Here is a 72,089-nt window from a genome sequence, read left to right on the forward strand (position 1 = left end):
CCCTTGGAACTAATTCACATGGACTTGTTTGGACCCACTAGAACTGCTAGTCTAGGGGGTAAGAAATTTGGTCTTGTAATTATTGATGATTTTTCACGTTTTACATGGGTTTCATTTCTTGCACATAAAGATGAGTCCTTTCCCGCTTTTATCAAGTTTCATAATAGAGTTTCGAATGAACTCAATCTTAAATTAAAAGCAATTAGGAGTGATCATGGTACCGAGTTTGAAAATCAGCACTTTGAAAAGTTTGGTGACGAAAATGGTATCAATCACAATTTCTCGGCACCTAGAACACCCCAACAAAATGGGGTGGTAGAGAGAAAGAATCGCACACTAGCAGATATGGCTCGTACCATGTTGTGCGAATCGGATCTACCAAAATATTTCTGGGCTGAAGCAATAAATACTGCATGTCACATTTTGAACCGTGCATTAGTTAGATCCATCTTGAAGAAAACACCTTATGAGTTAATAAAAGGTAAGAAACCAAATATAAGCTATTTTCTTGTTTTCGGTTGTCGATGCTTTGTTTTAAATAATGGAAAGGATAATCTAAGCAAATTTAGTGCTAAATCAGATGAGGGGATCTTCTTAGGTTATTCCTCATCTAGTAGAGCATACAGGGTCTTCAACAAGAGAACTCTTGTTGTTGAAGAATCCATTCATGTTGTTTTTGATGAAGCTAATGGAGATTCTTCTAGAAAAGAAGAAGATGGTGATGCAGGTATACTTGAAGACCGAATGAAGGAATTCTCCATACAAGACAAACAACATGAGGATGAGATCAAAGAAGATACAAATCAGCAAGGTGAAGAAGATCAACCTCCATCAAGAATTCAAGATCTTCCTAAGGAATGGAGGTATGCACATGGTCATCCAAAGGATCTAATCCTTGGTGATCCTTCACAAGGTATAAGAACTAGATCCTCTCTAAGAAATACTAGTAATTATCTTGCTTTCGTTTCACAAATAGAGCCTAAATCACTAGAAGAAGCTGAAAAAGATGATAATTGGATGAATGCTATGCAAGAGGAATTAAATCAATTTGAAAGAAATAAAGTTTGGACTCTAATGAAAAGACCCCCTAATGTTTCAATTATAGGCACCAAATGGGTATATAGAAATAAACTAGATGAAGATGGGATAGTAATAAGAAACAAAGCCAGGCTAGTGGCCAAAGGATATAATCAGGAGGAAGGAATAGACTTTGATGAAACTTTTGCTCCTGTTGCTAGATTAGAAGCTATTAGATTACTTTTGGCATATGCATGCTTCATGGATTTTAAACTCTATCAAATGGATGTAAAAAGTGCATTTTTAAACGGCTATATAATGGAGGAAGTTTATGTAGGACAACCTCCAGGTTTTGAAAATCACTTACATCCAGATTATGTGTATAAATTGTATAAAGCATTGTATGGCCTTAAGCAAGCCCCTAGGGCATGGTATGAAAGATTAAGTAATTTCCTAATTGAAAACAAATTTAAGAGAGGAAATGTAGACAAAACCCTCTTTATTAAAAGAAAAGGAAATGACTTATTGCTTGTACAAATTTATGTGGATGATATAATTTTTGGTGCTACTAATGATAGTCTTTGTCAAGAGTTTGCCAAGCTTATGCAGGGAGAATTTGAAATGAGCATGATGGGTGAGCTCAACTTCTTCCTTGGGCTACAAATAAAACAATTAGAGGAGGGCATCTTCATCAGTCAGTCCAAATACATCAAGAAAATGTTGGAAAAATTCAAGATGAAGGATGCAAAGGAAATCAGCACACCCATGGGCTCAAGTTGCAAGCTTGACAAAGATGAAAAAGGTAAAAGTATAGACTGCAAATTGTACAGAGGTATGATAGGCTCTCTACTTTACCTTACTGCTAGTAGACCAGATATATTATTCAGTGTTTGTATGTGTGCTAGATACCAAACATGTCCTAAGGAATCACACTTGCAAGCTATTAAGAGAATTTTTAGATATCTAGTAGGGACATCTAATGTAGGCTTATGGTATTCTAAACAATCTGACATAAATTTAATTGCTTATTCCGATGCTGATTTTGCTGGGTGCAAACTCGACAGAAAAAGCACAAGTGGCACATGTCAATTCTTGGGTGCCAATTTGGTTTCTTAGTTTAGCAAGAAACAAAATTCAGTTGCCTTGTCCACAGCTGAGGCTGAGTACATTGCAGCTGGAAGCTGTTGTGCCCAAGTTCTTTGGATTAAGCAACAACTTGAAGATTTCGGTATCAAAATGGATAATATACCAATTAAATGTGATAATACAAGTGCAATTAATTTAACAAAAAATCCTGTCCAACACTCTAAGTCAAAGCATATAGAGATTAGGCATCACTTTATTAGGGATCATGTGCTGAAAAATGATGTGATGATTGAATATGTATGTACTGAAAATCAATTGGCTGATATCTTTACAAAGCCCCTTTGTAAAGATAGATTCAATTTCTTGAGGAATGCTTTAAGCTTGTATGATCCTAGCAAATGAATTGAATTTGTATTGCATTGCTTTGCTACTCAAACTAGTAATCCATCTCAAGGTCAATATAAGTGAAAGCATGAATCCATCTAATCTAAATGACGAACGGTTTGACTTTCCGGAGGATGGTTACCCTCCCTTGGACTCTTCATAAAGATATTTTCAGAGCCTATATCATAGGTATTCGAAATTTGGTCAAACATTCCTCATTTCAATATTAATAATTCAAAAATCATAACCAAATTATTATAGGGTGTATTATTAATGGGGAGGATCACAAACAAATTCACTCTGTTTTTATCAAAAGAAATCATGTTGTTTAGGGCGATTAAATAAAAATTTGGGAAAAGATAAAATTCAGTCTGAAATTTTTCAGTGCCGGAGACGTCTCTGGCAAGTCGCAGAGACGTCCCCCCAGGCGAGACGTCTCGCCTTAGTCGCGGAGACGTCTCGGGGACCGAACTAGGGTTTTTAAAATAAGTGAAACAGCTCGAGCCGACCCGAGCTATCTTCTCTCATCCCCGACCAAAAACGAAAACCCTAGCCTCCATTTGTTCTCCATCACAAACCCTAGCCTCCTTCTCCACTTTTTCTTAGGATTTCCAATCATGGCACCCAAAAGAGCTAGGACAACCCGTGGAAGGCGACCTAGGGCAGCGGCCGACGATGAGGAACGGAGGGAAGAACATTCCCCGCCGTCTCCTCCGGTTGCTCCGCCAACCACGACTATTTCCTGTGCAAATCGCACAGTCACGACCGGAAGGTACATAGATTTCTCATTTTTAGATCATGAGGGGTTCTCTATTGGAGAGAGACTCCGAGCCCAAGGGTGGGAGCACCTTTGTACCCTAAATACCTCGACCTACCCCGGCCTAGTTAGAGAACTTTTTAGCAATATGGCCTTAGGGGACCAAGGGTACACTGCATATGTCCGGGGGACATTAGTAGAAGTCAATGAAGATGTCCTATCCACTGTCTTACAAATCTCTAAGGACGGTGAGGCTCCAACCTCACATTCCCAAAGGGAATCAGCCCTAAATCTACTTTTAGGAAGAGAGGACTGCGGCCCTCTTGATGTTGTCAATTCCCAGGACCTAAATGCAGAGATGAGACTTCTTTTAAGTATTGTCAACCGGGTCCTATTTCCCAAAACCGGTCGCTTCGATTTTGTTTCGGAGCGAGATTTAGTTATAATGCACCATATCCTACTAGGGATACCCCTAAACCTCCCTAGACTTATGCTAAACTACATTGCCCTATGTCATAGGTACTCTAGGTTTAGTTTACCCTACGGCATGATCTTTACCTTAGTTTTCAAACACTTCAAAGTTCCCATTCCAACAAATGAACCTGCAAAGCCCTTGAGAAACACCGACTATTATAATGAGGGCACAATGAGAAGAATGGAATTTCATAAGATAGATGGGTCGTGGGTGAAGGTACCAAAGAGAAAAGCCCAAATCCTAGAGCCCGAGAACCCACATCATGAGTCTGACCATCACTCTCCTCCACCTAGCCACTTGGATATCCCTGATATACCCTCCAGCTCAGCTGGACCTTCCACATCCATGCCACCACCTCCTCCAGTTAGCGGGCCCTCCTTTCTTTCAGATGATCAGATGCGCACCCTAGCATCTGCCATTTGCCAATAAATGAGGGAGGAGATGAGATCCATGATCTCTACAGAGTTGGCCCCCTTCAGAGCTTCACATGAAGTGCTTTTACAAGAGCTGAAGGACATTAGAAGTCAAATTGAAGCCACAACACATGAAATAATTGGTGTGGATGCCTCCCAAAAATTCAGATCAATAGAGCTCAAGGACAACTTGAAGACCATTTCCAAGAGCCTCAAAGAGTTGACAAGCCCAGGAGGCAATGTGGGCACTTTAGTTGCCCAACTTAGAGGGAGGATTGAAATGGCAACTGAAGAATTTGAAGCACTTGTGGCAGCCTTCCACAAGTCACAGGGAGATCAATTTAAGACCCTAATGGATTCAATCAATGCTTTTATAGATGCAGCTTGTAGGATTTATGAGCAACGTCGCCGATAAGGGACGCTTTGTAAACATCTAGGAATCTTCTTTTTGGAAACCCTAGGCTATTTTGAAACACTTTTTGTATTAGAAATCAATACTTGTAATGATTTCTTCTTTTGACTATGTACTGACTTCAAAGGTTTACAATGACATATGAATGACATACAATCTCTTTTGAAACCCTGTGTACATTTCTAACTCTGTGTATGTGATTGTGTATGTGAGTTTGTGATGTGCCATAAAAATCTTATCACATACCTTGAGTGTTCAAATTTGATACAAAGAAACAATGCATATAAAACAGAGGGGGCACATCTTGTGATAACTATACTAAACAAAAAGATGAGTCTGAAATGAATTCCAAAACAAAGGGGGAGTGATATGAATGACTGAATTCATTAATAGAAATGACTTGGATAGGGGGAGCACAACTTGAATATTCTTGAGTCGTTCATGGAAATATGCTGAATCTTACTAGGAAGTATGCTTTAAGCACCTACAGATAATTTGTCCCCTTCATTGTTGATGACAAAAAGGGGGAGTAGAACCATAGAACCAATATGGATAAGGGGAGTAGAACCAATATGGATACATTGGAATGCAAAATACAAAATTCATGCTTAAAAGTTGAATTGGAAGAGATAAAATTGAAGAATATTGGCTTTAAGATAATTGCCCTTCTGGAAAAGAAAGGGGGAGTCAAAAAGAACTTAGCTTTCAAATTATCTTTATACCTGTACATCTGAGCAAATACTGTGTATATGTTTAAATTTCGAATTTTGCATATACTCAGTGTTTTGTCATCATCAAAAAGGGGGAGATTGTTGACCCCCTAATGGATTTTGATGAATACAAAACACTAGAGTATAATTCCATTTATCTTAACAATTTAATTGAGAAATTCATGTGTTTTATTAAGAATATTGTTAAGAAATGTCTAGGCAAGTTTCCATAATTTTTATGAATTTATTGAAGAATTTTTTGAGATGAAAGAAAAAGTTCAGGGACAGCCGAGACGTCTCCTGATAGTCTCAGAGACGTCTCTGGCACAAACAGGAAGAACTGGCACACTTGGAGACGTCCCCGGCACCTGCCGAGTCGTCCCCACGATAGCAGAGTCGACTCTCTCAGTGGCGGCAGAAAGGCAGTTTTCAAGAGATATGCGCGAGACGTCCCCACCGCAAGCAGAGTCGTCCCCACAAGTAAAAAGGAGACTTCCCGAGTCGTCCCCAAGATAGCGGAGACGGCTCTCTCAGGATTTTCCAGAGAATGATTTTTTTTTCGGTGATAAGGCAGCGGAGACGTCCCCTGAAAGAGCGGAGTCGGCTCTCTCAGGGAATTCCAGAGGACATGTTTTTCGGAGATAAAGAAGCGGAGTCGACCCTGAGACAGCGGAGTCGTCCCCATTCAAAAAGTGCAAACAAGCAGAGTCGTCCCCGTAAAGTGCCGAGTCGACCCCAGACAACGTAAAAAGTAAAATCTTGTAGCCGAGACGTCTCTCGTTGAAGCGGAGACGTCCCCGGAACGCCTGGGATGCGACTGACAACTTTTACAGGTTTGGTTTGAATTTCAAATCTCTTTTACTTTATCTCTAACGGCTATATTTGCTGTTTGGGCTATAAAAGGGAGCTCTTAAGTGCTTCAAAACAACTTTTCACCAACCCAAAAGCTAGATCATTTAAGAGAGAAGCAAGAGAGAAAAGTTCAAGGGAGTGAGTGCATTCAAGTGAAGAAATCAAGTGCTTTCAAGCTTCCTAAGTGATTTCAAGCTCAACCACTCTCTTCCGCTCGTGCATTCAAAGCTCACACTCAAATCTACGCGATCCACATCGGAAGAATCACCATTTCCCACGCTTCCAACGGCAAAAGGATTCTTCCGGGTTCTATTGTTCATCATTGCCATATTTGCTTTTCTAGAGCTTTTCTTTTCTGTGTAAACTCTTTCATTGTGGTGCTTGTTCCAGTCAAGGGACTTGGAACAAGGGAAAGACGTCCCAAGCCTAAGTGAAATTGGGGGTGTTAGGGTTTGTTGTGAGCCCGGTGTAAAACAACGAGTTAGGTAGTGAACTCGCAAAACTACCGTACTGTAATCTTGGATTATAGTGGAAATTCCCAAAGGTGATTTGGGGAGTGGATGTAGGAGCAGTGGAAGCTCCGAACCACTATAAAACCTTGTGTTTGCGATTGACCTTTCTCATTCCTCCTTCTTTACTTTAGTGCATATATTTGTGTGTTTTATTTTTAATTAGGCGAAAAGTTTTAAAACACCCAATTCACCCTCCTCTTGGGTGACCATCTCTGGGCAACAAAAATACTGCACCACGGATTCATGGAAGCTGACCACGGGCCAATTATATTGCTTGTGATTAGATTTGAATGAATTTGAATTCTTAGCTTGACGAGAATGTCAGAGCTCGAACAAAGAGAGTATGCAAGGATCCGTGCGAGTATGTGTTTAGCCTCACATTGATTATTTGTCGAGAAAATTTTAAGTACTTATATAGAACTAAGAATATAAGAAAATATCTTCCGATTAGTTTTTTTAGGTGTGCTACCTATACCTTTCTGCATAGATATATAAATCTAGCTATTTGTTTAAAGACTTATTCTTTTAAAACTAAATATTGAATCATGCCCTTTCGGTTTCATCTCTCTACCAAACTTTCTACCTTAATGCACAGCAGAAAAAACAATTAAAAATATGCTACCCATTATATCCTCCACATTCTCTAAAATACCGAACAAGTGTCAGCTAATACAATATATCCCTGCATTTCCCTGGATTCATGAAATGCAACGATTTAGTGATTTCCCTACCTTTATGAAATAAGAGGATTTGGTACCAGCCGAATAATTTTAAAAAATAAAACTATTTTATATACCTTCTATAGAAGGAATCAAGCTCATAAACCCTCAACTTGCTAAGAACCATGCATCCACTATGATAAGAATTTATTTTGTTAAAATTAATATTTGTTAAAAAATTTATTGAAAGCTTATTCACATTATAAAAATCACTCATTCGAAATATGTTGTGATATTTCAAATTTAATAATTATTTTCTTTTCATAAAAAAATTCAGTCCTTTCCCATTGATAAAAATTGAAAAATGAATAACTACATTTTATTTTTCATGATATTTTCAAAACTATTTTGTTTAAAGTGTATAAAAATACCGATAACTCAACATATTCCTAAATTCATACATAATTCCTCCTTACAAGTTCTCTAAAATATAGATAATTTACTTATGTTGCAATTAAAGAGTAATGGCATGCTTTATATTATATATTTTATTTAAATAATTTATAATTTTAACATACTTCTAATATAAATCCTGCTCGGATCGGTGATCAAAATTCTTAGCCAAATCAATTTTGTGCATCCTTGTTTAGCATCGAAATTGAACATGGCATTAGTATATGCTCTTAGCTTGCATTTTTATTTTGTGTTAACTAATCATGCCTTCAAAAAGTGCATTTGACCTATCAACAGAAAAAATAAAAATGAGTTGAAAACTACTACTAGGACTGTGGACGAATCAGGTTGGATGGGGGCATGCTTGACGCTGCCTCAACTTGATTTTATATTTGGATCATGATTTTGGGTTGAAGCAAACTTGTTAGCTAATCAAGTTGGTTCAAGTCAGGTCCATGCAAAAAAAATTAGATCTAGTAGGTTAGGGTCAATTAGTCAAGTATGACTTGAACCCCAACGAAAATGTTCGGGTTTGGGACAGGTCAGGTCAGGTTTGTAGTTTGAGTCAAACTTCCAATTATTATTCTATAACGAAAATATAGTAATTGTTAATTATAGATAAAATTATTAAAAATAAATAAATTAAAAAAGTGCCAACTTCTACTTGAATTTTTATTCAAAAAATTTTAATTTCATCAAAGTAATTGATCATTCTTAAGTTTAAAAACTATAATTTTTTAAATATATATTAATATACTTGTGGGCATAATTAAGAATCTATAAAAAGAAACTATTAAATATGAATGTTTAAATATAATTAAGTAAAAATATATGAGAGGAGTTGTAGTTGTTGAGATAAAAAAATGGAAATAGTTTAAAAGAGAGTTAATGATTGAGAACGATATTTAGAATGAATGAGAAGAAAATTTATATGATTCCGGTTCTTGTGTTAGGTCAGATCGGGTTCAGATTAGATCGTGTCCTTTTTTTATCCAAATTAGTCTCGGATGATATACAAACCTGGCTGGGTCGAGTTGGATTGAAAAATAAAAGTTCCAAATATTGACCTGAAATTTAGATTGAGTCTAATTTTGAGCTCGATTCAACCCGCTAATCTTTAAATATGAATTGGGTCGAGTCTAATCAAGTTGTGTCAAGTCGGATCATTAGTCAACTCAACCCATTGCAACTCTAACAATACCATCAAAATTTTATTTCCAAATATTTTTAAAATATTATTAAAATAATATTGTAGATTCTATGATAAAAACAATCTACAATTTAATACTTAGATATTTATCATAAATATGGGATGAAGTATTATTTCACAGTATTTTTGTGAAAAAATACTATTAAAAATAATATTGTGGATTCTATGATAAAGACGAGTTACAAACTAATACCCGGCAATTTACAATAAATGAAGGACAAAGTGTTGTTTCAATATTTTTTTAGAAATGCTACTAAAATAAAGGTATGGATTCTATTTTTTTTCTTGCAATGGCAGCCTTTCTGCCTCCATGCACCTATATGCTCTTTTGCCTCCGCCGTGCTGGCCTCCACACTCTCACTTATAATTATACCTTCTTCTGCCCCCCACTGCGCTACTGTCCTCTCCCTCTGCTGCCCTAATGGTATCCTTCTCGCCCTAATGGTACCCTTCCCATGCCTTTCTCCCTCACCAAGCCTACTAATATGGGGGTTTGTCTATTTCATCATGTTATTTTCAGTCTACTTCATTCTCTTCTTAGGATTTTGAAAACATAGACAGAAATGAATGCAATAGCAAATGGTCCCTAGATTTTCTATCGTGACAACTAATAATGAAGTTTGTGAAGAAGAATTTTTAAAAGATCTCGTAAAGTTAGTAAAATTTTTTAATGATTTTACTTAGAAATCTAGATTCAAATCTCATCTTCATCATCAGTTGGGAGATTATAGGTGTTTGGGGTGGGCTGCACCATGTCCTATGAGCCTCTTATACAAAATTGAAATAAACATGCACCATCTAAATCTGAAGCATGCGGAGAAGAACTTTCAAAGATGTATAACTCCAGTAAAATTTCTGACCCAAAATTTAAGCTCAAATTCTACCTTCACCACAATTTGGAAATTTAGGGTTAAGTGGAGTGGGCAACCCTATTGCCTATGGCCCCTCTTATTAAAAAAAAATAAAAATATGCATAAAAGAGAGAGAAGAAGAACTCCTTTCAAGGCAATTTTTTTGCTTCTATAACCAAAATTACCCGACCTTTTGAAATCTATCAGCATTACTGCTGGGGCAAATATCCCTGGGATTATGAAGTTGGGCATATTGCTGGCCCAACTATTTTGTATAATTTTGGAGCTTTTAACGTGTGGAGTCAAATGATTTCACTCTATAATTCCAATCAGGGTGAATTTTTTTGTATTGCTTTGAGAGGCAAGGACAATGGGTGCTAGTTCTCTACAAACCCAATTTTTGAAAAAAAAATATATATATACTGCAAATTTTTGTTCTCTGGTCAGCTACAAGTCCCATCGATTTCACTAGAAATGGCTGCAGATAGATTTTTTTTTTTTTTTCTCTTGTGATTACAGACTACAGATAGACTTCCACTAGATTCTTTCATCCATCCAAAGGTCGCCCGTACCCAGGTTAAGGAAATTATTACCACTGCCAATCAAAATGAGAGCAAATACTAAGGGTTCCATGTTCGGTTCAATTGGTCTGAAACTGTATGCAAGCAGTGTAATATATGTTACATTTTAATGTTCAAAGTTCAAACATAAGAAATTATTTTTATCTATAAAATTCAGCGACGTTTTGCAAAGAAAGGACATATCTCAACTATCAAATTCGGATCCAATAATGTAGAGTGGTGCCCAAGCTCTTTGAATAACTGACTTTGGCTCAAAATATTTTGAGCTAAGCTTAGATTGGCCGCCAAGTTAATTCAGGTTCACCGAGCTCAGCTCCGACGGCCGAGCATCAGTCTCGAAATAGGATCAGACTCCAATCAGAACCGGTGCTCGTCTCATAGAGTTAAGCTTGATGAAGCAAACTATACAAGCAGAATTTAACCCATAAAAGTAGTTCAAAAATCTGGATCCAACATTAAAAAAATAAGATCTGATTCGAAAAGAGACTTAAGCCAACTGAGACAACCAAGTGATTTGCTGATTTTGGGTCTAAATCATCGAATCAAAGCCTATATACATCAATTCTATGTCAAGTTGGACCAAGACCTCAGCTTCTCAAAGAAGTTTCTGTTGATCTAGCAAGATGCTTTGTAAAATATTTAAATCACATAAATAGAAAATTTAACAATTATAATAAAATATTGATCTAGCAAGATGCTTCATAAAATATTTAAATCACATAAAAGGAAATCTAACAATTATAATTAATAGTGGTAAGAAAATATCTGACCTGTGACGTGTGAGAGGCACGTCAAGAGACGCACTGTCCTAAAGCCGTTGTTGCCTCCCCACGTGCAGGTATTGGCGGTCAGCGACGACTCCAAGATACAACCCAAACGACTCACAGTAGGCCTAATCTACAGTGCACGTCTGTAGTAGGCAGATTACCTAGTCTATATCGATTGCCCAAAATATAAAATAAAATAGGTAATTATAAAAGAGAAAATGGTGGTAGGAAGAGACTATGGGAGCAAGAAGAAGACTTTTAGTTTTTATCTTTCCACTCTTTTTTTGGTGTAAGAAATGACTCTCATGTATAAAGGCCTTTTGTAATCCAACCATAACGGTTGAATACTTATGGCCTCATTAAGGCCATAATGAGAGATAATGGGAAGTTTTGAAACTTCCAAATTGAATTTAAAATAATTCTTTTAATACTTTGGGGGTTACAAATCTTTTTTTTATTAACACCTCTTTAAAATTTTTAAAAATCCATTCAAATTCCAACAGTTTCAGCCCTTTAGTGTGCTGATAAATTGAGATGGACAAAAGCAATACACACACACATATTTACACACACACACACACACATATATATATAGACACATGTATATTTATATGTATTGGAATAAAACAGTAAAACATGCAGTATATTGATTTTTGGGGCTTCACAAATTAAACATCATTCATACGCTTAAAAGAAAAGGTGGATTAAGATGCTATGTGTTGGGTTATCCCTCCTATGTTGGAGGAGACTTAGCCCAACAAATGTGGGCTAAATTAATTAGTTTTAGCCTATTTGGTTAGACTATTTTTTGGCCCAAAACGTAAAGCCCATTAGGGCAACCTTTTATGTTGAGAATGCAGGGTATGTGAGCCGTCTTCCACGAGTTAAAAATAGAGAGAGGTAGGGGAGAAGATGCAGAATTGATATTCAGCGTGCAGTCTTGATCAAACGACGATTGAGAGGCGATCCGTGGTCCGATCGAGCTGAAATTTGGATAGCATGCTCGCAACACGTGGTTCTTCAATCTGTACGGTGTGATCGCCATTTGCAGTCTTCTATCATAGTCAGATTTTTCAGAAACGTGGCTGCTGTTTATGTGAGATATTCTCAATCTTTCTCTCTTATTATTGATATTTGCCAAGAATATTATTCTTGAGATTATGTGGTGATATATACCTCTAGTTTTAGCTAGAGAGAATAGATTGTATACCCATTATTTGTTGATAGTGGAAGATTTTGGGTGGACTACAGTCCCGTAGTTTTTACTCTCCACATTGGGAAGGTTTTTCACGTAAAATTTGGTGTTCCTTTTGTATTTTCTGTTTTTTTGATCAGCTAAGTATTTGTGAATGCCTTGATATATATATATTAGGTGGATTGGCTCTAGTTGTTTGTTTTCTAACAGGTTTACACAAGGTGGAAGAGTTGTTGATTCCGTAGTGCTTTAATTATCTTGTTTGTTGTTACCTCCCAATCCCAACACTATGGTCTAGCTAAGATAGTATGGAAAGTGGAAAATAATAAATGACCAAGGTTTAACCCGAGTAGTTGCATCATCATCCTTTCTCTAGAGGATGCATAGGTTCAAATCCATTTAGGTGTTTTAGGATTTTCAGTTCATTAGTGATACTCTAGAATATTGCACATGATCTAAATCTAATTTGTGTCAACCTTTATGCCTAAGATAGAGCATATTTTTTTCCCCTCTATGGATTGTCATCTTTCACAATTGAAACAAGACCCTTCGGATCTGTAGATTACAGTGACGTGCAGACTAGTGGATTCCAATTTTCATTGGTTCTAAGTTGGCATCGATCGCCATCCAACTTTGAAAGCTGAATTACCATAAAAAAAATTGTCTTCCAGAAATTACCTGCAATCAATCTTAGCTAAACTAGTTAGCTTGCCCCTCCACTTGGAAGATGCCCTAGATTTGAATCCTGATGTTGGGGTCCCTATGTCACGCCCCGAACCCAGCACCCGGGTCCGGTACGCGACCGGCCGCATGAGCTCTAGAGCAGTGCCCTAAAGATCATGCAAGGCCTATGACTAACAAAAATTCCAATAAATCTATAATTAATCTAGTAATTCAAATAGAGCAGTCCGACATGTCCAAATAAACAAATTAGTTCAACTACAAGATCTTCAAATGTTCATCGACATCAAAGAAGGATAAATAAACTAACTAGCTAATGACTCTGATACTTGCACTCTGCGCCCATCCCATCCAAATCTAAGCATCCTGCAACTCTGATAAAAAAAAGAAGAAAAGGGGATGAGCTTTATAGCCCAGTAACAATCCCTACACATCCATACCAACATAATAATAATATAAATATAAAAACCACTGCAAGTCGAATCACATACCATGAAGTCATAAACCAACTATCAAAGCTCAACAATTGATATAAATATGTACACCCAACATCAATAAAAGTCCAGCCATACAAGAATGATATAGCATATAATAGCTCATAAATCCATATTATAGTTTTAATGCATTTTCTTCAATTTGATCCAGATTAATTTATCTTTCCGACTTTGGGTCAAATCTCGGTCACATTTCTCAGCCTGTGGTGGGGCAACCAAATTATCACATTTTCAGCCTGTGGCAGGGCCTGCACAATATAGTTCCACATTTCTAGCCTGTGATGGGGCCTACCAAAGTATCATATTTTGAGCCTGTGGCAGGGCCTGCACATTATAGTTCCACATTTCTAGCCTGTGAGGGGGCCTGCCAAAGTATCACATTTTCAGCCTGTGGCGGGGCCTGCACATTATAGTTCCACATTTCTAGCCTGTGAGGGGGCCTACCAAAGTACCACTTTTTTCAGCCTGTGACGGGGCCTGCCATAATAACAAGATAAACCTAAAGTCCCTTTTCATACAATCCAGTTTACATCCACACATCAATTCCTTTATATTTATTTCCGGCTTTAAACTAACCACGGTCACGTTTCCAGCCCGTGATGGGGCAACCAATATCACATAGTTAGTTTAGAGCACCACATCCATCAGTCGAATTTTTGCAGGTGTAGGTTATGCGCATGCATGCATCCATCATTATACCAATCACAAGCAAAGACGATCAAAATACAATTTAAATATAAAAACCATTTTGCTTTGTCTGGGTCATAGCATATCAAACATATATATAGTGCAAAATATTTATATCATGTAGGATTAGCGTACAAGGATTCTTACCGAAATTGTAGACAGACTCAAATACAGATCTGGATCACAACCTACGAGTTGGGGTGCTGAGTCCCCTGATCAAAACCTCCTGGCATCGCTGACTCTTCCCCTACAACATCAATTATAAATCACAAACTAAATTATTTAATATTTAAATATTCTAAACCATAATTCACATCTACTATGGGGTCCATCACCAGGTCCCCAAACATCTCAATCCCTCCAGATCTAGGGCAGTCGGGGTGGCCCGACTCCCACCTTGCACCATCGGCCTATGTCGTCGCCAGCCGTGGCCGCAGCCATGCCGGCGACGATGGCCGGTCCCGATGAAGAGACCAACATAAAGGGATGATTCCTCTCTCTTCATGGTTGGGAATACATCTCCCTCCCTCAAATCCTTTTTGATCCAAGGGAAACAACCATGGTGGCTGTGCCCTCTCCTTCCCCAACCCGACAACACCACAGGCCGAACCATCGTTGGCCGTCTGCAGTCGCCGGCGATGGTGGCTGGCCAAAGAAAGAGAGGAGAGAAGATCCCTCTTCTTCTCCTTCCCTTAGAACCGAAAGGGTCCTCCCCCTTTTCCTGCATTATTGATAGAAGGCAAGCATTCTCACAGCCACCGTGATGGTGGCTCGGCTCCCCCCCCCCACCCGACAGCAGTCACGGTGGCCCACGACCGCCGTCGTCGTCGCCGCCGGTGGCAATCCGACGAGGGGAAGAGGAGGAGAGGATGGGATCCCGAGGAAGAGGACCTCGGATCCACCCTCCCTCATCACATACCCATCCTAGAAAACCCTCTCCGACCTTCATACGAACCCGACCAGCCCCACCGCCATGCATCTCGGCCATCCCGGCGGCCGGCGGCGGCCAAAAACTTGAAAGAAGAGGCCGAAACAGGGGTACCCTGTTTCGGGCTCTTCTCCGACGATTCACCGGCCAAAAACCCCTCCCACACGACCCAAAAACCAAGCAATGAAACGCAAGGAAGAAGCCACGCTTACCTCGGTCCGATGGGGGTGCTCCGGCGGCCTTTCCGGCGACAAAATCGGAGAGGAAGACCTTCGGATCCCTAAGCTTCTTCGCCCGATTTGTGAGGAGTCTTCACGAAGGGAAGAGGTCGCTTTGCGGCCGGCCGGATCTCCTCTCCGGTGCTCGTCTCCTCCGGCGATCGACCTCACGCCGGACGCCGCCGCCTCCCTTTTTTTTTTTTGTTTCTTCTCCCACGATCGTGCCCTAGGCACGATCGTATATGGTGGATGGGCCCGGTCTTTTCGGGCCGGCCCGTCCACCCTTCTCTCTCTTTTTTTTTTTTTTTAGGGGTATTACATACTCTCCCCCTTAAAAAAAATTTCGTCCTCGAAATTAACTTACTTGAAGCCTCAAATTTTTTTTTAAAAAATTGCATCCATTATATCATCCCTGAGATTTCAAATAGTCTCCCTCTCGGAGTACCTACCCACAAGATTTTGACATACAAAAATTACATCATCTCAAAACTTGATCCTTTCTATTTACCACACATAGTAAGTTCTTTTGATCTCCTTCAAAAGAATTCCAAACTCCCAACCTTGGATTAAAATGCCATAATTATATCCCAAAGAAATTAATTTCTCTTAATTCTACCCAGAGATCATAATTGGCTTGACAGAAATAGGAGAAATCTTTAGTATCAAATGCTCCTAATATTCTATAATCATTTTTCTTTTCTTTCTCCCATATCATTCCAACAAATAAGAGATCCATGTTAAAACATTCCAAGTCTAAGACCAACCAAGGAATCATCAACCATAAATGCTAAATTTAACATGCCCAAGATTCTTCCAAAAGTTGTCAACAATAGAAGAATCCACTGGTGAAAATTATATAGCTACCTTTAGATCATCCATAGAATCAACAACATTCTCCTGAAGCGAACTCAAGTATTCCATCGTAATGCCTTTTAGATCAAATATTAATGATCTTAACCAGTTTCAAAATAAGTCAAACCACCACACTTCCGTTGCACACTCTGATTTAATTCATTTAATTCTCTAAAGTCATAAAATAATTTTTGACTAGAGTATCACTTTGCATTGAGACTAAGAAACTCCAAATTTCAAATTTCCAAGTAGAACTAGAGCAAAACCTCTAGATCTTTTTGTTCTCGATTTATATAGAGTGTACTTACCATAACCCCGATCCTTTAGTCAAGTTTAAGGTCACTATGTGATCTCCACAACCTTTTTAGAATCCAAAATATCTAGGTTTAATTTAAAGGGGGTAATTCTTGTATTCTCTTTGCAATTTAATTAGAAAATCTACATTGATTTTCCTTCCAACAGAATTTACCTCAAACTCAATGGGTTAGAACTGTTGAGCCAATATCACTATGAGTAGGAATTAACTCTATCAACCACCAAATCCTTCTTTACCAAAATCCTTAATGTCTATGATCAATGCTACCCATGATAACTCACATAAGCATCTCAAAATCGAAATTTCTACTCAATTTTGTATTTTACAATGACAAAGATTTCTAGTTAGGTCATAAACCTTGACTTGAGTTCAAGTTAATACATCCAATAGTTTCCAATAATTAAAAAAAAAATTCAGGAGCCCAATCCAGATATACAAATTCAAATAATTAGAATACTCCACCAATTTGCATACTCTATAGCCTCAAAATAATCAAATACATCAATAGGAAATAGGTCTATTTACAATATTCAACATGCCAATACCAGATATAATCCACATACATATTCAACTTCGAAGAACATTCCTTTCAATATTATGAAATCTTTTTAGCTCACTCCAATACTACGGAAGATCTACGTACAAATCCCGCTCTAACAATTAGCAGCAAAACCAAAAGTACAATCACATCAAAATCCATATCAAGTTTAAACTTTCAAGTCATTTAAATAATATCTGAACATCGTATAACCGATATGCCATTGTTGACCTTCCTACACTTATCTTAGGTCAAACCTCTCTTATCATGATCAAAGACAATTTATACTTTCCTTCCACACTCATCGAAAACCAAACCTGATGCATACATTTTATCACAATGCCCAGTGATCTTACACCTTAAGCACTGAATCTAATTGTCATGTTCCTAGTGATCATAACCTTAAGCTATGATATATTTCCGTCGCAAACCTAAGTGATCTTAATCATATGCTCAGATTCCAACTGGTCACATTTTTCAGTAATCTTAAACCTCAAACTTTAATGCCACTAAGGCCACAGTCCCTAGTGGTCTTAAACCTTAGATTATAATATCATTCTTGTTACAATCTCAAGTAATTATAAACCAAATCTCTGATAGTTTTGCTATCATAATTCTCCACTGATACTCACCTGAACATAAACCCTAGGATACCTTAACCTTAAGCTCTGATACCACTCTGTCACGCCCCGAACCCAGCACCCGGGTCCGGTACGCGACCGGCCGCATGAGCTCTAGAGCAGTGCCCTAAAGATCATGCAAGGCCTATGACTAACAAAAATTCCAATAAATCTATAATTAATCTAGTAATTCAAATAGAGCAGTCCGACATGTCCAAATAAACAAATTAGTTCAACTACAAGATCTTCAAATGTTCATCGACATCAAAGAAGGATAAATAAACTAACTAGCTAATGACTCTGATACTTGCACTCTGCGCCCATCCCATCCAAATCTAAGCATCCTGCAACTCTGATAAAAAAAAAGAAGAAAAGGGGATGAGCTTTACAGCCCAGTAAGAATCCCTACACATCCACACCAACATAATAATAATATAAATATGAAAACCACTGCAAGTCGAATCACATACCATGAAGTCATAAACCAACTATCAAAGCTCAACAATTGATATAAATATGTACACCCAACATCAATAAAAGTCCAGCCATACAAGAATGATATAGCATATAATAGCTCATAAATCCATATTATAGTTTTAATGCATTTTCTTCAATTTGATCCAGATTAATTTATCTTTCCGACTTTGGGTCAAATCTCGGTCACATTTCTCAGCCTGTGGTGGGGCAACCAAATTATCACATTTTCAGCCTGTGGCAGGGCCTGCACAATATAGTTCCACATTTCTAGCCTGTGATGGGGCCTACCAAAGTATCACATTTTGAGCCTGTGGCAGGGCCTGCACATTATAGTTCCACATTTCTAGCCTGTGAGGGGGCCTGCCAAAGTATCACATTTTCAGCCTGTGGCGGGGCCTGCACATTATAGTTCCACATTTCTAGCCTGTGAGGGGGCCTACCAAAGTACCACATTTTTCAGCCTGTGACGGGGCCTGCCATAATAACAAGATAAATCCAAAGTCCCTTTTCATACAATCCAGTTTACATCCACACATCAATTCCTTTATATTTATTTCCGGCTTTAAACTAACCACGGTCACGTTTCCAGCCCGTGACGGGGCAACCAATATCACATAGTTAGTTTAGAGCACCACATCCATCAGTCGAATTTTTGCAGGTGTAGGTTATGCGCATGCATGCATCCATCATTATACCAATCACAAGCAAAGACGATCAAAATACAATTTAAATATAAAAACCATTTTGCTTTGTCTGGGTCATAGCATATCAAACATATATATAGTGCAAAATATTTATATCATGTAGGATTGGCGTACAAGGATTCTTACCGAAATTGTAGACAGACTCAAATACAGATCTGGATCACAACCTACGAGCTGGGGTGCTGAGTCCCCTGATCAAAACCTCCTGGCACCGCTGACTCTTCCCCTACAACATCAATTATAAATCACAAACTAAATTATTTAATATTTAAATATTCTAAACCATAATTCACATCTACTATGGGGTCCATCACCAGGTCCCCAAACATCTCAATCCCTCCAGATCTAGGGCAGTCGGGGTGGCCCGACTCCCACCTTGCACCATCGGCCTATGTCGTCGCCAGCCGTGGCCGCAGCCATGTCGGCGACGATGGCCGGTCCCGATGAAGAGACCAACATAAAGGGATGATTCCTCTCTCTTCATGGTTGGGAATACATCTCTCTCCCTCAAATCCTTTTTGATCCAAGGGCAACATCCATGGTGGCTGTGCCCTCTCCTTCCCCAACCCGACAACACCACAGGCCGAACCATCGTCGGCCGTCTGCAGTCGCCGGCGATGGTGGCTGGCCAAAGAAAGAGAGGAGAGAAGATCCCTCTTCTTCTCCTTCCCTTAGAACCGAAAGGGTCCTCCCCCTTTTCCTGCATTATTGATAGAAGGCAAGCATTCTCACAGCCACCGTGATGGTGGCTCGGCTCCCCCCCCACCCGACAGCAGTCACGGTGGCTCACGACCGCCGTCGTCGTCGCCGCCGGTGGCCATCCGACGAGGGGAAGAGGAGGAGAGGATGGGATCCCGAGGAAGAGGACCTCGGATCCACCCTCCCTCATCATATACCCATCCTAGAAAACTCTCTCCGACCTTCATACGAACCCGACCAGCCCCACCGCCATGCATCTCGGCCATCCCGGCGGCCGGCGGCGGCCAAAAACTTGAAAGAAGAGGCCGAAACAGGGGTACCCTGTTTCGGGCTCTTCTCCGACGATTCACCGGCCAAAAACCCCTCCCACACGACCCAAAAACTAAGCAATGAAACGCAAGGAAGAAGCCACGCTTACCTCGGTCCGATGGGGGTGCTCCGGCGGCCTTTCCGGCGACAAAATCGGAGAGGAAGACCTTCGGATCCCTAAGCTTCTTCGCCCGATTTGTGAGGAGTCTTCACGAAGGGAAGAGGTCGCTTTGCGGCCGGCCGGATCTCCTCTCCGGTGCTCGTCTCCTCCGGCGATCGACCTCACGCCGGACGCCGCCGTCTCCCTTTTTTTTTTTTTGTTTCTTCTCCCACGATCGTGCCCTAGGCACGATCGTATATGGTGGATGGGCCCGGTCTTTTCGGGCCGGCCCGTCCACCCCTCTCTCTCTCTCTTTTTTTTTTTTTTTTTTTTTAGGGGTATTACATATCTTATTTCATAAAATGACAATGATAACTTAGATAATCCAATGCACGGAGCTTCTACCACAATAAGGTCTAGGGAGGGCCAGATGTACATCTATTTATATTTCTAGAAAGATTCACCCCTCAAGATTCACATTTGCCGACAAATCCAGCATGTCATAGTGCAAGACTATTCCATATGTGTGAACAGATCTAAATGAGCGGAAATTTAAACATTTCTTGGTGTAAGGATTCTAACCGCCTAAAGGTTTTCATAGATTCTTTGACAGTTAAAAAGGCACTCTAGCTCAGCAGAAGGAGCCTGTAGGCTGTAGGGTCGCTATGAGTCGGTGTCTTGGTCAAATGTCCCAATCATTGAGATTTCTAAGGGCATGGGTCAACTTTACGCGGGAAAAACGGCTACCAGTCACTTTGATGGCCACAGAAGGGTTCTCACCGGGCATGCGACGTCTAATTACGTCTCCCTAAGAATTCATTAAGTTTCCATCGATTCATGCAATGCTTGGAATTTTTTTTTTTTTTTTTTTTTTTTTGGGGGGGGGGGGGATAAAATGGTCCATGGCAATTCTTTTTTCTCATGGCAATTCTTTTTTCTCATGAAAGGAAAAAAAAAAAAGTTCCATGGACTGGCCACATGCAAACTTGGGATTTATTGGAAAAATACAAGAATTTTGAAAGATAAATATTTGTTGGATTTTTTTTCATGAGTGCTTGATATGGAATGCTTGCCAAGTGCGGCCTCCGTAGAAATAGAGTGACACTTTCAAGTTTAAAAAAATATGTAATATTGTTAATATTATCAACCGGCCATGCTTCATCAAATCCACGATTATTTGTTTTGGCACATCCCCATCTCTCCTTCTAAGTGTATGTATGTGCAATAACACTAGTAAAATGAGCATTGGAGATCCAAGGGCAAAATTAAAAAAAGGAGGAAGAGATTGGCGGGTCTCTTTTTTTTTCACATGCCAATTATTACTCTAATTCTATGAATTCTATAAAATAATCTGTACTTCTATTATTTTTCTATATAAAAAAAATTTAAACAAGCTTTTTTTTGCCAAAAGAGTACATCTTTCTAAAACTTTTTTGGGTAGAACTTTAAACATGATTTTATTAAAAGAAAGCAGACTTATGCAAGGGCATGCAAGACAGGGTTCAGATTATGGTAGAGACATATTTCCACCGCATATATATTAAATAAATTTAATCTGATATATTAAATAAATTTAATCTGATATAGCTATGAAAGTGTCCTTATCAATTAAAGAGTAATTGACTCTTGTGAGCCTTTCAAAGATTCCATGAAAAATGGACCCCGTATATCCAAGATAACTAGCGCTGAGGTGGCTAGATGGCAGCAATCATAAAATTTGTCCTATTAGCACCTTGTTAAGCCTCAAATAGGCTGTCAATTTTATCTGAATGTGACACAAAGTCAATACTTGTGTTTTTCTTGTCAAATCTCATCTACCTTGTCATGATGGGCCCAAAACCTTCACACAATTTGATGGAACCAAATTTGGACGTTCACCCTTTCTGAAAACCAGGACCTTCTTCCAAATAAAAGAAAACACACATGTTCTAAATAATAGCCTTAACTCTTAGCCGCACAATGCTCCATTATCCCTCTTAACAGAAGTGGTGACCTCACCTCTCACTTCAATCTATTGGACTTTTACTGAAATGATTGAGTTATGTTGATGATTTATAATGTCAAACAATGATAGCTTCTGTATGAAATCAACATCATACAATTGGTGGTTCTATCTATGACTATCCACATCTCTTTATAAATACTCAGTTAAAAGACTAAAAGACTAATTTTGATGGTCGGCATCTCTCCCTTTTTAGAAAATATCAGTAGTTTGAATCTTAGTGCTGCAACCTCGTCGTGCTTCTCAAAATGATAATAGTTGCAATATATTTTACAAAATGATAACAACTATAATAATAATAGTTAATTGTAACGATAAGATCCATGCTTGTCTTTCTTTTTGACTATGCAAAAGATTTGATTGAATTCGGTTGTTTTTGTTGAAAAACAACACACACATTTTGCATATGGTCTATGAAACTGAAATCGGATGCAGTGAAAGCGATCTTCTATACGAAGTGCTTTATTTCGTCTATGTGGATCGATCCATTTTTATTATTTCTAAAATTGAAATATAATTAAAAATAGGCTAATTAAGCTTTATTTGTATTATCCTTTTTATGTGCATGTCTTTATTTATTGTTGTTGTCAATTGTAATTCTAATAAGTATTCAAATAATTAAAAAAATTTCACAAGTGCAGCTCAAGGCTTGAAATGTAGTAGAAACTAGGACTCCATTACACAGTGGGGCAGTGTGGTGTCCTAAGACAATGGATCCTTTTCAAACTTAGGCATGTTTGGTAAATTCCCATTAGGGGGAATAGGAATACTACAACAAAAAGGGGTTTCGCCGACTCTTACCCACCGACGCAAGAAAAAAGCGTCAGAAAATTGGGCACCCTGTGCAAGGTTGCCGACACGTTACAGCAGGGGCGGAAAAAATTAGGTTAGACGACGCTTTTAAGCGTCATCAGAATGCTACGACGCTCAAAAGCGTCGTCGGAAGCCTTACAACCCAATCACCTAATTTTTTTCCCACGGCGCTTTACAAAGCGTCGTCGTAAAACAGGCGCCCTTCTATTTTTTTCTTCCTCCCCGATCCCAAGTCCCAACTCTCTCTCTCTCTCTCGCGGAGAACAACAATCCCGTAGAACCCTTTCTCCCCAATCTGTGGCTTACTTGGAAGAGACGGGGTGAAGGGTACGGGCGATGCCGTTAATGGCGCCATAGCTACGGGAAGTGAAGCCCAGGCAGCCGAGCAGGCCCTAGCGGTAAGGCAAGAACGTCTTCCGCCACATCTCCTCCGCCTACGCCCGGTTCGCCGTGTAGTGCCGCTCGTGCGGAGACGGCGCCGGCGCCCTCCGCCACCCCACCCAGTTCACCGGCTTCGCCGCCGTTCTCTTTGAAGACCAGCCGACCGGTGGCGATGGATCCTTCGATTTCGCCTTCTCCGCCCCCGAGATCGCGGCGGCAGGCGGAGGATTGGCGGAAGAAGAGGAGTCGGCAGCAACGGCGGCCGAGGCGGAGGGAGGAGGAATCGGCGGCGGAGGTTTGGACTTGGATTTGGATTGGGAGAAAGAGATCGAGTGCCAGAACTTCTCTTTGGTGTTTCCTCTCTCTCTTCCCTCGCTCTTGCTTCTATAGAGGAGATCTTTGAGGAAGATCCACTTCTTGGAGGTTCTTCCAGAGGAGGAGGAGGAGGAGGAGGAGGAGGACGTGGAGGAGGACCGGGAGGACGAAGCTGAGACGGATAGAGTGGCCGCCTCCGCCTCGATCTGCTTCGGATCTGGAACCGGCTCTACATCTTTCGCTCTATCCTCTCGTTCTTCGACCTCCATTTGCCAATGGAGTGGCGCGTTCCGAAGCGGGGAATGAGATCTGGCCCTCCGGCGAATCGATCGGCTCCGGAGCTTCAGATCCCGCCCCCTCGCGGCCATTTCCGCCGGGTGACGCTCGGATTCGTCGTCGTCGTCTTCTTCTTCGTTGAGATCGAGGAGGGGGGCGAGGACCTGGGGCCGCTGGAGGTGGGAGCAGAGCTTCATGGGGCGGATCTGGCCGTTAAGGAAGAGCTCGTCGGCGGAGGTCATGGATCCGGTGGCAAAGGCGGCGGCGGAGGGGAATCGGGCGGAGAATTCAAACTCGAAGGAGCTGGCGACGGAGGCGTCGGGGGAGTCGGAAGGGAAGCCGCCTCCGCCGGCGCCGGCGAAGGAGAGGAATTATGCCGCAGATAATAATTCAATTGTTTTTTATTTTTTAAATTTTTTTTTCTAACGACGCTTTAAAGCGTCGTTAGAACAAGTTTTGCCGACGCTAAAAAGCGTCGGTAAGGCGTCGCTAATTTTTGACGCTTTTGGAAGTGTCGGAAAATATTTTCTTCACTGTAGCATAGGCGACGCTTTGCCGACGCTTAGGAAAGCGTCGGGATAGTTTTTAGCGACGCTTAAAAGCGTCGCTAAAGACCAAAAACAACGTCGCTAATGCCCAATATTCTTGTAGTGGAAGTGAGTAGAGCATGCGGGGTGAGAAGGATGGAGGTAGGAAAGAGAGAAGGGAGAGAAAGAGTCAAAGGGTTGCAGGGCCCGAACATCATGGGATTGAAAGACCTTGAAAGGGGATACGTGGTAAGCAAAGCAATACATGTGCATTTTGGTGTATATTGATTCGTAGTTTGATAGGTCCACCAGCTCGGCAGAGGATCTAATCCAATTGGAAATCTCTACCATGATCAAGCTTTTGCGGTCCTCCTGCAATCTCCCTCTTCCTTTCTAGCTTCGCTCATCCTGCCGTATCTGACAAGATATTTTCAAAACGATCTGTAGTCGTAGAAAATTCTCATAACCTAGATATATGATTTTTAAAAAACTACATGATCAATTTTAATTAATGACAATAATTTTAATTTAGAATTAGTCTTTCTCATAAAATAAATGTGAGACAAAGCTGCACAGTTAATAAGTTTGCGCCCTAGCTTATATTCATTACAAATCCCCACATTAATTTAATTATGTCCTAAATAAAGGATGTACATGTTCCACGAGGCTTATGTCAAGTCGGCAGCAAGTGCAAGTCTACTGACTGTGGCAGACTTCCATCCCTTTAGCCGTCCATTGTCACAATCTATCCCCACTGCCAAGATGAAAGGATGCAATCTATGTTTCTTTCCATGCTGTTCACGCTTCGCTATGCTTATAAGAAAAAAATCTTTGCCTAAATGGTCTGACATCAACTAGTCTCAAATGAACCAAGGTGAACATAAACAGCATACCTTATTTTGATAATAAGCTTAATAAGCTCATCTAAAGCTTGACTCATAAATGAGCAAGTTTTTTCATCTCGATCTCAAGTTATTTGCTACGATCCCGCTTTATGTCAATAGAGCTAACTCTCTAATATTATATATACAAACATCTTGGCTCCAGATAATGGTCAAATATAAATTGAGAAAATCTAAGATATCAGATATAATGTTCATATCAACCGATATTTTTCAATCATTTTTCACTTAAATCGATTTTTTAATTAATAAATCTCAATGACAATGCTTAAATATAGTTCTTAATCTGAAATTTATCATCTCAGTTGAGATCCCATTACCTTAAAAAGCTTACTTCTTTCCAAATTTTTTCACTTACCATATCAACCAAGATAAATCAAGATCTCCATTTATGTCGCTCTTAGCCACTACTCATGTATATCAGGATTTATGGACACTTTTGACTACCAAAATTAATAGAAATTTGGGATCGCCTCAACAACAAGCCTGAATTCCCTTTTGATATAGTGAGCAGGGCATTAATATTTTAGCAGTCTACTCCAACATATTTGAAAACCCTAACTGGTAGTCTGTTTACAGGTACTAAGCCTTTGTAACTAAAGAGATTCATAGATTAGAAATTATAAGCTAATATATATATATATATATATATATATATATATATATATATATATATATATATATATATATATATATATATATATATATATATATATATATATATATATATATATATATATATATATATATATATATATATATATATATATATATATATATATATATATATATAAAGTTCTTATCCTTCTACGTGCATAGCCTATGCAGAACTCTAATATAGATACTTGGGGGAAGGAGACTACACTTTTCTTCAGTTTTTTTTTTTTTTCAAAAGTAAGCCACCTCTTTTTAACTTTTTTCTAGATGCAGCGATTGATCCCTTTGTAGTCGCTGGACGGATTCCACCCAACACATTTGGCGCAGCAGTCAATCAATTTAGTCTTCAGCTCTGTATGACTCCCCAATCTGATCTCAAGTTGGAGACTAAGTCAAGCTCACTACCGAACATTTGGTTGATTAATTTATATCTTGGATTGGATCAGCCATGAAACGATTTTATGCATTCAGAAGTAATCATACCCAAAGTGAAGCAAAAGTCTAGGTAAAATTGATCCAAAAAGTGAAATATTAATTGTTATGTTTAGTACTAATAATTTGTAAATTCATTCTGCAAAATGGTTATATTAATTTGTTACCTAGCACAAACAACTTGCTAGGTTCCCCTAGATCAACAAGCACAAATATTTTTAATTCAAAGATCAACAATATTCTCTGGACAATTTCGTGATCTTGTAGATTCTTCTTATATTTGAAGAAGCTAAAGTCACATACTTGTCGACCTATTTAATAAAAAGATTCTGGTAGCGCTCTCAAGAGTTTCATCTAAAAGTTATTATATTTGAACATCTAAGCACTTGTTTGGGTATTTCTACATAATTAAACTAAAAATTCTGTAAAAATCGAGCTTATTGACCTATCCATTTTGCATTTTCTAAGAACTTATCTAAACCCAACCCAGATCCTAACCTTTGGGTTGTAGAAAGAAAAATTAGATCTATGGAAATCTTTTTTCCTTCCTACAAGATTTGGATTGGGTGATATTTAGTTGTTACGAAGCCATTCTTAAATGGAATATCCAAGCATGCCCTAAGAAGGAGAAAGATTCTATCGACCATTCATATATGTTGTAACATTACCTAATTAGTAGACCTGAACAACCTAACCTAAACAATAGATCAAAGTTGACTTGAACCAAGCTAGTCTAAACCGACCTAGTTGAACCCATCGACTTTCAAACAAATATATATTCAAAATCATTGTAATTGAACTTGATTTAAATGATGAATTTCACTCTTCTCCTCTCAGAAAGAGGCTCTAGGTTCCATCCTGAAGGTGACATTTGCAATCACATATTAGAGAAGGAAAAAATCACCAGAAGAATTGCTATTTCGCAAGCCATAACTCATCGAACCATGGTGCAGTGTAGTTCTGCCACTTCCTGTACTCACCCAACAAACCAATGGATCCTAAATGCATGTTCTAGCAATCCTTGATTGTTAAAACTTCCCTCTTTCTAACATAATAATTTATCATCTTCAAAAAGAGGGTCAAGTGGGTGGTAGTCATTGAGCAACATGCCTACGTGATGAGGACCCAAGCACTCCCTATAATTGTACTATAAAGGGGAACTACCCCTATGGCTCTTTGTTCCAAACAGAAGGGAACATGGATCCTTACATCTCTAACCTTACATCACAAGCTTAAGAGGTCCACTCTCAAAGAATTGGGAAAATGGAAGCTAGAAGAAAGATATTTTGATGGAAAGATGCAAAGAGGTTTCCAACTTAAGAAAAAGCATACTTGCGAACGCAGCCGATGGACCCAGCTCTCTTACAAGCCACAAGATGTATTGATATCAAAATTGCCATGGCCAGCGGATACACAAAAGAGCAATAGAGAAGGTTGTGCTAATAGTTCTAAGGACACGCGATCGATGATGACCTCGGCTGCTGGAATGCTTCTTTTACCATGCATGCATGCATGCCCTTCATGTGCTTCCACATCATCAGCGTCGCCCATGGGCATCCATGCATCCACTTGGCGACAACTCATTGGACGAGTGCGGCGAGAGCTTTCGAGAGGCCAGACACACACTGGTGACCAAAGCCAGAAACTAGGCCACATCACAATTTCCACATAGAGATGTCTTGCCTTTTTTTTTTTCCCCTTCCTAAAGTAGTGGAGATCGAAAGAGATCACCACTTTGGGAGCTGGTGGGCCTCTAGTTATCGCTTCATTCTCACCCTTTTTCCAGGGAGATTAGGACCAAGTGACTTGTTGTAATATTTTGGCTTGGCTAGCTGCATCTATCCTCTTTCAATTTTGGGATCATAAGTAGAAAGATTATACTGTATTTACTTCTAATAAGATTAAGTTTTGGCCAGCATTTAAAAGATATTTCAAGCGAGGCATATTTATAGAGAAGTGAACGGTGCGGTAGATTGGATTGCTTCTTTCATGACTGATCATTTTGGCGGGGTTCTCTAGACCAGTGAGACGCAGTTGGTAAGTGCCTTTTGGAGTTTGTTGTTTTCTGAATTTCTTGAATGTGTTTATGCTAGAGTAGTGTGAATTACCTGTTGCAGCAAAAAAAGAAAAAAAAAACATTTGATGTGTTAAATATGAACAAATATCGCGGCCCAAGGCGGCATATATATCCTTGGAAGGAAATGCCCCATGGTGGTGAAATTGGGAAGAGGAGACCTCTCTAATTAAGAGTTCCCTCATGGCCTGCATGCCCGCTGTATCCTACATTCATGGTTAGGACATGTGCATCATGTGAAAAAAAGTGTCCTCTTTCAAGTGGAGCAACATTTGGCTTCAATTGTAGGAACTGCATGTGAAGTGTAGATGTTAGGAATCTTTAAATGGATAAATCATATGACTGGATTGAGTGGCCAATTCTTGTGCCCGAACCTTTTTTTTTTAAAGGAAACTAATTAGAGGCCTATCGAAAAGATGCAGCCCTTGCAATCAGACAATGTAATAAAGTTCGAGAGAGCTTTGTGACAACATAACAGACAAATGATTTCTTGATGATGCACTGCAAGTTAGTAGGTAAACTTGTTTGCCTCGCAACGAATATGCCAGACATTAAAAAGAAAACGGAGCTTCTCAGACCACCTTATATTGTGCCAAAGTTTAAGAATGTCCAATTTATTGTGCAGGTGAAGATCTAAGGCAATATTTCATGTCTCCGATCAATCACCCATAGTGTGAAGCTTCTTTAAATTAGTTTTCTTCTCCCAAGTAGTTCATTGGTGGGAAATTCACTTGGAGAAGAAAAAACTATAACAGCATATAAATAAGAAGTTTTTTAGATATACACCCTTTTAAATATACAAAATTATATGAATACTTTCGTAAAATTACTATTTGCATGTATATCCTTCTTTTCTTTCTTTTTTTATATATATACTTGTACTATTTAGCGTCGTTTAAAACTAAACAGCTTAAAATTAAAATGACTAAAATACTCTTATAGATAGATATGTAAAAAAAAGGTTATAAAGGTATACACATAAAAGAAACTTTATAAGAATATTCATATAATTTCTCGGTATATTTATTAAAAAAATAATTTTATGGGACCGAAGAAGCAAGAAGCACAAATGGAAAGAAAGATACCTAGTTGTTAAGGTTAAACTCGTTATTTGTGAGGTCCATCCTTTTAGAATTTTATTAAGTAGGGAACTTTGAATGGATTAATGTTTAAATAAAGAACTATGAAACCCAGTTGGGAAAACTGTAGCAGTGACCGAGCTAAAGACAGTGAGGATAAGCATGAAGCCAGCAAACTTGGCACCAGATGCAGGGATGTGGATTGATGGGGACTCCTCGCGGCTCTCAGTACCTCATTCTTACACTGTTGAGATAATATATATAACCCCTTGAGAATTTTCCCTGATGACGCAAGTTTTTCGTAGTTTTCCTTGAAGGAAATGCGATCTAGCGTGAAATCATGAAATCATTTCATCTTGTATGAAACTAGACCCACAGTGGATCTGGTTTGACTAATAATTTTTTTTTTTTTTTGTATGGATATACACAGAGCCGGCCCGAATCTTAGGCGATCGAGGCGGTCGCCTAAGGCCCTCCCAGAAGGTGAAGCTAGCAAAGAGATTGTGAGAGAGAGAGAGAGGGAAGTTTCTTGCGTTGTGACCAAAAGGAAGCAAAGGCCCCATATAAAACGGGATCTGGAGCTGGCTACGAGTCTTCCCCCTTGATGGAAGGGAGGTTGAGAGTTTTCTGGCCTGCAGAGGGGCAATTTGGGAAGTTGGGGACAATAGTTTTGTTTTGGGTGGGGAGAGGGAGAGAGAGAGAAGGGATTTGGTTGGCTTGATAGACGCCTGAAGCCACTCTTATCTTTCATCCCTTCTCTTTTTTGGTTTTGGTCTTGGTTTTCCTTCCCTCACATTACTCCTGATCCAGCTGGGCCATCGGGAAGAAAGATAGGGGGATTGGAGATGGACTTCTTGGAGGGTAAAGAGAGAAAAGGAGGGGGGGGGGGGGGGGGGGGGGGGGGGGTGGGGTGTTGAATGGCTGCTGTGCTGTGATGCTGCAGTTGCTGCTTCGGTACTCACTTGAAAGGGAGATGGTGGGATGGGATTTTTATTAATTAGATCGAGTGAATCTCCCATAATGCCCCTACTTTCTTTTATAGAGAGGTTCTTTTTTGGACAAATTCTTTCCTTTACCTTGACCATGAAGTGCCATGGGGATGACCTTTTCCTATTCTGCTCTTGCTTGACAGGGTAAAAGTATTATCAAGCATTATCTCAATTATTTAATCAGTTTCATAGCTCTTTTCTTAGGGTAATTACTTTTCTGTGCTCCCATTCAAAAATTATATTAAATTAAAAAGGCTTCTTATCTATCTTTGTTAGATTCATGTATCTTTGTTGAAATAGTGTACTTGATAGCTATCTATTTTCATATCATTTTTTTTAAATATTTTATACTTATTCAAAATTTTATTATTAAAAAAAAGGCCTCATTTATTGGATTCGCCTTAGGCCCCTAAATGTATTGGGCCACCCCTGGATATACATATGTAGGCAATGGTGGACAAGTGTCTTCCACGAAATTTGATGCATTTTTGTCCGAACGGATGCTAGCAGCATTTCATTTCTGAGGTGGTAGTTTTTTTTTTAATTATTTTCTTGAGGGTTATCCTATGTACTCACCAATAAATATTTTAGAGTTTATCTATCAACTAAAAAATATTGTAAGCCCCTAAAATTACAATTCATATATTGGTTGAATGACCACTTTGCCTTCGGTTACATTAATTACTTAGTAAAATATTTTTTTAGAAAAAAAGGGTGGAATAATCACCTCTTTCTTCTTTTTTTTTTTGACGAGTACGGATACAACCAATAAAATCAAAAAACAAAATACTTTTGGGTGCTAGGGTTAACTCCCTATCTTCAACCTACAGAGTACTACCGGAGTGACTGGCTACATAAGCCGCCACCTAGTCTGCAGCCCAGTTAGCCTCACGAAAAATGCTTGGCTTGAAAGGCCCTTCCATCCCTCACCATTGCCCAAATATCTCAGAGCAAGGGGTGGACGCAACCATTACCCCTAGGGCTCCTCCAAATCTAACTGATGACCGTGGCCTACATTTCATTAAGAGCCTGAAACGGGATAGAACAAGAAACAAACCATGTTTACATAATGTTAAAAGTAATAACAATCGAACATTGGTGATCATAAATTATAGACCTTTATATAACCAATAATGTTATATAAGTTGATGGTTGAGATTTGTTTTAAATAACATAAATGGAAAATTTGAATGTGGGTTATTTACAAATGAACAAATTAAAACAAATAGTGGGTGGGAATATATTATATTTTTATCTAAATTCATCAAAATTATATTACCCAAGGATATTAATCCATAGGCCCTCCTAAGAATATTCTTCAATTGATAAGAATGGGGTTCCTTTTTAGGGAATATGAAACTTTTAAAACAAAATATTCTGCATAAAGAAAACAATAAACTTCAAAATTCTTGTGAAACACGGCCATAATCGAGACAACTCCAAAGAACCAAAAATAGGGGCAAAAAAAAAGGAAGCATCAAATGTATGTACAAGATATGAAATATATAAGGCCCTAGCTGGATGACCAAATTGTTAAACTCTTTTGTATTGTTACAAGAATTGTGAGTTTAATCCCACCTTCATTTCAATATTTTGTGCATTCACTCATCCTGGCTCTCAAAGAAGTTAAAAAACAAAAACATCTTGCTTAATAAATTAATTGTTTTGTCACAGTAATTGATTTCTTTGCTGGCAACCTTAGACTAAGGCTTAATAATGGAGTAAGGTCAATGCCTCAATCATACTTTCCATATCGAGGAAGGGCCAGTTATTTGGGTAACAATATGTACATCCCCATCAAAGATAGATATAGATTTGGATAAGTTCAGAAAGTTTTTGTGGGATTTGATAGTGGATACCGACATCCATATATATATATATATATATATATATATATATATATATATATATATATATATATATATATATATATATATATATCCATGTGGGTTCAAATATTAATTTTGGACAAATGTCATATAATTAAGATAATTCTTCTTTCAATCTTAATGCTGCATATGTTGTATTGTTATTATATCAAACTATATTATCACTACAGGATAATATAGTATTCTCGACGCTTTTTGGAGCCTATCCCGACGCTAAAAAGCGTTGCTAAAATATCTTCTGACGTTTCTAAAAGCATCGTAAAAGCGTCATCTATTCAAGAGTGGAAAAAACTTTTGCCGACGCTTTTCTAAAGCGTCGATGGAAGAGAGGATCTACTGACGCTTTAAAGCGCGTCGCTACTACTTTTTAGCCAAAAAAATACTATTTGCAGTCTGCATATTCTCTTCCATCACTAATGTTGATGGAGTACAAACAACCGGAACCATAGTATTGATGGAGCACAAAGAGAAATACAAACAACCTCCCCGATCGGTACCTTTATTCCATCCGTGCGGAGTGGTTGGGTTTGGCTATATAAACAGTTCTTTCTTTTTCAGATCTGCCGATGTGGGACTAAAATGAGGTGGTTTTTTGGTTTCCGACGACGCTTAAAAGCATCGTTATTTAACAACGCTAAAAAGCGTCGTTAATTATGGAATTAACGACGCTAAAATGTGTCGTTAAAAACGACGCTTTTAAGCGTCGTCGTTAGTCGACGCTTTTAAAAAACGTCCGCAAATGTTGGTGGGGAAATTTTTTTGCCGATGCTTGGAATAAGCATCGGCAAATAAGAGTCAGAAATTTTCTTTTTTTATGTAGTGTATATTGTTATTGTATTACGCTCTCAAAATTTATTACTATAAAGTACAATTAGCTTATAAATAAATTTTAAATTTAAAAAATCAGTTGTTGATATTGGAACCCGGGTCTCTTGGATGAGCTTTTGCCATTTTGTTAAAACAACAAAAAAAAATGCTCTTGATATATTTCAAGAGTAGATCTTACTTCAACTTTTGAAGGAGTCAAAAAATTGTTTCAAAATTTTTACCAAGTATCATAGGATCATCTTAAAAAAAAACTTCTGCCTTTCAAGAAGTACTTTTTAGCTATCTAAAAATAATACCAAATAGTATCTAAGGGAGTTTTCTAAAAACAAAAATTTAAAACAAAGTAAATTGCAATGTGGACAAATTAATGAACGATCTAATAGAAGAAAAAAAAAGTTGCAATGCGATGCTCGCGCTGCTTTGGCCAGTCAAATGCTCAAAGAAACACTTCACGTCATTGGAATAATCAACTAGTTGCCTATCCATATTGGCCAGTATAACATTATTAGAAAAGAGAAAAAGTGAAAACGAAAAGGAAAAAAGTGCGGTATTATACTATCTTGGAGTCTAAATTGCATGCCATAAGTATTGGGTAAACATTGGTATCAAGGTATTATTACACATGGTGAGACTCGAATCGAAGCCAAATGAGTTCCATGCCAGAGTCGTGACCTTGGAGTATGACAGTGAGCCTGAAAGCCAAGGTGTTTGGCCGGTGAGATTCGCGGCTTGCGCGATAACATTCTCTGACCACCTACCGCTATCGTACCGTCGCTTGCATAAAAAGTCACGACCATAGATCACTTTCGGCTACAAATATAACGCACGCCACTTCCGTTCTCAACTGCAATAAGAAAAAGAAAGCTCGAACCAGCTCTTTTGAAATCAAATTTGCTGAGTGACGTTTTAGAACTCTTTTTTTTTTTAATCTAAGCCACCAGTCGCGAGCCCCCACCTCCGAATTCTTTTAAGGTCAACTTCGATAGATCGATCTTGGACAGAGGTACGAAAAGCGGCGCAGATTTTGTTACTCGAGACCTGTCTGCAAGAGTCGTGGCTGCAAAAGGCAGTCAACTCTTCGACATATCCGTTACAGGCGCAGAGCTGAGAGCCGTTTGGGCGGGTCTTCGTCATGCCCGGTGTGCTTTACGGGCCAGTTCCATCGTCCTGGAGGAGAACTCGATCACGGTCATTAATTAGATCCGGAGAGGCCCAATGGGTAATGGTTACGTCCACTCTTTGCTCCGAGATATCTGGGCAATGATGAAGGATGGAGGGGACTTTTAGGCCAAGTATGTTTTTCGTGAAGCTAATGGGGCTATGGATTGGATAGTTGCTTCTGTAGCCAGTCACTCCATTAGTACCTTGTGGGCTGAAGATAGAAAATTGTCTCTGACACTCTGAGGTATTTGTTTTTTAATTTTATTAGATGCATCCGTACTCGTCGGATATAACTTACTAGCCTTATAGCGGAAAAAAAAAAAAACCCCACCAGTCTATTACCTCATATACTGTTTTGTACTTCAAACTTTAGGCATGTTCCAAACCGCACCCATAACAAAACAAGCAAGACCTTTTCCATTTTATGTGCTCCTTTTCCTTGCTTTCTGCTTCTTTTATTTCCCTTCTAATTCTTTCTACGTACAAAAAAGATTAAAGCATTTCACTTCAAAAAAATGTGAGACTGCAAAAAAAAGAAAAAATCATGAAGTGGATCATCTAATGAGCTAATGACCGGAAAGGACACTTGGTACTGAGCTGGTTCACTAGGTTGAGGTAGACGCTGAGGTCGTGGCAGGCCACCACATTGGCCGTCCGACGACCGGTGAGACGGAGCTCGCGGCCGATGTCGGCGTAGACCCACCCAGTCTTCGACAGCAGCCAGCTCAGTGTCATGCCTTCTTTGGCGTCCTGATTCTTCCCATTGCCGTCGTCGATGACGAAACCGGGAACCTTGGTTATGATGTCCTGCGCGTTCACTATCCTTAGAACCTTGCTCCCTTGCTCTTCCAGCCGGCGGCGGAAGCTTGCGTTACCGACACGTGGCCCGCCGAACGAGACCACGGTGACCATCGGCGCGTGTCGGAATGTCGCCGTGATGTCGTAAGCGGTGAGCACTGCAAGCGCTGCGCCGAGGCTGTGACCGGTGACTGTGAGACTGAGGGGGTGACCTTTGCCTCCGTAGGCATCGAGGAGCCGGGCGATCTCGTCGCGGACCTCGTCGCGGAGACTCTGGCGGACTGAGCCGGGGGAGGTGAAGAGGCTCCAGAATCCACGCTCCACCATCGGCTCCGGCTGGGAGGCTGACGGTGGGAAGGGGCAAGGGAGGTGGGTGAGACTGGCACGGAGGTTCTCGAGCCACTCGAGGCAGGTGGCGGTGCCGCGGAAGGCGATGACGACGTCGCGCCGGCCGAGGCGGGGCAATCTCGTCCTTGTCCTGGCAGACGGCGACGTAGCCGATCCAGCCGGAGCGGCGGGAGAGCCACGCGGGGGCGGAGCTGGCCCAGAGGGGGAGCCGGGTCGTGGAAGAGGCGTGGAGATTGCGGGTGACGCGGTAGCCGGTGCTGGGGAGGCCGGAGCGGCGGAAGAAGGAGTCCTTGGGGAAGCGGCAGGCAGCGTAGGAGGGGGAGGTAGGATCGAAGTCGAAGGAAGTATAGGCAGCCTGGACGAACTCGCCGTAGCGGACGATCTCGGAGCGGAGCGCGTCGTCGAGTGGGTCGAGAAGGCCATGCCAGTTGTTGGCACCCTGGTACTCCATCCACCGGCTCCCAATTCTTACGGTGGACGGCCCGCGCGTTGAAGATCCAGAAGAGATAGAACAAGTGATCAGGGAACGTCGCCGGGGAGTCGGGAGAGAGCGATAGCGAGTGGCACCAGTAGCAACTCTCATGTTGTTTAGTTTCTTATTATAAACTATTGTATGTATTCTTAGCAAAACAAAAAGTTATTTTATATATAGATATATATATAGAGAGAGAGAGAGAGTAGCAACGGAATCTCCTGCGTTATAGTATTCAGCTGCTACTGCTACTGTTGTTATTGTTGTTGGTGGTGCTGAAGGGCATTGTCCTTGCATGGGATTTATAGGCGGAGAGAGATTAGATATGGGAATGCTGGGGGATGGGTAGTGGGCCAGGGAGAGAAAAGGTCGTGGAGGTATTGAAGAGAGAGAGGGAGCGAGAGATGGATTTGATGTTGGAGGAATATGATCCAGAAATTATTATTTTATTATTTTATAATTTTAGAATAGTATTATAAAAGAGACAATCTACTAAAAAAGTGAAAAGATTGAAAAAAAAAAAAAAAGCTACGACCGAGGCAGGTGATTAACACTGCTTCTTTAAGAACGTGATTCATCTCTTATATACAGGCCTGCAGTGATTAACATTTGAACCAACTAAAATTTAGGGAATAAAGTTGGTTTATATCTTTTTTAAAAAAAAAAAACTCTTTTTCAAATTAAAACTCTAACAATTCTCCACAAAAGATCAAATTTTTTTAACAAAATATAAAGAATAATGTTTAAGCAATTTATACTGTGCAATGGGCTAGTGAGATATCCTGTGGACTTGAACCTCATTTAGTATTAATTGTATCCATCTGAAAAAACCATGGTAGATTAGACCTTTAACTAGAATCTGACTTCTACTTATCACATATGGTACGGATCAATTGGATATTTATACGGTTAGCGTTATTTGAAAGATCTTACACTTAGTATAATGATTTTTTATGAGAATTTTTTTAGGATAAGCCCTTGTGGCTTATATGGCAATCCTCACGTAGGTAGGTCCGCCAAAAGTATTTGTGATCCAATATCCTATAGATTTTCTATCTTAAACTTAGTAAAAGTATAACACAACCTTTTGAATTTACTTTGCCACTAATAAGAACACTCATCATAGGAATAGGAGGAGATATACTCTAAGTCAACTTTGTTTTTATTACATTGAACCTCTTTTATGGGATCCCCAATCATAGAGGTTGGATCTCTAGTATTCATAACCAAGTAGTGAGTTTAAGATGATCCTCCTCGATGATTTTAGGACTCTACTCCTAGACAAACTCTTGGTTAATTGAACTTCCATATTTTTCTCAGACTTGACAAATTTCAAAAAAATAACATTACTCCTTTCAAGTTATATCGGTTCATCTTTTTATTAGTACTCATTTGATTAGTCAACTCTATCATGGCCTTATTATCACAATAGATAGATATGGCTAGTATCTGCTTAGATATTAAGTAACTCTAAGATAAATTTTTAATCCATTCTCCTCAGTGAAAGTGATTCCTAGGTTCTTCGGTGTTAAGCATGCTGATTTTTTTTTTTTTTTGAAAACCATGGCTGAACCTGATCGGGTTGCCTACGCACCCCTTCACAAGGAGGATCAAGCCACACGTAGTTCTTTTTAAGTTTCAAAAATGCAGCGAAAAAATGAATCAAACAATTTAATTCATGCATGCTTACAAGATCAAATCTAGAAATCAGCACATTAAGAACACATAGGATTATGCCGTAATCGTTTAAATAATTATGCTAAAACTTTTATGCATGATTAACTATCAGATCTGAAACTTAAGAACTCTATTCAAATTAATCTCCGAATATCCATCGAATGGATTCTGGAGATATCTCCGTGAGGAGCCCCAAAAGAGGGTAAAACCTCGGAAAATCGGACCTAAACCTTGATACTATAATAAATGATCAATGCTAGATTAATACTTTTTATGATGAATGAAAGTTGTAGATCTGATTTTTGACTTCGCAGCTACGCACACGAATGGCCTCTACAAAAAGTACATGCGAAGCCCTGAAGGATCTTCTTCCACAACAATGCTAGCAGCTGCAGAACACTTGAAAGCTGAAATCTGCTCGCCGGGATTCAATCAACTCTTGATCAATCATCTTGAAGCAGATGGAGATGAGGTTTGTAAGAAAAGTAGAGGACTCAGATCTGATCTTGAATCTTCTAGATAATCACCCTGAAAACCCTCTAAAATGGAGAAGAAGAGGAGGAGGAGGCGTTTGAGAAAGAAGGCTGCAATGGATGTATTGCCGGTGCCCATGTTTGACCTCTTTTAATGGCCTCCGAATTTTCATTCAAAATTCGAAAATTATCTTCAAAAAACCTCCTTGCGCATGCAATGGAATAGGAACAACCCAAATTAGATCTCAACCAAATCTGATTTAAATTCAAATTAAACACATGTGCAAGAGGGGAGGAATTTGAAATCCATACAGCAGAATTTTCCTTCCTCTTGTCGCATATATTTCATTTGAAATTTGAATTTAAATGATTCAGAGGTTCACACGCCAGCTTGGAAAGTTATTTGATGCATGAAATCATTTAATATATTGCTTAATGTTTGAATTCAAATTCAAACAACAAACAATGTCGCCATGTGTCAAGCAATGGGTCCATGCGCCATGCAATAATTTTGGTTTATTTAAAATTCATGAAATCCAATTCCATGTCACCACTAATTGCCACATCATCTAAGCCTAATCCCCTTGGGTTGCACCTAATCAAATTTGGTCAAACCCGGATTAAAACAAAGCAATTTGGTTGAACCCAATCTAATCGGGTCAGACCCTGATTGAGCTCAAATTGAATCCAATTCAAATTTTGGCTCATCCAAACTCAATCAAATTGAGTTAATTACTTTGTGTTGGACCTAATCCAATTAGGTCAATCCCCAATTAAGCACAAATTAATTTAAAATTAATTTGATCAGCTTAAGTCCTTTTGGTTCTAACCTAATCCAATCAGGTCAAAATCCTGATTGAGCCCAAAGTTGAATCCAATTCAATTTGGCTCATCCTTAACTCAATTACTCAATCAAAATGAGTTTATTAGTAATTTAATTACTAATTAATCCTTCAATAATTACTTTAATTATTTTATAAGATAATTTGCCAATTAAATTGATCAAATTATTTCTGAATGATTCTTAATCATTCATCAGTCTTCTTGATCAATCAGAAATCTTCTATGCGTGTGACCTCATAAGTTCGAACCTAGGCCGGTAGTATAGGAACAACTTCCTACACTAATCGATGTAACCATCTAGCAAAGGTACCCGACGTCCGGATAGGCCGAATATATGCGAAGCAAATATTCTGAAATTCTGACTATGGTTACTGTATAATTCAATCCCTTTGACTCCTAATGCCAGGATGACTTTAAGCTCACTGTCAACCCTATAATTAGTACATTCATTATGTGCTTAACTTTAGATATCCCGTGACTCCTCACTGGGATTATCCTGGCCAAGATTTTGCTAAATTAATCACAAGATATTATCTTCTGTTTCCAGGAGGGGTCAATTCCATCTTGACTCACAACTGACTACGCAAGTGCTTGACTGCACCCAGTGACCTTCCGTCACTGAATTAGAAATTCAGGTAGTCTGGTATCAAAGTATAGTGAGTTGCTTGCTAGTCACAAGTTGCGGTCTTAGGTTAGAGGGCCAAACTTATACCCATATCTACTTGGAACATCTCTCGACAGTAGAGCGTTCCGGAATTGGTCACGTTCAGTGAAATGTACTCCTACACTTCACCTGTGTGACATACCAGTGTCTCCACACTCCTTGATTAAGAGGACAACCAACGTATATGTCACACAACGACCTAATCTCGATAATGCTGTCGTCCTAGTAACAACATATCATTTGGTCGCGAACAAGTTTAAGGACTCAAACATAAATCCTCCTTTATCATAACATAAGTCCCAAGGACTTCATCATATAAGAGTTCATTTGAAAATGAAATGATGAATAATGCCAAATAACACTTTATTAATTTATCAATTCATTTACAAAATTCAATCATCAATATACTTACGATTGACATTTAGGATACAAATCCCAACACTCAGTGCAGGTGGTCTCCAGAGCAATTAACTTGGCCTATATGGTGCTCCAAGATATAATAGTGTGCCTTTGAAGATCCCCAAGCTATGGTAGCATACAATGAAGACAAAGATATCTAATGGTTGATTTTAGATTAAGAGAAATAGTAATCTAATTTGTATCATTGTAACCCTAAACCACCTCGAGATACCCAATTTATAAGAGAGATAGATCAAGAGTTTTCTTAAGATATCAAAATATCCTTTCGACATTTGACTATTGAGATTGATTAGGGTTTTGAGTATATCTACTCAGTCTTCCTACTAAAAGTTGGTCTAGGATCAAGGGAGTCAAGGAAAGAGATCAAACCTAAGGTGGTAAGCTAATATTTTGCTTGGCTTTGGCACCTTCTAAAGAAGGAACCACTATATTTCTCGAGTTTAATTCTACTATGATCATCAAAAGAAGTCATTTATGAAGTTTTGGTTGTTTAATTGGTTCTACAAACATAAGTTGTAAGGGGTGTAGCCTTCTATATTTAGATAGTTAATTAATACCTTTCAATAATACCATACTAGTTTTTAACATAAATGCAATAAAAAGCAATTATAATAATAAAATTAAACAACTCCACTAAGAAATATACCAAGTAAACTTACATTGTGATTTATGCATGTTTTTCAAAGAAGCAGCCATAGGTATTTTGAAAACAACTAATAATATGCACAGTTTTAAGGTAGCAATAACTTTTACACAGATTTTGAAGGTGCAGAAAATTTTTGCACAGATTTTGAAGATGTAGAAAATTTCTATAAAGATTTTAAAAATACAGAAATTTCTACACCAAATGTCAAGCTTGCAGAAAATCAGTTTGTACAGAATTTAAAGCTGTAGAAAACTTCTACATGGATCTTGAAGTTCCAGAAACATTTTGCAGAGACTTTTAAATCTGTAAAAAATTTCTGCATAAATTTTAAAGTTGCAAAAAAATTATGTAAAAATTTTAAATCTGTAAAAAAATCCTGTATAGTTTTTAAAGTTGCAGAAAATTCGGTTTGTACTATTTTTAAGACAATACGAATTTCTTAAAAGACTGATTTTTGTAAAGAAAACAATCTTCAAATAATAAAGATAAGAACTTTCAAATTTTATGCAATCAAAACAAATTTGATTCTAAGCAACCAATAGCAACTTCTAGTTTTATCAAGATCATGTTTTTAGATTGTTGGAGAAATATGGCCTAAAAATTGCTATATTGCTACTTTTATAATTCTAGAATAGTATTATAAAAGAAACAATCTATTAAAGAAATTCAAAAGATCTTTCTTGTATTAACATTGCCCTAAGAATGTAATTCGTCCCTTATATGTAGGTCTGCGGTGATCTCATCCCTAACATATAACAACCCAACTCATTCTGATCCTCCTCTAACGAGCATGATCGTGGGGAAGCTGGATCTAAAAAACTCCTTCAGTTGTTCAAAAAAAAGAAAAAGAAAAAAGATAGAGGAAAAATAGAAAAGCAGAAAGTATGGCAACAGAGTCTGTTGGACTGCAACAGAATTCACTAGAGAAAGTTGATGTGTTAGTGTGTTTCGGATATGCCAGGGAGAGTGATGATCTAGAGTCTATATAGACTATCTAGATGATAGAGAAGATGCGATGGTACCTAAGATTCACGATGTTTCGGAATATAGTGTAAAAAAATATTTGGGTTTTTTGTATGAATACCCTCCTAAATATCGAATTTTGCATGAATACCTTTCAAAATTGATATTTACACGTATATTCTCTTAAAATACTTGTTTTACTATTCTACCCTTTTTTTATTCTTATTTTTGCATATGTACCCATGCCATCTAATGTCATTAAAAAATTAACGGTTTCAAATTAAAATAACTAAAATACTTTTAATGGGTAAAGGTGCAAACAGAAACATTTATAAGGGATCGCGATCGCGATCCCGATGGCAGGAAAAAAAGACACAGACAATAGCATAATTTTTAAATTTTATTTTATTTTTAATTAATATAAATATAATTTTTCTTAATACTATTAGAACAACCGTTATATTAGGGGCATTTGTACAATAACAGAGTTTTACGAGGGTATACATGTAAATATCAATTTTGAAAGGATATTCATGTAAAATCCGATATTTAGAGGGGTATCCATACAAAAAGCCCAATAAAATTTAAAAATATTTAAACCAACTAGCATTTAGAGGATAATGTTAAAATATTTGTGGAAGAAGAGAAAAACAAAAAAAAGGAGAGAGAAAAATAATTTTATTTCTTTGTTCCATCATATTCGGTATATCTCAAGAATTATATATACTCGTATATAGACTTCATATAAGAAAATAATATAGACTGATATAGGATCACACTAACAATAAAAAATATTACTAAGTGATACAAATTGTTATGTGATCCCTAAAATCACTCTAACATGATCATGCTAATTAAAAAAATAATATAGGTTGATACAGACTTACGCTAATAAATAAAAATATTATAGGCAATTTAGGTTGTTACGTGATTTCTAAAATTATACTAACATCCCTTTCAAACTTAAGATGGTACTATAGGTGCCAACTTGAGTTTGGAAAGTGAATCACGAATATACTAAAAAGCTGACGTACTAGATGAAGAGCTAGAGTAGTAGCTTAGAAGCTGACGTGATAGACTAAAAGCTGACATAGCAGCTTAGAGACTGACATGGTAGTATGTCAAAAGCTGATATGGCAACATTGAGCCTGATGTGGCAGAACATTAAATATTATAGTAGCTCAGAAGCTAATGTAGCAAATTAGGAGTTAACAAAACAACTCAAAAGTCGATATAACAAATTGATGTGTCTGACTGACGTAATAAACTGATATCTTTGTCGATATGGCTGATTGATTTGTCTGATGATGTGATAGCGAGAAGACATGTAGAAAATAACACTTGTAGCAAGAACAAAGCTTGAAGAGAAGGCAACCGAAAGGTCGATGATCCTCGTAGACGGAGACGCCATTGAAGAAGAGCAATTGGCTTTGAACTGGGGGGTAAAGGAGCATAAAGCAGCTAATAAAATCGAAGATGGAGAGAATGGGACAGAGCGACGGTGAGGAGAGACGACTGAAGATCTAAAGCTGAGAAGAAAAGTAGTGGAGAGGAGCCGCGGATTCATTGAAAATAAAAGATCTTCGGATAGTAATCTACCAGAAATAGAGAATATGCAGATTTACTAATGAGATCAATCTTGATTTATTAGAAAATAGAGGTCTGCAGAGAAACAAATTAAGGATATGTGGATCCACCAGAAAATAGAAAATTTTTGGATGTTGATTCACCTGGGAACAGAGATCGATAGATCGACAATAGAGGTCTTCAAAGCTTCTTAATATAGCGACGATGACCACAACAAAGACGAAAGAGATGATAGCAGGTTATGTGATCGGTAGCTCTGATACCATGCTAAAATATTTGTAGAAAAAAAGAAAAACAAAAGAAAGAGAGAGAAAAATAATTTTATTTTTTTATTTCATCATATTTGGTACATCTCAAGAGTATATATACTCGTATATGCACTCCATACAATAAAAATAATATAGCCTGATATAAAATTACACTAATAATAAAAAATATGACTGATCGATACAAATTGTTATAAAATTTTTAAAATCATTCTAATAAAATTATACTAATAACAAAAAATAATATAAGTTGATGTAGATTCATGCTAATAAAAAATATTGTGGGCGATGCAGGTTGAAAATTATGCTAACAAATAAAATTAGTTTATTTGAAAAAAAATAAAATTTTTTACAAATTAAAACGTCAATCTTTGACGCGCCGAAAAGATGAGGAGGGGGAGGTGCGGAGGTAAAGACGCCCGAGAGAGTACGATTGGACTTTTGGGGGAGGAATCGTGGGGCCCACGCACGAGGCCATCTTGCCCTCAGCGGGCGCCGGAAGAGAGTGAAAGAGAGATAAGGACCGTGGGACGCGGAATTCGTGCATTATGCTCCAATGATTAGCTCTGCGTCAATCTTTGTGAATGGAAAGTAAGGGAGTGAGACTTTTACGCTTGCTTGGGGCCACAGTGAGATGAGGCCACAAGCATACCATCATGCTCCATGGCAACCAATCCCTTGGGCACCAGACCGTTGTGGCATTAATGCTTCCATTAGCTAGTTGGGGTGGGAAGTGAGGAATAGTCCAATTGAATGCACAAGGGGACGTGGTTTAGCATGTAGGTTCTTGGCTATGGACTAGTGACCACAATATGCATGCCATTAATGCTTAAGGTAGACTCATGTTGTTAGGGTTTAATTATTGGATTCTAATATGACCTTGTCGCGCAGGTGTGACATAATTACTGATTTGCAAGAAGTATGAACTAAATCATACTTTAGTACGAGGAGTGGTTGCTGGAAAACCAGCTAATGTCGCATAAGCTTTTTAAACCATCTAAAATTTGCTCGAACAGTACGGTGATGATATCTCTTCTCTTATCGCTAAATACTCCTATAGATCGCATAGAGTCCAAATTTGCAGATGTGTCAGTTGGTAAGGGCTAAATCATGCTATGCAACTTACAGTTGCCTACAAGACTAAGCTAGAGGAGGAGAAGAAAAAAAAACCTGCACAACACTATGATATATAAGTATCATTTTGCATTTGGGATGTAAAGTTAATATTTTTTATGAAACTAGAAGAATTTGGTGGCCACCACTATAACATATTAATCAAAATGCCCTCTTCTTAATTCTTAAAGTCAGTGAACATGAAATTTAAGCACTTTCGAAGAATGTGCTATAAATATGATGGTGAAATATGACTTATATAAAGTTAAGGCAGTTTATATGTTAAGGCAGTTTATATTTGCATCTTGGACATCAAGTTGAAATTATTTATGAAATTAACTAGAAATAAGAGGGAGACCGACACTAGAGCTATGTGGCATATTGATCAAAGTGCCTTTTCTTAACATTAGTTGACATGAAATTTAAGCACTTTCTATATGCATGCTTAAAATTTGCTGGTGAAATATCGCTTTTGCAAAGTTAAACAGGTTCTTATGTGAAATTGCTTTAGGATATAGAGGGATCTTTTGCAATTTCTACTGTATAGTAGGTTATTTTGTGATTTTTTTTTTTGAAAACAAATGAAAGCCATTCAATTTAAAAGCAAGATTATGTATCACCGATTTTAACTGCAATAAATATGGAGTTCAATATAGTTTCAAGTTGAGCATGGGTGTTTTCTTAATTAATTAAGTATATTGGCATACATATAAAAATATTTGGAAGTGGTACTTCTTCATGTTATACACACACATATTTTTGCACCTACTTGATGCATAGGTTAATGACCACTAAAATGAATAATACTTACTTTTTAGGTGTTTTTAATGATATAAATCATGATCAATAGTATAGATCTTTGATGTGAGTGCTCCATTATTGAGTTTGGACTTGAAAGCAGTAGACACCTTCTTCCTCAAGAATGGTGTAGTCCACATTTATATAATGTATTTCAAATTAATTCAAACTTTACTCAAAAATTGCTATTAGAAGTTATATGAAAAAAATTGCAAACAATGGCTAGGTCATGAAAGCAAATTGCAAATAAAATTAACATTGCTTTTGACTAAACAAATCTTACAAGTTCAAACCAATCAAACAAACTTTTCATTCCTTTCCTTTTTTCAAGGGATCTATCAATGTCAAGATTGGGGTTTGGCAAAATCCTACTAGTGCATTAATAAAAGTTCACATGTACAACAAATGCATGTCTATATCAAGAAAAAGAATCTTGTAGAAACAACCAACCCAAGACATGCAAAACACCTAGAAAGCCAATTATTTTCGATTTGTCATTCGAAACACAAAATTTCATCCAATAAAAATAGATTATGCTAGTACGAGGTAAATGTTGTTGCTAAAGAATTGAATTAGTAATAAGCTCGTCATGGTTATTGATTATCTGGAGAAGGTGGATCAATTCAAGAAGAAATCATAGAGATTGCAGCCCGATTGAAGAATGTTGTGCAGTCATTACAAATTGCATTGTTAAATTGCATATTTCAAAGGTCAATGGATGCTACAAACTGAAAGCATTTATCATCAGTTTCATGAAACTGATTTTTTTTTTATTGCTTAAATAAGTTTGAATTGCCTCAGAATTTCATGATTGTGTTCTACATGAATTATATAACCTCATTTTAATTATATGCTTGTTCTTGTATAAGATTGTTTAAGGGTAGACTTGAATTTGATATGGACCATATTAGGCCAGTCAAGCTTAAGTTTGGTCTATAGCTGTTTCCCTTTTTTTTCAATGGTAAGTTGGTAACATTATAACCATTCTACAAAAGGAAACAAGGCACTATGACATTGATGAAACTACGTATTAATACTACAATAGTTTTTAAGGTGCCAATTTCTATCATATTATATTTGTAATGTCATACATTATTGTTTATGATGACCTTATGCAAGGATCAATGAAGTTAATATTTTTGCTTATAATAATACATCAAAAATGATTACTCCCTAAACACAAAAGTTTACTGAAAACATCAGAAATACATTTGTATTGCCGTTATGGGTTTATATTTTATATATATATATATATATATATATATAATAGGTGTCAAAGGCTTATAGCCCGAGCAATTGGTCGGCGAACTTCCAGAAGAGGCATTGCCACTAGTGTTGATTCCAATGCAGTCCCATCACAGGTGGTGGTGACGCAGCACATCACTGGTACTTTTTTTTCCAACCATGGCCTCTGATCTCTCTCTCTCCATCTATTTTTTTTCCAACCTTGGCCTCTCTGTCTCTCTCCGACTCAACTTTTTCTCCATTGAAGCTGGACCACCTCCTCGAATCTTCGATTGAGGATTGTATAGAAAAGGTAACACCTGTTTAAAGGACACGTTGCCCAAGTTTAGAGTGGTAAAACTCATGCAGAAACTCAGCGCAGCATTCTAAAGTCAGCAGAACGCGTTCCCGTCATCTTAGTCATCTCATCACCGTCCCTTTTGACTTGCTATTCCACTCGCACCACTTTAAGAGAGAAAAAAGAGGTGGCATCTTTAGCTCCTAGAAACGTGCATGGAAGTGAAAATGAAATGTTTAATCTCATAAGTTTTGCTTTTACGGGAGCACTTAATTACTGTATATATAGAAGCTTCCCATGCAACAATACTTGTGGGGGGGGGGGGCTTGATTCACAAGCCTCTCTTGTCCATGTTTCATGCTCGTTTGATTAGCTGTAGAAGCCAAAAGTTAAAGTAATGCAAACAATATATTAAAGGCCTTAGGTATTAATGCTTGATGATTTTTTATTAAAAGTTTTGGATATATAGCAAGTATTGTAGCATATGTTGTTGACAATCATACCGCATATGTTGTTGACAATCATACCACATATGTCCTTTTTTTTTTGCATGGGACCTTGGCATTCTGCCAACACAATAAAATAAATTGTCAGCTGGTCTTGAGGTGTTAAATTATTCTCACCCACTCATGACATGCATATAAATGTTGTATTCCTCTGGAAGGAAAGATCTATTCAAAATATATTTAGGAAGCAGTAATTAAGATTGCTGTTTGTATTGATCCGTTACTAGCCAGCAGAGCAGACCAAGGAATGGCTAGAGGCTTCACACAAGCTCAGATGAAGAGAATTAAAAAGGTGGGAGCTACCGATACAAAACTGTGTGGTTGAGGAGTTGGCTTCCATTAGATGTCTCATATCTTATCCCATTTATTGCTCTATGTGCTCGTACCCAGCCATCGCTCTATTTTATCCTTTTGAGGACAACAAAACTTAAAAATAGACCACTATGCAACGGTGTCAGAAGAAGTTTGGTATTTTTATGTTATAATTCTGCCATATCTTATAGATCACACCAATCTCTTCCTGCCCTGCGTCTTAGTATAAATGCTGTGCTTAAAAATATACAATAAAAAAAAAGTGTCAAGTCTCTCTTGAGAGTAGATTTGGGCCCATTCTCTTGACAACCAATTGGCATAGCTGCTCTTGTTGTCATTCAGGACTGGTTCAACAGTGTGTGGGGGCAATCATGCAGGGCTACTTAAATATTTTATCTCATACATAAAGAAGAGAAGGGCCTTAAAGACACACTAGTAGCCAACTGGGTATCTAACATCTCTCTAAAGAGAAAGGGTAGAGAGAGAGAGAGAGAGAAAGAGCGGGTGCATCAATATTCGCGTTCTCTGGGGGGTCTTTAGGGTACTCTGCCGAATAGGTGAGGGTGTGTGGGGATGACCGACTCGGGGGGTGGATCGGCGGCGCCGGGAGCTGAGATGCCGAAGGGCTTAGGCCCCGGGGCTGCGGAGAAGGGTCGTTCATGGGCAGATGTGGCGAAGGGAGAGCCGCGGAGGCAATATGGGTCCTCCTATCGTTCCTCCCCACGGGTGTTGGAACTGCTGCAGAGGAAGTTTTCCGAGGTGGTGGACGTCCCGGAGGAGGAGCTGGAGGGAAGTCGTTCGGAGTGGCGGAACTCCACGATCCTTGTGAGAAGTCTTGGGAGGTATGTTCCGGCGGACTGGGTGGCGAGGGAGATCAAAAGGGTGGGGCGCTTGGGATACGATGTGGAGTGCTTCTTGTTGATGGACGGGTTCTTCGCTGTCCGGTTTGAGAACGAGGTCGACCGGGAAGCTGCTATGGCGAGCGGTCCGTGGATGGTGGCCGGTCAGCTTCTTGCAATGGACCGGTGGCGACCTAACTTCATTCCGGGCGATGAGGGACTCAGCCGGGTGGTCGTTTGGCTCCGTATGCCTAGGTTGCCTTTGGATTACTGGAAGAAGGCGACCATCATGCGAATTAATGCCACTGCTGGTACTCCTCTGGCCTTGGATGGGGTCACAGAGCAGGGGAGGCGCTGTGGATTTGCCAGAGTGAAGATTGCCTTGGATTGCTCAGCTCCTCTCAAACCGGGCACTCTAGTGAGGGGCTCATCGAAGGGGGTAGCGGAGGTATTTTGGCAGGATTTCATCTACGAAAACCTGCCGGCTCCCTGCTCCAGGTGCGGGCGTATTGGGCATCCGATGGCGAATTGTGCCTTTTCCATTCCGGAGGCCGAGGTGGCGGAAGAAGGGGAGATTCAGGGGGACGGGATGGAGTCGCCGAGGCCGTCGGCTCAGGAGAATAGGGGTTGTGGTGAACCGGAGGATCCGCCGGTGTTCGGCCCATGGATGGTCACGGGTCATGTGTGGGCGCCGCGGGTGGCTAAGGTGTCGGCTCGGAGGAAGATGACGGCCAAGCCAGGGGCTGGTCCGAGTGCGGCACCTACCTCTCCCCGTTCCGGTCTGAAGCCAGGCGTGAACAGGGATGATGCGGGATCTTCCCCGATCGACCTTGATGGGTGGCAAAAACCCGCCAAGGTTGCTCGCCGAAGGACGCCGGAGAAGGACGTCTCGGAAGCCGGCGGAGGCGTGAACATGGGCGGCCCGAGTTACTCCACCCAGGGCGTAGGCACGGCGGCTGAGTTGGAACCAGGTCCGAGCTCGGGCGGGAGCGACTCAGTGCCGACTCGGGCTGCGGGTGAGGCGGGACCCAAACTTGTTCGGGATGGGGTCGAGTCCGATGGTGCGGGCGAGGTGGGATCCATCCTCGGGGTCAGGGCTGATTCCACTGACCTCGGCTGTATGGGTCGGAGTCCGATGAAACGAAGCAGAAGCCCGGCTAGACCTAAGGGGCTGCTTCGCTCAACCTCCCCCGGGGGAGGGTTTGTTTCTTTGAGGAAGGAGAGGCCGGGGGGAAGCCATCGCTGGAGGAGCAAGAGCTCCCCTCCGCCCCTCTCGGCGGTGTGCAGTCGGCCTCCTAGGGCGGAGCGGGAGTCCAAAGGCGGTGGTCCCTCCCGGCGTGTGATGGTGGGGGCGACTGGGAAGACACTGGCCCGGTCCCTCTCGGTGACGGCGTTGGCCCCGGAGTTGGTCATTGACCAAGCGGCACGGCCGGCTAGGAAGAAGGAAGGGACGTGTCTTTCGGTGGGGATGGGGGGTGCGGCTGGGCCGCTCGACCAGCCTCCGTCTGCGGTGTCCATAGCATTACAGGTGGCTCGGGGTAAGCTCCCTGTGCTGCCGGATACAGGGGATTCCTCTAGACCCTGTGGTGTGGGGGGTGGCCAGAGTGAGGATTCTGGTAGCAGGCTGCATAGGGGTCCGTCGCTTCCTGCAGCAGAGCTAGGGACAGTGTTGGGCCAGGAGGCTCAGCCGGAGGCTGGTGGTGCTCACCTCCGTGTCTTGGACCAATTGAAGAATGCTGTGGAGAGGGTGCATACAGGAGTATTGGCTTGTGATGGACCTGTGAATGAGGTGGTGTTTCGTGAAGGGTACCCCGTGCCGGAGACTAGTGATGTTCACCTCCGTGCCTTGGATCAATTGAAGGGTGCGGTGAGGAAGGTGAACATAGGAGGATTGGTTAGTGATGGATCTGTGAATGAGGTGGAGTTTCATGATTGCAACCCCGGGATGGCGGGTTGTGATACTCCCATGGGTGAACAATGAAGGTTCTCCTATGGAACTGTCGTGGTGCGGGGAAGCCATCTTTTGCCCCGGCGTTCCGAAGGTTTGTGCAACAGAACAGACCGGATATTTGTATTTTGTTTGAGACCCGTTTATCGGGTAGGGGCCTTCAGAAGGCAAGGAGGGTGCTCCCTCGGACATGGGGTTTCTATGCAGTGGAGTCCCGTGGGTTGTCGGGCGGGATAATTGTCACGTGGAGGCTGGAGTCGTGTAGATTGGATACGTTTCATGTTTGTGGCCAAGAGGTGATCCTGGTGATCTCGGAGGGCACAAATGATCCCTGGGTTCTTGCGGCGGTGTATGCGAGTACTGACTTCAGGGAGAGGCGACGGTTGTGGGAGGAGGCATCGCAGTTGGTTGATCAGGGCTTTCCCTTTCTGATGGCGGGTGACTTTAATTGTATTGTCGACCCTCCGGAGAAGATGGGGGGTAAGCCTTTCTCCCACGAGAGGAAGGTTAAGGAATTTCAGAATTTTTTGACTACAAATGGGTTGATTGACTTGGGATTCTCTGGTCCAAGATTCACATGGTGCAATAATCAACAGGGTCCGGCTAGGGTTTGGGAGAGACTTGATAGAGCTTGTGCGACAGCTGGATGGGTCCAGAGATTCCCGGATCATCGTGTGTCTCATTTACCCAGGATTGCATCTGATCATTGTCCCTTGTTGTTGAGCACTGATGCCTTTGTTCCGGTGCACCCCCCATTCAGGTTCGAGAAGATATGGCTTTCTTACCCTCGTTCATGGGAGATGGTAAGGGAGGCATGGAGCACTCCAGTGAGGGGTGATGCCATGTACCGGGTGTCCCGGAGATTGGAGTTGGCGAGGAGGAGGCTGAGGAGATGGAATCGAGAGGAGGTGGGAGACATCTTTAGGAGGATTGAGGAGTCAGAGGTGGCCATTGTTAGGTTACAGGATCAGGAGGCTCGAGGGGGGGGTCTGTCAGATGAGGATGTTGGGGAGCTTAGATCCTTACTTGCTCTGCATGATGGCCTACTTAGACAGCAGGAGATATTTTGGAGACAGAAGGCGAGGGTACAGTGGATCATGGAGGGGGACAGGAACACCAGATATTTTCACCAGGCGACAGTGATTAGGAGGAATCAGAACAGGATCAGAGTTATTAGGGATGAGGAGGGGCAGCAGTCGGAGGAGCCGGAGGTGATACAGAGGATTCTGGTGAGCTTCTTTAGAGGCAGATGGACAGAGCAGACCGGTGGAGCGAGCCTAGCAGAGATTCCACCGCCAGGGGTGGTGGTCACAGAGGAGGAGAATTCTGCTTTGATTAGTCCGGTATCAGAGAGGGAGATTAGGGAGGCGGTGTGGTCCCTCGGAGGGGACAAGGCACCGGGGCCGGATGGGTTCCCACCGGTGTTCTTTCAGCGATATTGGATGATAGTTGGACGGGATGTGACGGCAGCTTGTTGCCCAGATAGACAACCCAAGAGGGGGGGTGAATTGGGTTTTTAAAATAATTTGACTAATTAAAACTTTGTGGATGATTAATTAAAAACTATAGCAAGTTATTTAATTAAGGCCTAGTGCTGAGAGTAATGTGCGGGGAAGAAGATGAGAGACAATGCACTACAAACACAAAGTTTTATAGTGGTTCGGAGCTAACCCTTGCTCCTACGTCCACTCCCCAAGTCTCACTTGGGAATTTCACTATAACCCCCTTGGATTACAGCCGGTTGTTTTGCAAGCTCACAACCAAACTTGTTGTTTTACGAGCTCACAACGAACTCGGTCGGTTTTTCCAGGCTCACCGACTAGAACCAACCCCGATTGTTTTTCCGGGCTCACAATCAAACCCTTACACACGTTGGTTTTACCTTGGCTCACCAACCAACCTTAAACCTCTTGATTCAATCCCCCGATTGAATCAATTAAATACAAGAGATAGAAGAAAACAGAAAATAGCTTCTCAAAAAGCAGATTTAAAACAATATAATCGTAAAGGAGTTAGAAGCCCTCAAACGCTTTTAAGCTGGTGAAGAGGTATGGCTTCTGGAACTCCGGTCTCCTCTTGAAAGAGTGGTCGACTTGAATGCAGGAGGAGGAAGCTTTGATTGTTGGGAAGAAGTTGTTGGAGCAGTAAATGCAGATCTCCCCTTTTTCGTTTAAGAGCACTTGGAGAGCTTGAAAACTTGAATGCTTGGAGTGGAATGTCTGTTCTCTACCTTGCTACAGTCCTCTGTGGCTATTTAAGCCAACCCCTACGGAAACTAGCCGTTACTCTGCTTTTTCTGGCCGCTCTGCACACTCTGCGCAGCCTGACAATATGACCGTTGGTGGGTTGGAGTCGACTCGCGCGATCAGGAGTCGACTCGGCTGTAGCAGGAGTCGACTCACGCTTTTCCGGAGTTGACTCGGCAACTGTTCCAAATTTGAATTAAAGTTGCCGTCTAGACTGGGAGTCGACTCGTCTTGACCTGGAGTCGACTCGCCAACTTCTGGAGCTGACCTGGCAATTTTGGAGTCGGCTCATCCACTGAAGTCCGTGGATCCAATTTTGAATTTTGTCCACTCGAGTCGACTCGACTGTCCTGGGAGTCGACTCGAATCTCAGAGCCCGAACTCCCGATTCTCTGTCTTTTGGCTCATCCAGTCTTGGAGTCGACTCGAACTTCCTTGGAGTCGACTCGGCTCTCAGTTTCCGAAAGTTGGTCTTCTGTCTGTTGATGGTCGCTCAGTCTCGGAGTCGACTCGCGTACTGCGGGAGTCGACTCGAATCTCAGAGTCCGAAAATCGTTCTCTGACTTTTTCCTTGTGTTCCTCTGAGAGTCGACTCTTACCTTCTTTGGAGTCGACCTGCCAACCATTGGAGTCGACTCGCGTTCCACTGGAGTCGACTCGAATCTCAGACCCGAAAACTGCTCTCTGAATTTTCTTTGTGTTTCTCTTGGAGTCGACTCTTACTACCCTGGAGTCGACTCGTTGAACATTGGAGTCGACTCGTGCACTTCGGGAGTCGACTCGTTGACAGTTTCTGAGTTGAAGCTTTCTGTCCTTCTGTCTGTTCTCAGTCGGAGTCGACTCGTACTGATCTGGAGTCGACTCGAGCTCGTGCCAGTGAACTTGATACGCTTGGAGTCGACTCGTGATACTCGGGAGTCGACTCGAGTCGCAGACTTTGGTTCAGCAGACTTCTTACCTTATCCAAAATACTATGAACCAAATCTAGAGACACTTGGACAGGATTTTCACTGAAACACTCAATTGAATTCATTAGTAATCACAAGATATACTCAAATGCTTTGAGCTCATCAAAATCAAAAGGGGTTTTAATCAATCACTCCACAATCTCCCCCTTTTTGATGATGACAAAACTTTGAGTATATGTAAAATGAATTGCTCATAAAACAATGAAGTAAAATCAATAAATAAATTCAAATGTCTGATAATTTAATTTATCCAAGTTTGAAAGGAGTGAAACATTAAATTTCGGAGTTAAAGCTCTCCCTTTCATTTGGAATTATATAAGCCTTCATATTATGCAATCAATTGTTTGGCTTATATGTCATTAATGATTTAGCTTGATTAAAATTCAGATTCTCCCCCTCAACATATGCATTCAACTATGTTTTGATTCTCTGAATTTCCTTTTAATGCTTTGAAGTTTTTGAACTGAATTTTATCTTTTTAGAGGGAAAATCTGTCAATTTGTTCTTGAGTAGGATTCAGCTAATCTCCGAATATCCCTTGAATAGATTCTGGAGATTACTCCATTAGGAGCCCCAAAAGAGAGATAATGAGCCTCGAGGTACCGAATCCACTTAGAACAAATTTGTGTGTGTTATTAAGAGTTTATCTTTTTATTTATTTCTATTGATTTCTTTTACATATTTTTTCATATTTCTCCCCTTTTTACATATTTTATACATATTTCTCCCCCTTTTTGTCATCATACCAAAAAGGAGGTAATCACACACAATCAATGGCACAACCAATCATCGAATGGCACATAATTGAAGATAAGATGTCTACTCATTGTATTGATATGAATTGAAGTGGATTTGAGCATACAATAAGTAAAGTAAAACAATACAAAACAAAACTCAAACACATCTATGTCTTCCTCGAGGATGAAGCTCCCCCTCTCAAGGATGCATCTCCTCCTCTGGAGGATGTGGCACCTCCTCTCGAGGATGGTGCTCCTCCTCTCCATCGGCTCTGCTCCATGAGGAGGGTGACTGCATCTGTCACATGTCCGAGCTGCGTGATAATAGACGTGGTGGCTCTGCTGTGTGTAGTGGAGAGCTCTGTCACCGACGCCTGAAGCCCAGTCACCGATGTCTGAAGTGCGTCCAGCTTGTCGATGAGTACATTCGCCAAGCGCTCGGCCCCCTCGGTGGTGGTGTGCATGTCACGACCTATCTCCTCTCGCATCTGTCGAGTGGAGCTCGTGACCTCACTCATGCTGTGGAACTGGGCCTGGACCAAACTCCGGACATTGTAGATCTCTTCCCGTACATGAGCCGTCATGTCAGTCACGGCTGTCAAGGAAGGGACCAACTGAGAAGATACGGGTGCAGGAGTGGGGGCAGGCACCGCACCTCGGAGCTCCCGAAGCAGCTCATCCCTCAGATCTCGGACGATCTCCTCCGCAGCTCCCGGAGCTGCTCTGTATCAATACGGACCTCCATAGATGGTGGAACTGAGGAGGAAGGTCCGGCAGAGGTGGTAGGAGCAGGAGGAGTGGATGGGAGGTCTGGATGGTCTGGAAGGTCTGGGTAGTCTGAATCTGGCTCAGGACTGGGTGATGGTCTGGTGGTCTGAGCAGTGAGAGTGGACTTCCTAACCCAGATCCCTTCTCTCTTCCGAAACCCCATCCTGTGCATAGTCCCCGTACATAAGCGATCAGTCCATCGCAAGGCACGAGAGGGTTCCCTCTCAGGAATGGGAATCTCGTACTGCCTAAAAAGAAGAGTGAATAACATCCCGTATGGGAGTGAGAGCCTAGGTCTATCTAGGGGCTCACACATATACCTATAAATGAGCTTTGGGAAGTTGATCGGGGTGTCCTGAAGGATATAAGACATAATAGTTAAGTCCCTCTCATTCACAAAATCAAATCTCCCTGTCTTAGGAAAGATGGACCTGGACAGAATGCTCAAAAGGATTCTCACTTCAATAGGAAGTGAGCTAGCAGATACCTCATCTAGGGGGGACTGAGGTGGATGCCCTAAGACGACCGTAAGGGCCGCAACTCTATCCTCAGGGTGTGCGGGAGCCACCCCTACTAATGGAAGGTGAAGGATATGGGCAATGAGGTCCTCTGTGACACGCAACGGGACACCTACTACCGTGCCCTCGATACCTCCATCTCCCCGATGGACGGTACTGTAAAACTCTTGAACTAGGCCAGGATAGGTGGGAAGGTCTAAGGTGAGGAAGTACTCTAGGCCCTGGGCTCTAAGCCTATCGCCTATGGTGAACCCCTCCCGGGAGAGATAGTCGAAATCGACAAACCTCCCGGAGGTGACGGCCTTCCCGGCCAACGGCCTAACGAGAACCACCCTAGGCGGGGAACGATCCGGAGGTGGTTCCCTCGCGGGATCGTGCCGTGCCTTGGAGCGCCGCTCGGGACCGGCCTCGGGACGGGACCTCTTCCTAACGACGGTCTTACGAGGCATCTTGACCTAAACGGGAAGAAAAATACCTAGAGGACGGTGAAGGACCGACAGAGGAAGCTCGGGACGGACCGGAAATGACCTAGGAACGGACGGAAACTCAATGTCCGGCGAAAAATCGACGGAAAAAGGGCTTGGAGACGATCGGGGATGACCTAGGAGTCGGCTTTAGGGCTTTGTGAACAGTGGCGGCTTGAGGAAAAGTGTTTGCGAAACGACAAACCTAGGGTTAAAAAGTCGGATCCCGACTGCGAGTCGACTCCCCTGAGTCGCGAGTCGAGTCGACCTCGAGTCGACTCCAGAATATGCGCGAGTCGACTCCCGACAGTGTGCGAGTCGACTCCCCCTCAGCTGCCAACTTTGCGAGTCGACTCCCGCAAATGCGCGAGTCGACTCCCCCTCAGGAGTCGGCTCTGAAACTTACTCGAGTCGTCTCTAACCTTGGCACGCACCTAAAAACCATGCCATAATCGTGCCAAATGAGGGAAAATCACCTAATTAAGGACTGATTTGATGATCACTGCATAGAAACTCTATTTTAACCTCATTCTAATCATCAAAATCAATTAATCTAGTGAAAAACCCACTAGGATGGATCAATCACTTCTAATCCCCTCCTAAGCACACTAAACCTCTCTTCACTTAGGGGTTTTGTAAAAATATCTGCTAATTGATTATCAGTACAAACAAATTGGAGTGACACATCACCATTCAATACATGATCTCTTATGAAGTGATGTCTTATCTCAATGTGTTTAGTTCTTGAATGTTGAATTGAATTTTTAGTTAGATTTATGGCACTTGTATTATCACAATTAATGGGGATTTTATCTTGTTTAATGCCATAATCTTCTAATTGTTGTTTAATCCATAAAATTTGAGCACAACAACTCCCGGCTGCAACATATTCAGCTTCTGCAGTGGATAATGCAACCAAGTTTTGTTTCTTGCTAAACCATGAGATTAGGTTTTCTCCTAGAAATTGACAGGACCCGCTGGTACTTTTTCTATCAAGCTTACATCCAGCGAAGTCTGAATCTGTGTACCCTATTAAGTTTAGGCTAGATTCTTTAGAGTACCACAGCCCTATGTTCTTAGTTCCAATTAAGTATTTAAAGATTCTCTTAACTGCAGCTAGGTGTGATTCTTTAGGATTAGCATGATATCTAGCACACATGCACACACTAAACATAATATCAGGCCTACTTGCAGTAAGATACAGTAAAGAACCTATCATACCTCTATAAAGTTTTTGATCTACAGATTTACCTGATTCATCTTGGTCTAACTTGCATGATGAGCTCATGGGGGTGCTGATTGACTTGTTTCCCTCCATATCAAACTTCTTGAGCATCTCCTTGATATATTTTGCTTGATTGATGAAGATGCCTCCTTCAGATTGTTTGATTTGAAGCCCGAGGAAGTAGTTCAGCTCTCCCATCATGCTCATCTCAAACTCACTCTGCATCAAATCAGCAAATTCCTCGCAGAGGCGATTGTTAGTAGCACCGAAAATGATATCATCAACATAAATCTGTACTAATAACATATCCTCATTTTTCTTTTTCAGAAATAATGTTGTATCTACATTTCCCCTAGAGAATTCATGTTCTAATAGAAATTTACTAAGTCTCTCATACCATGCTCTAGGTGCTTGTTTTAGTCCATAAAGTGCTTTGTTCAGTTTATACACATGATTAGGGTATTGATGATTTTCAAAACCAGGAGGTTGTTCTACATACACTTCCTCATTTATATACCCATTTAAAAATGCACTTTTTACATCCATTTGAAATAGTTTGAAATCCTTAGAGCATGCATATGCTAATAATAGTCTAATAGCCTCAAGTCTAGCTACGGAAGCAAAGGTTTCATCAAAATCTATGCCTTCTTCTTGATTATAACCCTTTGCCACTAGTCTAGCCTTATTCCTTATAACAATTCCATTTTCATCTAGCTTATTTTTATATATCCATTTTGTACCTATAATTGGATATTCAGAAGGCCTCTCTACTAGATCCCACACTTTGTTTCTAGTAAATTGGTTTAGTTCTTCTTGCATTGCATTTATCCAATTTACATCATTTTCGGCTTCTTCTATATGTTTGGGCTCAAAGTGTGAAACAAAAGCTAGATGGCTATTTAGATTTCTTAGTGAAGCTCTAGTCCTAACCGGTTGAGATGGATCATCTAGAATGAGTTCCTTAGGATGCCCGTGAGCATACCTCCAAGCTTTTGTTAGCCCATGATCCACAATAGCCTCTTGGCTTGATGATTCTCCTTCAATCAACTTTTGATTATCATCTTGTAATCCCATCTCATCTATCTTTTCCTCAGGTATTTCAACATCATCATCAAAATTAACTTTCTTACTAGAGGAGATGTCACTAGAGTCATCAAATACTACATGTATAGATTCTTCTATGACTAAGGTTCTTTTATTAAATACTAAGCAAGTGTAGTTCACCGGTTCCACCGAATGCTCCTACTCTATAGGCTTTACTAGTTGTAGAATAACCTAAGAATATTCCTTCATCAGATTTAGGGTCAAATTTCCCTAGATTGTCTTTCCCATTATTATGCACAAAACACCTACATCCAAAAACATGAAGATAATTAACCTTTGGTTTTCTGTTTTTCCACAGTTCATATGGTGTTTTCTTTATAATGGGTCTTAGTAAAACTCTATTTAATATATGGCAGGAAGTATTAATGGCTTCTCCCCAAAAGTACTTAGGGAGGTTACTTTCACATAACATCGTTCTAGCCATTTCCTCTAGAGTTCTATTTTTCCTTTCCACAACTCCATTTTGTTGTGGTGTCCTAGGTGCAGAAAAATTATGGGTTATCCCCTTTTTACTACAAAATTCGTCAAATAATTGATTTTCGAATTCGGTACCAAGGTCACTTCTAATGGCTATGACTGAAGACTCTCTAGCATTTGTTACTTCCTTATGGAACTTTTTAAACATAGAAAATGCTTGATCCTTATGTGCTAGGAACATGACCCATGTGTACCTGGAGTAATCATCTACTATAACAAGACCATATTTATTTGCACCTAGACTTGTTGTTCTAGTTGGACCAAATAGGTCCATGTGTAATACTTCTAGAGGCCTAGAGGTAGAGACACATTTTATGGATTTAAAAGAGTTCCTAGATTGTTTGCCAAATTGACATGCTTCACATATTTTGTTCTTTTCAAATTTTAATTTTGGCAAACCTATCACGGAGTCTCTTTTAACTAATTTAGTTATTGTGTCCATGCTTGCATGACCTAACTTACGGTGCCATAACCAACTAGCATCATTATCTTTAGTTTCATTTACAACTAGACATTGGTTATGTTTTGCAAGATCTTCTAGGTCTACAACATATACATTTCCACGTCTAATCCCTTTAAAAACTAAGCTATTATCATTAGGATTTGTTATAATACATAGTGATGGTTTAAACATAACATCATATCCTTTATCACATAATTGACTGACGCTTAACAAGTTATGCTTAAGACCATCAACATATCTAACATTATCTATAAAAGTAGAAGGGGTGATTTGAACTTTACCAATACCAATGATGTGACCTTGGTTGTTGTCTCCAAACGTCACAGCTCCTCCCTTCTTAGCTTCAAGGGTGAAAAATTGGTCTTTATCACCCGTCATGTGCCTTGAGCAGCCACTATCCAAATACCAGCAATTTTTGTTGACCTTGGCTGCAAGACACTCCTACACAAGCAAATCATGTCATCTTAGGTACCCAAGTTTTCTTGGGTCCTTCATGGTTAGTCAAGTTGGTTCTTTTTGGAACCCATACCCTTTTAATTTTTCTTTTAGTTTTACTTTTCCTAAAATTACATACATTTGCTTTATGGCCTACTGTACCACAACAAAAGCAGGTTATTTTCTTAGTTTTTGTTTCCCCAGCTTTAACAAAGAAGTTACTAAGAAGTTTTTGCTTATTCCTTGGTTTATATCCTAAACCGGCTTTATTAAACACTGCACGTTGACTATTTAGTATCATGTTTAATTTTTCAGAACTATAGGTAAATCTTTCAACTAAGGGTTTGTATTTGTTAAGTTCTTTAGTTAGTGTTTGATTTTCGGCTTTTAGATCATTAAGTTCTTTAGTAAGATCCTTATCTAAGGTTTGTTTATATTTTTTAAGTTCTGAAAGTTCCTTAGTTAGTTTTTCATTATCTTTCGTTAAGGTGTTAGTCTTCTTAATTAAGAGTTGGTTGCTTGTCTTAAGTTCTAGATTTTCTTTGGTAAGATTATCTTTATCCTTAATTAATGAATCATGCTTATGAATATAAGTTTGGTTAGTTACTTTTAGTTCTCTGTTTTTAACATTTATATTCTTATACTCAATCATTAATTCATTGAACGCATCATAAAGTTCATCAAATGTAAAATCAAAATGCGTATCGGAAGTTACCTCGTTTTCGTTGGCCATGAAGCAGAAATTGGCCTTCTCTTCTTGTTCTTCATCTGATGAGGAGGATGATGAGTCGGAGTCCGATAGGGTAGTGACAAGTGCCTTTTTCTTCTTGTACTTACTCCCCTTCTTCAGTAAGGGGCACTCCGCTCTTATGTGACCCGGCTTCTTGCACTCGTAACAACCAATCCCCTCATTTTTCCTTTCCTTACCTTTGTCTTTGCGGTAGGAATTTGAGGGGCCTCTCCTTTGATGATAGGACTTCTTGTGGTTGATGAATTTCTTGAACTTGCGCACAAGAAGAGCCTCACCACCATCTTCCTCATCTTCTTCTTCTTCACTGCTGCTGCTGCAAGACAAGTCCTTGTTAGAAGAAGTAGATTTAAGGGCTATTACCTTTTTCTTATGGGAGGACTCTTCCTCGTTGTGTTGTTTCATGGTGAGCTCGTGCGTCATGAGGGATCCAAGAAGCTCCTCAAGTGGTAGCTTGTTCAAGTCCTTGGCTTCTTGGATTGCTGTCACTTTAGCTTCCCACGACCTTGGTAGACACCGAAGGATTTTCCTGACAAGCTCACTGTTAGTATAGTTCTTGCCAAGGCTTTTTAGACCATTGACAATATCAGTAAACCTAGTGAACATGGATGTGATTGTTTCATTTGAATCCATTTTAAATAGTTCATATTTATGAACCAAGATGTTTATTTTGGATTTCCTTGACTTGATTCGTGCCCTCATGGGTCACTTCAAGTCTGTCCCAAATTTCTTTTGCTGAATTACAAGTTGAAATCCTATTGAATTCATTACGGTCTAAGGCACAATAGAAGACATTCATTGCTTTAGAGTTTAATTGTGCCTTCCTCATGTCATGTTCATCCCAGTCCATTTCTAGTTTAGGTACCTTAACACCATCTACGTAAATGGATGGGATGTATGGCCCATTTACTACAATGGACCACATCTCATAGTCTTGGGCTTGGATGAATATTCTCATCCTAGCCTTCCAGTATGAGTAGTCAGATCCATTGAAGAAAGGGGGTCTTTGGGTGGACTGACCCTCAATGTGAGAAGATCCAAATGGGGTTGTCATTTTGATCTTTTAACTCTTGAATGGAAGAGTTTTTGGCTCTGATACCACTTGTTGCCCAGATAGACAACCCAAGAGGGGGGGTGAATTGGGTTTTTAAAATAATTTGACTAATTAAAACTTTGTGGATGATTAATTAAAAACTATAGCAAGTTATTTAATTAAGGCCTAGTGCTGAGAGTAATGTGCGGGGAAGAAGATGAGAGACAATGCACTACAAACACAAAGTTTTATAGTGGTTCGGAGCTAACCCTTGCTCCTACGTCCACTCCCCAAGTCTCACTTGGGAATTTCACTATAACCCCCTTGGATTACAGCCGGTTGTTTTGCAAGCTCACAACCAAACTTGTTGTTTTACGAGCTCACAACGAACTCGGTCGGTTTTTCCAGGCTCACCGACTAGAACCAACCCCGATTGTTTTCCCAGGCTCACAATCAAACCCTTACACACGTTGGTTTTACCTTGGCTCACCAACCAACCTTAAACCTCTTGATTCAATCCCCCGATTGAATCAAGTAAATACAAGAGATAGAAGAAAACAGAAAATAGCTTCTTAAAAAGCAAATTTAAAACAATATAATCGTAAAGGAGTTAGAAGCCCTCAAACGCTTTTAAGCTGGTGAAGAGGTATGGCTTCTGGAACTCCGGTCTCCTCTTGAAAGAGTGGTCGACTTGAATGCAGGAGGAGGAAGCTTTGATTGTTGGGAAGAAGTTGTTGGAGCAGTAAATGCAGATCTACCCTTTTTCGTTTAAGAGCACTTGGAGAGCTTGAAAACTTGAATGCTTGGAGTGGAATGTCTGTTCTCTACCTTGCTACAGTCCTCTGTGGCTATTTAAGCCAACCCCTACGGAAACTAGCCGTTACTCTGCTTTTTCTGGCCGCTCTGCACACTCTGCGCAGCCTGACAATATGACCGTTGGTGGGTTGGAGTCGACTCGCGCGATCAGGAGTCGACTCGGCTGTAGCAGGAGTCGACTCACGCTTTTCCGGAGTCGACTCGGCAACTGTTCCAAATTTGAATTAAAGTTGCCGTCTAGACTGGGAGTCGACTCGTCTTGACCTGGAGTCGACTCGCCAACTTCTGGAGCTGACCTGGCAATTTTGGAGTCGGCTCATCCACTGAAGTCCGTGGATCCAATTTTGAATTTTGTCCACTCGAGTCGACTCGACTGTCCTGGGAGTCGACTCGAATCTCAGAGCCCGAACTCCCGATTCTCTGTCTTTTGGCTCATCCAGTCTTGGAGTCGACTCGAACTTCCTTGGAGTCGACTCGGCTCTCAGTTTCCGAAAGTTGGTCTTCTGTCTGTTGATGGTCGCTCAGTCTCGGAGTCGACTCGCGTACTGCGGGAGTCGACTCGAATCTCAGAGTCCGAAAATCGTTCTCTGACTTTTTCCTTGTGTTCCTCTGAGAGTCGACTCTTACCTTCTTTGGTGTCGACCTGCCAACCATTGGAGTCGACTCGCGTTCCACTGGAGTCGACTCGAATCTCAGACCCGAAAACTGCTCTCTGACTTTTCTTTGTGTTTCTCTTGGAGTCGACTCTTACTACCCTGGAGTCGACTCGTTGAACATTGGAGTCGAATCGTGCACTTCGGGAGTCGACTCGTTGACAGTTTCTGAGTTGAAGCTTTCTGTCCTTCTGTCTGTTCTCAGTCGGAGTCGACTCGTACTGATCTAGAGTCGACTCGAGCTCGTGCCAGTGAACTTGATACGCTTGGAGTCGACTCGTGATACTCGGGAGTCGACTCGAGTCTCAGACTTTGGTTCAGCAGACTTCTTACCTTATCCAAAATACTATGAACCAAATCTAGAGACACTTGGACAGGATTTTCACTGAAACACTCAATTGAATTCATTAGTAATCACAAGATATACTCAAATGCTTTGAGCTCATCAAAATCAAAAGGGGTTTTAATCAATCACTCCACACAGCTATACAGCAGTTCTTCAGCACAGCAGTGATGGCTGCTGAGTGGCAGAGGACCTTCATTGCCCTGATCCCGAAACGGCAGGATGCTACGGAGCCGAGTCATTTTTGTCCGATCAGCCTATATACGACTTTGTATAAGGTGACGACGAAAATTCTCGCTATCAGATTGAGGGGGGTGCTCCCTAGGCTTATATCCCCGGAGTAGGGGGCTTTTTTGGAGGGGCGGAGTATATCTGACAATGTACTCATTGCTCAGGAGTTTATGTTTGATCTTAGCAGAGCTCCGATGAGGAGAAGCTTGATGGGGGTCAAGCTTGATATGGAGAGGGCTTATGACAGGATGAGGTGGGACTTTGTGCAGCAGTCCTTGCGGTTGTTTGGGGTACATGAGACATGGATCAGGTGGGCGATGGGTTGCATCAGGGTGCCCTCCTTTGCTATTTTGGTGAACGGTACGCCCTTCCGTTTCTTTACGTCGTCTGGGGGTTTGCATCATGGCTGTCCCCTCTTTCCATTGCTGTTTATTATTTGTGCGGATGCATTGTCTAGATTCTTGCGGCAGGCAGTGACGAGTCAGGAGCTGGAGGCTTACAGACCGGTGGAGGGAGCAGTGGCGATCTCCCATCTGCTATTTGCTGATGATTGCATGCTTTTAGCCAGGTCCTCGAGGCAGTCGGCTCGAGTTATAGATCAGATTCTTCGGGATTACTGTGCTCTTTCTGGGCAGCAGGTCAATTTGGACAAGTCTGCTGTTATCTTTAGTCCGAAGACGCGCGGGGCGCTGAAGCTCTCTATACTGGAGGTTCTAGGAGTGGGAGAATAGGGGGGCCTGATGTCTTATCTGGGGGTACCTTTATGTGGCCGACGACTGAGGATTAGGGACTGTGTGTCCCTTGTGACTAGAGTCAGACGCAGGCTGGAGGGCTGGCAGTCTCATTCATTGTCTATGATGGGGAGGATCATCCTGGTGCGTTCTGTACTTTCATCTGTCCCTATTTATCTTCTATCCCACGTCGATATTCCGGTGTCAGTCTTGAGGTCCCTTGAGCAGTTGTTCAGAGAGTTTATCTGGAGGAGTAGCGGCAGAGGCGGGATCCACTTGGTGGCCTGGAAGAGTGTATGCCAGCCGACCAGTGCCGGGGGGCTGGGAGTGCAGTCCTTGATGATGAGACGGGAGGTGTTAGCGGCGAGGCATGCAGCCAGATTTGTGCTTGAGCTAGAGAGTATGTGGTCCTCATTGATGAGGGCCAAATATGGTGTCTTGGTGCCTGGGGGGCGGGTGGAGCGTCACCACTCTCCGATATGGCGAGTGATGTGTGCCAGGGCTATGGTGGTGCTTACGGAGATCAGATGGGTGATTGGTGATGGGCACTCGATAGATGTGCTGGAGGATAGCTGGGTGACCGATTGGCCGATATGTCGTCTGCCGACCATGGTGGACTCTGCGAGATTAGCTGGGTGCAGGGTCAGGGATCTGCTGGATTCTGAGGGGAGCCATTGGAGGGTGGGGATGATCAGGGAGGTGTTTGGTGAGCAGTTGGCGGAGTTGATTTTGGCCTTGCCAATTCCCTCTGGAGGGGTGTCGGATAGGCTGCTTTAGACTCCGACGGGGCGGTCGCGGGTGAGGGCCAGGGATCTTTTTGCGTTGTTCTGCAGGACGCCAGCGCGACAGATCGTGGGAGGATGGATATGGAGATTACGGATTCACCCACGGGTGGCACTTTTCATCTGGAAGGTGGCTTGGGGATGTCTCCCGACTAGGAGTTTGCTTGTTCGGCGTGGTATGGGGGTATCTCAGTTTTGTGAGACGTGCGGTGATATCGTAGAGACCATTGAGCATGTTCTCCTGCTGTGCCCTAGAGCTCGACAGATATGGCAGTGTTCTTCGGTTCCCTTGATTGATGCGGTAGTCTCGACGCAGGATCTGCTGCGGATGTTGAGAGATTCCATGTGTAGGCCCAGGTTGGCAGCGGAGGGGATACTGAGGGCGTACCTGTCTTATCACATTTAGTTGGATAGGAACGCAGGCATATTTGAGGGGAGGCGGGTGCTTCCGAGGATGGTGGTGGACAGAGCGGCACGACATGCGAGGGAGGTTATGGTGGCTGCCACTGAGTTTTCTTCTGCGATGGCCAGGGACATCTGGGGTACTTCTCACGCTGTTTCAGCGCCCCATTTTGTTACTGTCTCTTGGGTACCTCCACCCCTTGGCTATCTCAAAGTAAACTTCGATGGCAGTAGGTCACTAGACGGTTTGACTGGAGGGGTCGGCTTTGTGATTAGGGATCACGGTGGTAGGTTGGTGGCTGCTGGTGGGCGTCGGACACCTGGGATTATAGTTGTTGGTGCGGAGCTGCGGGCTGCTTGGGAGGGCTTATCCTATGCCAGGCAGGTCCTTGGCGCCGAGCGAGTGTTCCTCGAGGGAGACTCTGCGGTGGTGATCGATTGGATCCGGGGGATGGACAGGTACGGTGACGGTCACCCCCTCATTCGGGAGACTCGGAGAATGGCTCAGATAATGGTCGGTTTCCAGATTGGTCATGTATTTAGAGAGGCGAACAAGGGCCGCAGACTGGGTCGCCTCTTTTGTGGCCCGGCATTCCGGAGATGTTTTGTGGACGTCTACTATAGACGCTCCTTCTCCTCTGTTGTCTTTTATTTCTACGGACATGGCGGGCTGTACTCATGTTAGATTTATTTGAATGAGTAGCCGTTTTTTACCAAAAAAAAAAAGAAAAAAAAAAGACACACTAGTAGGGCGTCACCTAATCCATGAGGCTAGTTGCAGGGGCAGCGGTATGAGACGTTGGCAACTTTCTTGGCATGGGAGGAGCTTAAGACAATGGGTTCTGGCCGTCAACATTTTTCCCCACTTTAAATATCAATAAGAGAGCCATCAATTGCTTCATAGAAATAATGGATAAAATATTCGCGCATGAAGCATTTTTTTTATTCGAGAAAACAATATTTCCGAGGTCCGATCATTGAGGATATCATCAACTTAGTCTTCTAGTGGATTAGTTTTTGTGTGTACATGCTGGGAAAAAGGCAACAGAATGGCATGATAGAATGGCTGATTATGCTCGTAAGCTAGGGACTTATACAGATTGGGATTACACGTTTCCTTCTTTTCTTGCCAAATTTTTGAAGTTTGACAGTGTGGCTGGGATCTGTAAGTGGCTGAAATAGCATAAATTAGACCACTAACCTAATCTTCTTTTTTTATCATTTCTTAAAAAGAACAATTCACACTTTGGAGGAAATGTTGAGGGCATGTATAGTTTATCTTAGAGGTTGCTGAAATGATTATATAGCTTTGGTGGAATTTGTCTATAATAATAGCCATCATTCCAGCATCAACGTGGTATTTTATAAAGCTCTTTATGAAAAGAAGTGCAAATATCTGCTGCACTGGAGTAATGTTGGTGAAAAAAATTATTGGATCCTAAGTTAGTCTCAAATACCAAAGAAAAAATTTTATTGATCAAGAAAGAACTTAAGATAGACAAAAAAGTTGGACAGAAAAGAGAAATAGAATTCCAGGTGAGTGACTTTGTTTTTTTTTCAAAATTTCACCCTCAAAAACGTCTCTCCTTTCGTATCTTTTATGCGCTTAACCAAAGATTGTCAGACTTTTTTTTTATTTATTTTGGTGGTAAATGCGGCATTTTATATAGCTCTAACTGGAGTACATCCTGCCAAATCACGAGAAAGTAAAGCGTACAAAGAAGAGGAAATGTCTCCTGCAGATGTCCATAGAAAATCTCTATAGTGCCGGACGACAAAGGAGGTGACCCAGTCTGCTGTCCTGTTCGCCTTCCGAAACACATGTGTTGCTTTCAGGCCACCCATCTCCCGTGCCAGCTTGTGAGTCTCTCTGATGAGAGGGTGGCCATCACCATATCTATCCACACCTCGAATCTAGTCAATCACCATTAAAGAATCCCCCTCAAGGTACACCCTCTCGGCTCCAAGGGACCTCTTCGCATATGACAGCTCCTCCCATGCGCCCGAAGCTCTGTCCCTACAACAGTGATCCCAGGCATGCATCGACTCCCAGCTACTACCAACCTACCAAAAGAATCTCTGATCACGAATCCGACACCTCCCGATATACCATCCACCGACATACTACCATCGAAATTCACTTTGAGATGACCACGTGGTGGGGGTACCCAAGAAACAAAGGTGAATCTGGGTGCTACAACAGCAGAAAGAGTGCCCCAGATGTCCCTGGCCATCTCAGTAGAGAACAACGCAGTAGTTGCGGTAATCTCCCTCGCCTGCAATACAGCTCTATCCACCACCAGCCTCGGAAGCGTCCTCCTACCCTCAAATATACCAGCTTCCTGTCCAACTAAATATGATAAGCCAGGTATGCTCCGAGGATCCCTCCTCCCAGAGTTGGGGACTCCGCATAGACATTCTCAGCAAATGGATAAAATTCTGTGCCGACTCCACCCCCTGGGGCAAGGGCACAGGTGATCTACTCCATATCTCCCTCGCCCGGGGGCATTGCAGAAGAGCATGATCAATAGTCTCATCAATCTCCGTACACACCTCACAGAACTGGGTGACCCGCACTCTTCGCCGAGCTAGCAAACTTCTGGTAGGTAGGTATATGCCCATGCCACCTTCCAGATGAAGAGTGCCACACGTGGGTAAACCTGCATCCTCCAAATCCATCCTCCCTTAATCTGCCGAGCTGGCTCCCTGCTATATAAAGCCTAAAGATACCTAGCTTGTACTTGCGTCCGTCCTGATGGCATCCATACTAACCTGTCAGGCTCCTCCTAGGCAGGTACCGGAAGAGCCAGGACCAACTCTGCCAACTGCTCCTCAAGAACCTTCCGAATCAGCCCAATCCTCCTCTGACCTCCAATAGGGTCCAGCAAGTCAGGCTTTTAAAACCCACCGAAAAAAACAAAAAAAAAAAAACTTATTTGCTTAATGTATTTAAATATGCCCACAGCTCATTGCTACCTATAATACTTACTTCTTGCAACTTAAAAAATTAGGCAAAATTACAATGTCTCAAATTTAGACGATTCTCATATGCCAACTCACACCTCCTGTCCAAATGTTTGCTTCCCGATACCACTCGTTAATTTATCCGCTCACAGGACCAGCCTAGCTCTCATGGCAATCAGGATTGATGCCGTATATGAAATCACTTGTGTGACAGGCAAATCTTGTGTATTGGCCACTGGTCGAGTGAAGCAGTGAAGTATTTTTCTTCCTCGGATGCTGCGCTCCCATAGATGACTTATTTCTCTGGGGAGCCGGCTAAAGTTTGGCTAATAATAACAGTTTTTAAGTATTATTTGCCCGGCTCAAATTTCAAACCCAAGAGGTAATCATCAAATAATGCCTCTTGTACCTCTCTCTCTCTCTCTCTCTCTCTCTCTCTCTCGGGACGGTTAGCCCCCGTTGGATCCTAGCTTAAAAAATGACGTTGGTTACTAAACTTAGTTTTTAATATTAGGAACTTATGATTTTATTTTCTATAATTGCATATTAGTATGGTGGGAAGTTGCATGTCTTTTGAGTTTTTAATCATATGGGAGCTACGTGTCTTTTGAGTTTTTGTCATGTGGGAGTTACATGGAGTTATAAGGGTTTTATTTAGAGGGAGTTATTTGAGATTTATTTGGCGTTATGAATAGTGTAATGACCAATTCAATTAGGAAGGTTAAAAGACCATCTAATGGTGCCTATAAATATCCATGTACTCTAGTTATTTTTTGAAATTAGTGGAATACAAGTTATTCATGTGTGCCTAAAATCCTCTCCACTTTTCTTCCATAGAGTAATTTGTGAGTGTGAACCCTCTTGATTTCCAACAGAGTGGTATCAGAGCCAAGACTTTTCTTGTGAAAAAGAGTGATGACAAATGGAATGCTTCCGATTCAAATGTCGCGGTTCACCAAGGATAATTATAAAAATTGGTGTATCCGTATGAAGACAATTTTAGGATCTCAAGATTTGTAGGAGATCGTTAAGGCTACACGGAATCGGAGAACGAAGATTCCTTGACTCCAGCTCAAAAGGAGTCCTTATAAGCCACAAGAAAGAATGATCGGAAGGCCATCATAATCATCCATCAATATTTGGATGATCGCATGCTACAACGAGTTGCTAAAGCAACTTCTTCGAAGCAAACTTGAGAGATTCTCCAAAACTCCTATCAAGAAGTTGACAAAGTCAAGAAGATTCATCTTCAATCTTTGCGTGGTGAATTCGAAGCCTTACTTATGAAAGAATCCGAATCAATCTCGGGTTACTCTTCAAAGGTGTTGACCGTCGTAAATCAACTAAGAAGGTATAGCGAAAATGTGAGTAATATGAGGGTTTTTTGAAAAAATCCTTCATTCATTGGATCCCAAATTCAATTTCATTGTTGTAGCCATTGAAGAGTCTAAAGATCTAGACTCCATGACAATCGATCAACTCACAGGGTCACTACAAGCTCATGAAGAGAAGGCTGTCAAGAAGCAAAAGACTTTAGAGCAAATGTTACAAACAAAAGTCTCTTTGAAAAAGAAAGAATATCGTAGTTGGAAAGGCGAAAGAGATCGTGGACGTGAAAATGGATGTGGTAGAGGAAGAGGTGGTCATGGATCATCCAATAAAGAAGAAAAGAAGCAAGAATGGTATCAATCAAGAAGACGTGGAAGAGAAAACAATTCGAGATCAAACGGAGGGAGGTATGATAAATCTCGAATTCGTTGCTACAATTATCAAAAATATGGTCATTTTGCTTCGGAGTGTAGAAGTCCTTCTCAAAATGCTGAAGAAGAAGCTAACTATGTTGAAAATGAAGAGACGGAGCAAACTTCATTGTTGGTATGCAAAGGAGAAGAAAATAGAGATCATGATTTATGGTATCTTGACAATATGGCTAGCAACCACATATGTAGTGACAAAAGCAAATTTGTAGAGTTGGATGAAACTGCAAGCGGTAATGTGGTTTTTGGAAATTCTTCCAAAGTTTCGATCAAGGAAAAAGGTACAATTTTGATTCGCTTGAAAAATGGTGATCATCAAATTATTGCTAATGTTTTCTATGTCCCAAGCATGAAAAATAATGTTTTGAGCTTAGGACAACTTTTAGAGAAAGGCTATGATATTCAAATGAAAGATCTTAATCTTTCAATAAGAGATCAAAAGAAAAGTTTGGTGGCCAAAGTTGAAATGACAAAAAACCGCATGTTTTTGCTCAACCTTCAAACCGATGTTGCTATATCCTTGAAGGCTTGCGTTGAATATCCAAATTGACTTTGGTATTTGAGGCTTGGGCACTTGAATTTTGATGGGCTAGAATTATTAGCCAAGAAGGATATGGTGAATGGATTGCCCTTTATTGACCATCCAAATCAACTTTGTAAAGAATGTCTCTTTGGCAAGCAATCAAGAAAAAGCTTTCCAAAAGAAGTTACCACAAGAGCAATAGAACCACTACAACTTGTTCATTCGGATGTTTGTGGTCTATTCAATCCACTATCTTTTGGTAAGAACAAGTACTTTCTCTTATTTATTGATGATTTTAGCCGGAAAACTTGAATTTATTTTCTTAAAGAAAATTTGGAGGTGTTTGAAGCATTTAAAAGATTCAAGGCACTTGTTGAGAAACAAAGTAGTTTTGATATAAAGGCTATATGATTTGATAGAGGAGGTGAGTTCACATCAAATGCTTTCAAAAGCTTTTGTGAAGAAAATGGAATTCACCATCTTTTAACGGTTCCAAGATTCCCGCAACAAAATGGGTTGCAAAGAAAAAAAATAGAACCATCCTTAATATGGTTCGGAATATATTAAAAAGCAAGAATATGTCTGTTGCTGGAAATTGGACCTGGGGGTGACCAGTGGCTGAGAAGGAGGAGCTCCAGCGTGAGATGGCGGGTGGCGTTCCGTCGGCGGGCGGCATCCTCCGGAGGACCTGCAAAAAGCTGGTGGCCGGGGTTTCCGGCGCCGGCCCTCCGATGCTTAAGTCAGAGGGGGCTAATGTGTAGAGGGAGAGAAAGTATTTTCTCGAGTTTTAGAGTCCGGACCCGCTCTAAGAGGGAGGGGTTTCCCTTTTATAGAGGGGTACAGGATTACCTGCGATGTGATGGGGCGAACGGGTTATCGTCATCATTGAGCATGATCGTGTGAATTAATGCACGATCATGTGAATTAATGCATTACCGTGAGAGATCAGGCCGGAGCTAGTGAGTCATCGTGGCTGATCGGACATGGCTGAGTGGGCCAACTACTTGCCGTGGAGGGCTTGAGATCCGTAGATAGCATGCGCATTGATTGTTGAGTGAGCCAGAGATCAGCGGAGGCCATGCGCATTAATTGTTGAGTGAGCCGGAGATCTATGGAGGCCATGCGCATTAATTGTTGCAGGGCATGGTCACCGGTCGAGCTGCAGAAGGATGTGACCGCAGCGGGTAGATAGTGAGGTCGGGCTTTCGAGGTCAAGGATGCTGA

The 72,089-nt window shown here is 40.9% G+C and overlaps 2 protein-coding genes and 1 long non-coding RNA gene across 3 annotated transcripts; all 3 read right to left on the bottom strand.

The window, feature by feature from the left end:
• Positions 1-17,962: 17,962 nt before the first annotated feature.
• On the bottom strand, positions 17,963-20,045 carry LOC120104312. Its single transcript, XR_005506762.1, has 3 exons — positions 19,967-20,045; positions 18,976-19,075; positions 17,963-18,020 (listed from the first exon to the last, which is right to left on the bottom strand). It is a non-coding gene; the product is annotated as an uncharacterized LOC120104312 (long non-coding RNA).
• Positions 20,046-23,117: 3,072 nt separating this feature from the next.
• On the bottom strand, positions 23,118-27,813 carry LOC120104340 (zinc finger CCCH domain-containing protein 18-like). The gene is made up of 2 exons (XM_039115265.1): positions 27,762-27,813; positions 23,118-24,087 (listed from the first exon to the last, which is right to left on the bottom strand). The coding sequence occupies exons 1-2, from the start codon at positions 27,811-27,813 to the stop codon at positions 23,207-23,209; spliced, it is 933 nt and encodes a 310-aa protein (XP_038971193.1). The 3' UTR covers positions 23,118-23,206.
• Positions 27,814-34,840: 7,027 nt separating this feature from the next.
• Positions 34,841-35,933, bottom strand: LOC103718278 (phospholipase A(1) DAD1, chloroplastic-like). Its single transcript, XM_008807018.3, is given in 2 exon segments — positions 34,841-35,539; positions 35,541-35,933. Coding segments are annotated over 2 exon segments (1,038 nt in total). The 5' UTR covers positions 35,880-35,933.
• Positions 35,934-72,089: the final 36,156 nt, after the last annotated feature.

This window comes from Phoenix dactylifera, chromosome 17, assembly GCF_009389715.1.
Source record: "Phoenix dactylifera cultivar Barhee BC4 chromosome 17, palm_55x_up_171113_PBpolish2nd_filt_p, whole genome shotgun sequence".
In the NCBI taxonomy this organism is placed as follows: Eukaryota; Viridiplantae; Streptophyta; class Magnoliopsida; order Arecales; family Arecaceae; genus Phoenix; species Phoenix dactylifera.

Bases quoted from the DNA above. Each gene is read 5' to 3' on its own strand.
- LOC120104340 (XM_039115265.1), bottom strand. From the start codon at position 27,813: ATGGGCGACGCTGATGATGTGGAAGCACATGAAGGGCATGCATGCATG. The intron at 24,088-27,761 runs GTAAAAGAAGCA...GCGCCGGCGGAG, and splicing joins AGGGCATGCATGCATGCATG to GCGGCTTCCCTTCCGACTCC.